The following is a 53809-nucleotide window of genomic DNA, read 5'->3' on the forward strand; positions in this document are numbered from 1 at the left end:
CATTAAATGAATACATACGGGGCTACCTGAAGTGGCCACACAATTGCAATAGAAAAACCATCTGGCCGGCTGCATATACAGATTGTGACCCAGAGTTCTGCAGATTGAGGTCTATCCCTGCGTTACACTACACCGCACCACATTACACTATACTTACACATAGTAACGCTGGAAGCTACAAGCTGCAGCTAGCCAGCAGCTAAATAACTTTGCGGGTGTTTGTAGTGTTATTGTGCAATGGTTACGCTTATCTATCATCTTTTCTGACCATATACTGTTACAGTAATCATATAACAGCACGCTCACACACACACATTAGTTAAGTTCAGGTCTTTTATTTTATGTATCTGTGATTGTGTAGGCGAGAGCTGCATTTTCCCGTTGCTTCACTGTGATTGTTTACTGCAGAACTTCTGGGTTCCTGGGTCAAAGGACCCAGACTACGGAGGCTGGGGTGGCTTTGTAGTACCAGTCTTGGGCACGTGCACCAGTTTGTGCATGGATTGGAGTGGTTTCACCCAATTAACATTATGTGTATTGTAAAAAATGTACTCATTTATTGTAATTGGGTATTTTGTTTATGCATGGAAGTTCATTTATTTTTCACATACAGAAAAAAATATAATTAATTCAGGGATGTGCAATAGGCACATCAGTCTCAACTGAAATGGCAGATGAGTCTCACATTGACAATAAAGATGATATGTACAGTAAGAATGTGTTAATTTTTTGTAAAAATGATTTTAACAATGATTTAGCATTTCCTATCCATTTATTGGCCAGTTTCACTGTCAAAAAAGCCCAAAGTCTCTCAGCTTCAGGAGGACTTTGTCCCTCTGGCCCCCCACCGGGGCTCCGCCCCCCCCACCACCACCGCCACCTTTTATTTTTGAAAAGTGGAGAACCCTTCCCAGTTTACATTTTAAAAGTTATTGCTATTTTGCATGTTTGTCATTATACATTTGATTTCTTCATTCTGCAAGTGTTCGTGTGATGTTCTGATTTCCCAAATCTTGATTGGGCTTTGTGGCATACGAACTGTAATTGCCATAAGTCCCAGGAATGAAATCTACCATTAATACAGCAGTGTAGGTTTCTGAACTGATTTGGATGATCACAGAAATTACCACAGCACATTGCATACACAGATATTCTCACTGAAACTCGGCCCATTGAAGTGAAGCAGCGTCAAAATTACTCGACAGGCAGATTGCGAAGATTTCATTGTTAAAATTTTCAATCGTTGCGGTTTTTTTTGTTTTCTAGTTCTTTTACTGTTTGTTTGAAGTTCCAGAGTTCGGTGCTTGATGGTTGTAGTGTTTGTTTTACTGAAAAAATCACTGGGAAGAAGGTATGTTTTTTCTGTTTAAGAATTCATATTGTAATAGTAAATGATGGATAACAGCAATTTATTGTTCTTTAAATGAGAAATACTGTATGATGTTAGGTCTTATTTACTCAGCATTGTGTATACAGAATTTTTATTATATGCAAAACTCATTACACAGGTATGGAAAAATTAGAGATGAGCATTTAGGAAAATACTAAAGCAAGACAGTATTTTGCTGAGATGGCAAATTGATAAATTTCAAATGGTGTATGCTTAAAAATTGACATGACGAATCTCTAAATGATGGCATGTCGTGGAGGAATAGATATGTCTAATTGTACAGATAAATTGTTATAAAAAAATACTTGATGTGTAATTTCTTATATATATTTATAGAAAACTCTATTTCAGATGGACCATGGAGAGCTAACGATTGGCTGTTAGAAATTGCGAAATTCGTTTTCAGCCGGGGGGCTTTGCCCCCTGATCCTCCCACCAGGGCGTTGCCCTGGACCCACATGGGGGCCTAGGTGGCCCCCATGATCCCTGGCCTAATCTGTTACTTTTCACATTTAATCTGTTTTTCATACTAATGAAAACCCTGGATCTAGTATGGACATCGTGCTGCACACCCACTGAGAATTCGTGGTGGACTACTTAGATGATGTCATCATTCATTTGTCCACCTGGGCTGACGAAGCACCTGCACCACCTCAGAGCCATCCTTGGGGACCTGAGAAAGGCAGGGCTCACTGCTAACCCCCAAAAATGCCACCTGGGGCCGACCGAGGCACAGTACTTGGGCTACTGCATTGGCGGGGGGCCCTGCTCAAACCACAGGCAAGGAAAATCGAGACAGTCCAGAAATACCCACAGCCCACCACCAAGCAATAGGTATGTTCCTTCCTGGGGCTGGCTGGGTATTACTGCAGGTTCATGCCTACTTTTTCCTCTTGAGATTCTCTCTTCTCTGACCTGAATAGAAAAGGCGAACTGGACAAGGTACAGTGGACCAACAAGGAAGAGCAGGCATACCAGGCTCTGAAGAAGGCCCTCAGCACTGCCCCTGTCCTCCAAAACCCGGACTTCCACCAGCCCTTCATCGTCCAGGCAGACACATTGAAGACAGGCCTGGGCTGTGTGCTCTTTCAGGTCTTGGATGGAGAAGAGTGTCCTGTGCTGTACATCAGCAGCAAACTGTCCCCCACAAAGAAGTATGCAGCTGTGGAGAGAGAAGCCTTGGCCATCAAGTGGGCAATCATGGAACTCGGGTAGTATCTGTCTGGTCATCACTTCACTCAAGTCACTGACCATGCCCCACTTCAGTGGATGGCAACAGTAAAAGACACCAATGCCTGTGTTACTCGCTGGTTTCTGTCCCTCTAAGACTTCTCTTTCCAGGTCCAACACAGAGCCGGGACCCAGCACGGGAACGCCGATGGTCTATCAAGACACTACGGCCTCTGAGCCGAGCCTGCAAAGATGGTAGGCTCGAAGCTAAGTGGGGGATGTGATGACAGTGCAAGAAAGCCCCCACCTATGCAGTGCACCACTCCTCACACTACTGCTCTGATGGTGCTGAAGAGACAGTGACACTTCAGCAACACTGTTGTGGACCACCAGCAGCAGCATGGCCATGGGCCGGAGACAGCGAATCACACACAGCTGGAGTGGCTGAAGCAAGCTACCATCCTACATCAATCTACCATCCTTGAGCAGCCAGGGGTGTATAAAGAGGCACTGACACAGATACAGGTTAGATCAGTTCTCTCAGAGCATGCTGACTGACGCCTCCTTTCTCTCCCTGCCTAGGTCATTTTGCCAACGCCAAGGAAGAGGCCGAAGCAACAAGAACTCTCCCAGATGGTCCCTGCTGCTCCCACCTGCAGCTGTAGAGTAACAGCAACTGGAATCTACACAGCCCACACCCTCCCTGTCACCCAGCACTTGGCTGCATCCTGCCTCTAGCACTTGCCTCAGTACTCTCACACTCACACGGTTTCCTTTTCTTTCACTTCACCCTCCCTTTTGAAGCAATGATAATAATAATAAGTTCAAGTTACATAGTGCCTTTCTTAAAACCCAAGGTCGCTTTACAATTATAGGAATATATATATATATATATATATATATATATATATATATATATATATATATATATATATATATATATATATAAAACACATAGAGGTTAAAGCTTATTTTGATGCTATTATTCCATAAGGTAATACTTTAAATTCTACATATCTTTAATTGTAATATACAGTATAATGTAACTCTACATGCCAGTCTTTTTTTTTTTAATCTGTGTTCTCTTCTTAAATTATAATAACTCAGGAAGGACAGTTAATTATCTGATTAATTGAATCAGGTGTGTTGGGAGCAAGGAAAAACTAAATGTACAGGACCGGTGGTTTTCCAGGACCAGGGTTGGGAACCTGTGGTCTAATGATAAGGAGAACATGGCTAAACCTTGTTAGATATATTTGTCAATGGAATTAATCAAATGAGTGAACAAGATTGTCATCTACATAGCATTGCTGCCTCCAGAGTCCAGGGTCCTGGGTTTGATCATGAGCTTGGAGTTCACATGCTCTACTGCACTGCAGTGAGACTCTGTGTGTGTGTGTGTGTGTGTGTGTGTGTTGTTTTTTTTCCTATATTTTCTTTCTGTCTGTACTATGAAAGCTAAGTCGAACCGGAGTCAAATTCCTCGTGTGTGTAACATACCTGGCAATAAAGTGCTTCTGATTCTGATTCTATGTGTCCGTGTAGGTTTTCGTCCAAGTTCTCAGATTTCCTCCCACCTCCCAAAAACTATGCTCGTAGGTGAATTGATCTATACTGAATTAGGGCTAGGTGTGAATGAGTGTTTGAATGTGTGTGCGTTCTGCCCTGTGATGGACTGGAGTCCTTGTGTCCAGTGTTCCTGGGACAGGGTCTGGATCCACCTCCACCCTGACCAAGATAAAGTGGTGACTGAAAATGAATCAATGAATGAAATTATATGACTGAGACTGAACTCAGGAATATTGTGTGCATTCATTCATCATTATGATAGCATTAGTTTTGAATTGATATTTAATACTATAGTACAAAAGTTTTAGATACAGTACATGCAAAAAAATGCTATAGAGCTCATGTTCCTCCAAAAAATAATGAAATTAATTGTTTCTACATTGGCAGCACAGTGGTGTAGTGGTTAGCACTGTCGCCTCACAGCAAGAAAGTCCTGCGTTCAAGCCCAGCGGCTGGCGAGGGCCTTTCTGTGTGGAGTTTGCATGTTCTCCCCGTGTCCGCGTGGGTTTCCTCTGGGTGCTCCAGTTTCCCCCACAGTCCAAAGACATGCAGGTTAGGCTAACTGGTGGCTCTAAATTGACCGTAGGTGTGAATGTAAGTGTGAATGGTTGTTTGTCTCTCTGTGTCAGCCCTGTGATGACCTGGCGACTTGTCCAGGGTGTACCCCGCCTCTCACCCATAGTCAGCTGGGATAGGCTCCACCTTGCCTGCAACCCTGTACAGGATAAACGGTTACAGATAATGGATGGATGTTTCTACATTTAAAAGCAATACTATAAAGAGCAGTAAACAGCAATAAATGAAACAAAGTCAGTATTTGGTGTGATGACTTTTTGCTTTCAAAAATTAGTAGTCTCAGGTACAGTGAGTGCAGTTTTATAAGGAAATGAGCTGTAGGTTTTACTGAGCATCTTGTAGAACCAGCCACAGTTCTTCTGGACACTTTGACTGTCACACTCGCTTCTTAAAACCCAGCAGCCTTTATTATGTTTTTTTTTTTTTAATCTGAAAAGTGGTCTCATGCAATATGATGCTTTCTTTACTGACATGCAAACATTTTTATGTAACATTTAATTTATGCTGGAAAATGAATGTTTGGAAATCTTAAATTGAGTCGATAATGTAGAAGTTATAAAATTAAAAAAAATCTATAACAAGGTTTGTATTCAAAAATATAGAGGATGCTTAAGCTTTTGGACAGTTCTGTGTGTAAAATTGTGGCACTGTAGTAGTGTTATTGTAATATTTGATAAGTAAAGCTTATTTAAGTCAAGTCAACTTTATTGTCAAATATGCTATACATGCTCGACATACAGCACAGATGAAATTTCAGTCCTCTCTGACCCACGGTGCAAACAGGCAATGCAATAAATAAAAATAGAATAATTGAAAAAACAAACAATATAAACAGTATAAACACTCTAGATAGGAACTAGACATAGACTAAACACTCAGACAATATAAACAGTATAAATAAACAGTATAAACACTAGATAAGAACTAGACATAGACTAAACACTCAAACAGACAATATAAACAGTATAAAACACTCTAGATAAGAACTAGATGTAGACTAAACACTCATATATACATACATATATATATATATATATATATATATATATATATATATATATATATATATACACACGTAAATTAAAAATTTTACTCCAAAAAAGACAGATAGATAGATAGATAGATAGATAGATAGATAGATAGATAGATAGAAAAACTTCTAGATAAATTAAATTATGTATTTACATTCTTTTTTATTTTCTATATGTAAATACTTAATTTAATTTAATTTAATTTATCTAGAAGTTTTTCTCTATTTTCTATTCTCTGTTTATCCTGTAATGATGTTGCTGGAATTTTAATTTCCCTGAGGGAACCCTCCCAAAGGGATCAATAAAGTTCTATCTAATTTAATCTAATCTAATCTAAATAAAGAAATAAATAATTGTGGTTATTGTTACAGCCCAAATCGCTCCCTAATCGACATGTAGTCCACTCACGCAGGGTGTAGAAGTCCTTGTGTTCTATTCAACAAAGGGCGGTTATGTAGGGAGGAAGGGTGTATTTGGGACAGGGCCGTTGTCGCTATAACATTCAGAAGGAGGTGCTTTCCATGCGCGTGTGTTTTTCAGCCATTGGTCCGAGCGCGAGCCGCTGTTAGCCACGTCAACAGGAACTCGCCCATCTGTGAACTTCCCACTGCGGACGGGAGGAAGGCTGCCACTTCTCGCTTTCACCGCTCTATTTCTGCTTCACCGTTAAAGAAACGGTCCGTTGACTCCCTTCGGTCTCGCGAACATTCGGTATCCTGAGGGAAGCTCGCGGCTAACAGGTGAGTTTCCCCAGCCAGTGCTAATGAGGACCCGAGCTAGCCTTTAGCTGACCGGCTAATATTATTGAACTGAAAGTGCTTGCATACTGGGTGTATTTTATCCTTTAACTTTTTATTTTCTTAAACTTCTGGCTAATAATAGTGCTGCACTAGTAATTGTAAGGTTACGCTGTTTAACGTTAGCAGGCTAAAACAAGACCGCTGTTTTAGCTAGCATAGTTAGCAGGTAACTTGGTTAAGTGTGTGTGTGTATGGGGGGTTCATTTCAGATCAAAACGGATTATTTTCCAGTGTAAAAGTGGACTGTTTGTAAAAGTATGACGGTGTTTAATTATGTTTATATGTATGTTTAGTGACGATGCAAATTAGTTACGAGCCTTCTTTCATGGTGAAAAAAAACAAAAATCCCATTTAATTTTTGTTTTAAGACTATATTCTTGGTAGATTATTTATTATTATTATTATTATTATTATTATTATTATTAAATTAGCTCTTGAAATCAATTTATTTCAGCACTTTTTAAAAATAATTTGTCCCTTAGTTATTTATATATTCTCTCTCTCTCTCTCAGAGATTCTGATTTTAAATGTATAACTTGTCCCTTCCTGGAATAGGATTGATTTTTTTTTTTTTTTAATTTACTTTTTTTGATGACTCATCCTGTACTAGTCTCGTGTTCATCCAATTAAATGCTCTTTAGTAAGTATGTCCCACACCCTGGCCGGCTTTTAAGGCCAATTTATGCTGACAACCCAGTTCTCGCAGATAGTGTCGCAGACAGTGTCTGCGTAGCCCCCCCACCTTTGCAGGCACTCTGCGCGCACCTCCCAAAAATTGTGACCACTGCAGAAGCCTCGCAGACAGAGCCGCAGACAAGAGGGCTCTGATTGGTCCACTCTACATCCGCTGTACACGCACTTCCGCTTCCCTACTTTCCCGGTTTGGTTTGTTTTCACGACCGGCATTTTTAAAAACACGAGTGAAGATGGAGCAGCACGAAGAGCGGTTGATTGAGGAAGTACGTACATCTATACGACTCCAGTTCTAGTCATTATAAAAAAAAAAAAGTTCTAGTCATTATAAGTAACCGGAGGATAAACATTCCACTAACCACACCCACCAACTACTCCTAGCGACTTCGCGCCCCCTTGCGTTGTGGCGGTGAATAACATCGCGCACGCCTATTACTCCCCGCTCAACAATAAATTACAATTGTCTGCGAAAAGCTATCTGCGAAAGCCTTGTCGCAAGAGCATGCAGATAGCTCATTAACAGCTATCTTCTCACAACTTTATGCCATTTTTCAGTACAAAACTTGATTTAAATCCAACAATAACAAACGTATATATATTTTGTAAAATCCTCAGTAATATACTTATAATCTGGGATAGGAGTGAATATGTACAAGTTCATGAATACAGTGTAGTAATGTAGAAACTTTTATAATATCTTTTAGTCGAGAGTGTGGTATTTCAGTTTGAGAGCTGTATTTATTCATTTCTAGGCATGTAACAATTCATTCAATTCAATTTGATTTTTCCCACGATAATTTTGAGAAATATTAAATGAAGAGAATTTTATGACCAAAAAAATCAATATGTATTCTATTTTTTTATCAACTTAAATATTCCTTTTGCTAAATTAGTGAAAACCCCTTTTCTTTCATTTTCTTAACCAACAATAATTTACCCACATTTATAAAGGTTGTAGTAAAATATAATAGCCTGTTAACTAAAATATCCCTTTTTATTAACACCATTAAAAGATAACACACAGGCCTTTTCTGAATAAACTTGTATGAATATTTGTGAAGGCTGTAGTCAGATTTGAACAGAAAACTACCTCCTTTTCTAGTCTTCCCTTTAGTTTTCAGCAGTCTGTAAAAAGACCAGCATTAGAGCTGTGTTACTTCGGTCCAGGGTAAAGTCGTGCATTCCTGCTGTTGTACATTATTGCACCGTCTGCTGTCTAAACAATGCAATTGCAGTTAGGAAAAAGTAAGGTTTCACAGCCTGATGATAATCGGGATCCATTTTTCCTTTCAGCGAGTCGAATAATAAGTTATGGTTTATTGTCGCATGATCTGTTGTTACATGATTATTCACTTCATGTTCAGATCTTGCAATGTTTTCCTTCTCTCAATTAGTCCCTGCTTGAACTTGGAGTGCTTTTGTGCACGCGCAAATCTTCTGCTCAGGTTTCTGCACTCTATTGAATTTTATGGCCCTTTTCCACTACCCTTTTTCAGCTCACTTCAGCTCACTTCAGCCCGACACGGCTCGCGCTTCGACTACCAAAAAACAGCACGACTCAGCTCGCTTCAGCCCTGCTTAGCCCTTAAAACTCGCACCGTTTTGGAGTGGGGCTGAAGCGAGCCAAACCGTGCCGAGTGAGGCTGGGGGCGTGAGCAGACACTCCCCTGTGCACTGATTGGTGAGGCGTGTCCTCACATGCCCACACGCCCCGCGAGCACGCTGGGATCTGTAAACACCGTAAACCCGGAAGAAGAAGAATTACGAGAATTTCTGAAGCCTTATGCGCCTCGCCTCATCTATACGCTGTTGCCAGTATCTGTTGGTGTTGTCGGTGACAACAAGCCACAGCACCAAGACCAACAACACTAACGACTCCATGTCCTCCATGTGTATTGTTTACTATTCGGGTCATGAGACTACCGCTTAAAAGCTCACTGATGTCACTGTTTGCGCTGCTTAACGACATCACGTGATGTCCACCCACTTTCGCTAACTCCACCCATGTGTCCACCCACTTCCAGCCAGCACGGTTCAGCGCGGTTGTAGTCGAAATGCAACTCCAACTGCCCCACTCAGCTCGACACGGCACGGCTCAGCCCGACTCAGCCGCGTTTGTAGTGGAAAAGCAGCATAGTGAAGCCACTGTATCAAAACTCACCAACCAGTATAATGCAAGGTATGATGACCAATGAAGTCATCATTGCCTCCTTGGGTGTGTTTGCTTTGCTTACAGGTGGGTTACTGTTTTTCAGGGTTCAATGTGCCAATATGTTATGTAGCTATTATAGGAAAATAAATATGGACACTGGTATATGTGTTAACTCCAAAAATCCAACAAGAAAACAAGTGACATGGGTAATAAGGCCCTGGGCTGTTTGAGGCAGAGGGCAGGATTTGAGGGAAAACATTGCAAGATCTGAATGTGAAATTAAACACGGCTCTCAAATTGAAAGACCATGCTCTTGATTTAAAGATGGGGGGGAATTATTTTTAGGAATAGTTTTAAAAATGCACATGAAACCATGTGTTTCACTCAAGTTAGTGTGGTTTATAAGGGAAATTGACAAGTTGCTCATAATTTGTTTTAGAACTATATATAGAGGGCATGGGGGTCAAAATTGTGGCCTTATAATGAGTAGCCTTGTGATAGATTGGTGACCTCTCCAGGATATACTCCACCTCTCACCTACAGTCAGCTGGGCTTGGCTCCAACTTCCCCAGCGACCATAAAGGATAAGCGGGATAGATAATGAATTAAGATTCGAGAATCTTTTCTTCAGAATAACTAAGTCACGTAACACAGCCTGACTTTACATCTGTCAGGTTACATGTAACCCGCATTTTATACATTACCACCTATTGTGCGCACTTGTGTGATAACAATCTGGATGGAAATCGCAGTGATCTGCAGTGGCAGCTTGTGTCTTATTGAAAACAAACAAACTAAACTGTAAAACTTGTCTGTCTCGTTTGTTCTGTGCTAATTTTAGGTAAACATCTGTCCGAATTTTTAAGATCCAAAGAGAATGTTGTCAACGTTGCACTGTCCTGCATCAGGCATTTACCAACAGTACAATTCAATATACGTCAATGTTATGATTGTTTTATAAAATATAAACTCATTTCTGACAGTTGGATATAAAAGACAATGAATTCATGGAATTTAACAATTTGCAAAACATTTGGACAGAATAAATTCAACCATGCTTGTCAGTTTATTTGACCTTTTCGTAACAGCTTTATAACAGTTCAGTAGATTCACAGGTGTGAAAACGTCTGTTTTCCGATTGCTTGACAGTGCTCTGGTGTTGTCAGTGGGGTCAAAGTTCACTGACTAAAGTAACTCATTAAAATGGATTTACTTTATGTAGTAGCTCTTTAAAATTTTCTATTGCAGTGGCCAGACTTTTACATGAATACTAATGATCAATTCACCGATCTAAACAGAAGAAAGAAGTTTTAGAAACATATTATTGCACAAAGCGAAAACTTAATGTATTTAATTTCAGCAAACTTTTTTTTTTTAATTTTTGAAAATGTCATCTTTTTTGGTGCAATCTGGTGACTTCTGGAGCTGCAATTCAGCCTTAAAAAGAAATGAAAGAAAGCATTAATTTTAAGTGTGAATTATATTTTATTAGACATTTAACACTTTATTTACTAACTGAATAAAATGTTATAACAAAGTTTAAGTTTAGTTTCTTATTCATTAACCAGGACTTTACAAATCACTGCAATTTTATCAATAAAATCATCTTCTACAAATTCCTGCAATAAAAGCAGAAACCTTAAAGTGCACCTGACAGCAAAATTATGCTCTAAAATAGGTTTCTGTAATAAAACTACAAACACCACTGAACACTTTCATGATAGAACTAACCACCAACAGAACGAAACTCTTTGTGCGCAGCTGCATCAATCTGGCCAAAGCACCAAGCCGCTGTCAGTGTCCGCCATATTTGCCGTGACGTCACATGCAGAACGACTGCTCGGCCTTCAAGGCAGCTATGGCCGACGAAACAGAGCGATTTTCTGACCAGTCTTCAAAAACTGAGGCCCTTTTTGAGGTTGACACTGGACATGTCAGATTACATGAAGACGAAGCAGTGGGTGGCATTTTGCCTTATCGTTTTGAGCCGTATCTGGACGATTTGCCTGCAGAAGGCGAGATTTCCGACTCAGACACAGAATACATGTGAATAATACCTCAGACTTCATTCAATCTGTAATTTGTGACAATATAACGGGATTACTACATATAATAAATATTTTGGAGTATCTTTCATTATATTTTCGTGACCAAAGGCTCAGTATACAGTTCAGTAAAGTTGGAAAGATATTGGCAGAGTCGAACTTCCGGGATCAGTAACTCTTAAGTGAAACATTGTTAAAACACAAAACACACATATTTTCAACCGTAGTAAGATAGACAACGAGCTACAACCTAACTTTCATCAAAACGAGCCATCCTCGGAGCCAAACCAACCAAGCCCGGCGCTACGAGGGGGCGTTTGGGGGCGACACCCCCTCAAGTCAACCACCCCGCCCCCTCAGTTGCAAGAGTTGGAAAAAAAAATTATAATAATAACAATGAAATACTGCAAAATAGTAGCCTAAACCAGGGCTTTTCAAAGTGTGGGGCGCGCCCCCCCTGGGGGGCACCAGAGTTCTTCGGGGGGGGCGCAACGTGAGGAGCCTTTACCAGAGACAAAATGGATCGATTTTTAGTACCTAAAGCTACAGTGAGTGAGGAGACAGAGTTTGGGCCAAGCAAAAAAACCCAGAGCCTCCAGGATGTTGCGATTTGCAACTTCAGCGCAAATTCAACCAATCCCCGCGAATTCAGGGCGGTGTTACAATTATATCCAATCATCGCAACTTTCCCGCAAATTTGACCAATCGTTGGCGTCGTCTTGAGGTGACGTCGACAAACTACCTTCCGCCTTACTTCCGTGTTTACGTTCAAGAGAAGCAGCATGCGCACAGTGTTGCCAGATTAGTTTTAAGTGCATTTTGGCGGGTTTTGAACATATTTTGGACTGGAAAACGTCAGCAGTATCTGGCAACATTGCATGATGTGCGAGTCAGTGTTTATATAGGCTTAAATTCTGTTACTGAAAGTGTGTGATGTTTACAGTGAAGCACTGTGTGCACTTTATTTATTTATTTTTTTACTTAATACAAGAAATTAATGGATGCCAACATTTTTGCCAAAATGGTATTTTATTTTCCATTGTTTAGGCAGCTTCAGCATCATACTGTGAGATTCTGTTCAAATTGTTTTTTTTCTTCTATGAAGCCTGAGCCATTTATTTTATTAGTTTAAAATTATTGTTTAATTTAGTCTTCAGGAGAGACTGCCTGCACACAGTACTAGTATTAATAGTTTTTTTTTTTTTCTTACGTGAAAGCTGAGGCATTTATATTATATTTTAAGGTAACTTCATGTTGTGCTGTGAGGTTCTCTGCACTTTAACTTTTGAACCAGCAGGTGCATTTGGATAAGTAAAGCCTATTTTTCTGCATTTTTGTAGTCCTGGTAATCTTTTGTATTGGTAAAGTTGTTTATAGGACCATTTCTCAGTGTCTTTGTTTTTTAATCAATAGTTTTTCAGTAATAACTTAATATTTAACATATCACTCAATTTTAATCACAAAAAGAGAAAATCACAACAATTTCTCGCAACTTTCACTTCCTCCCGCAATGTAATCGCAACAAAAACCTAAACACTGCAACTTTCATCGCAATTTTTTTGGAAAACCCCCGCAACATCAGACATTTTAGCCCACAACAATCACAAAAAAGGCCCGCAGAATCCTGGGGGGACTGGAAAAAAAGGAAGTATGACCACGATTATTTAAAGTTTGGATTTTCATGGACTGGATCTGAAGATGCTCCACTGCCACAGTGTGTTGTCTGCCAAGAGGTGCTAGCTAACGATGCTATGAGATGTTTAAAATGTGTAAAAAAAAAGATGTTTTAAAAAGCACAGATGTTTAAAATGTGAAAAAGAAAAAAAGAAAAATGTGTACAACAACCATTTTTTAAAAATACGAATGGAACATTAAGAATAGCAACAAAAAAAATTGTGGGGGGGGGCGCTGTTGTTTATTTGCTCTCCGAGGGGGGGCTGACTCTCCCACACTTTGAAAATCCCTGGCCTAAACTATTCAATAATATCAAATATTTAACAAATAAACTAAATTAATTACTTTTAAAACAAACTGAAATGGCAGTTGTTCAAAGCAATTTGATAGGTTGATAAGGCTGGCATTTGAGAATGACCTAACCAGGAGATTTAACGGAGAGTGGCGAGATGTCCTTCTCAGAAGATTCAACACGACATCCAACCGAAGGCTTCAACTCTTCTGAGGTAGGCTAGCATATCCTTCCAGTCCCACACAGTATTTTATGTGAAGATATGGACTAATTATGGTGAGATAAAAGTGTTTATTCATATTGTTTAAATGAAGAGGTTGATCATTGACCCGTTGTGTAACTGTCATTTTGCGCTGTGTTGTTTACGCTCATGATGGAGTGCTATGTGGAGCTGTCTCCTGCCTGGCTCAGATCATTTGTTGGCTCAGTTTTGACAATGCAGGACAGGAGCTCATGGGCCTATACATTCAAATAAAAAAAAAAACTCTTATTACTTGCTCTGTATTCTCTTACAGAGGTGTAGCCTAAATATATTGAAAATACACAAGCATATGAAATAATACAAGCGCACCCATTATGCACGCTCAAAGGCACGTCCCATTTGGAGCGTTTTTTTTTTTTTTTTTTTAACACCGCCCCCTCTGATAAACTGATCGCCCCCTGAATATTTCAATTCTGGCGCCGGGCCTGACACCAACAACATTAGTGTTGACGAGCAGCGCGCAGGGACTGTCTACAAAGTGCAACACCAAAAAGAGACATTACAAAAAATATTCAATAACTTCACTGTGATACAGTGTAGTGTCACCAAACTCACTACACACTTCATTGATCCCCTACAGATTACACTACAGCACTTGTATCATAGTGAAGTTATTGATTAATATTCCTGATAAAAATTCCCAGAAATTATGAAAAATGCCTTTCTTTCAAACCAAGTGTTGTAGTGTAATATGTAGGAGACCAATGAAGTGTGTAGTGAGTTTGGTGACATGACACTGCATCATAGTGAAGTTATTGATTAATATTCCTATTAAAAATTCCCAGAAATTATGACCAATGCATTATTTGTCCAAATAGGTGTTGTAGTGTAATCTGTAGGAGATCAATGAAGTGTGTAGCGAGTTTGGTGACACTACACTGTATCATAGTGAAGTTATTGAATATTTTTTGTAATGTCTCTTTTCGGTGTTGCACTTTGTAGACGGTCCCTGCGCGCTGCTCGTCAACACTAATGTTGGTGTGGCGCCGAGGATGGCTCGTTTTGATGAAAGTTAGGTTGTGGCTCGTTGTCTATCTTACTACGGTTGAAAATATGCGTGTTTTAACAATTTTCACTTAAGAGTTATTGATCCCGGAAGTTCGAATCTGCCAATATCTTTCCAACTTTGCTGAACTCTGTATACTATAATATTATGTACAACCCCGATTCCAAAAAAGTTGGGACAAAGTACAAATTGTAAATAAAAATGGAATGCAATAATTTACAAATCTCAAAAACTGATATTGTATTCATAATAGAACATAGACAACATATCAAATGTCGAAAGTGAGACATTTTGAAATTTCATGCCAAATATTGGCTCATTTGAAATTTCATGACAGCAACACATCTCAAAGTTGGGACAGGGGCAATAAGAGGCTGGAAAAGTTAAAGGTACAAAAAAGGAACAGCTGGAGGACCAAATTGCAACTCATTAGGTCAATTGGCAATAGGTCATTAACATGAGTGGGTATAAAAAGAGCATCTTGGAGTGGCAGCGGCTCTCAGAAGTAAAGATGGGAAGAGGATCACCAATCCCCCTAATTCTGCACCGACAAATAGTGGAGCAATATCAGAAAGGAGTTCGACAGTGTAAAATTGCAAAGAGTTTGAACATATCATCATCTACAGTGCATAATATCATCAAAAGATTCAGTGAATCTGGAAGAATCTCTGTGCGTAAGGGTCAAGGCCGGAAAACCATACTGGGTGCCCGTGATCTTCGGGCCCTTAGACGGCACTGCATCACATACAGGCATGCTTCTGTATTGGAAATCACAAAATGGGCTCAGGAATATTTCCAGAGAACATTATCTGTGAACACAATTCACCGTGCCATCCGCCGTTGCCAGCTAAAACTCTATAGTTCAAAGAAGAAGCCGTATCTAAACATGATCCAGAAGCGCAGACATCTTCTCTGGGCCAAGGCTCATTTAAAATGGACTGTGGCAAAGTGGAAAACTGTTCTGTGGTCAGACGAATCAAAATTTGAAGTTCTTTATGGAAATCAGGGACGCCGTGTCATTCAGACTAAAGAGGAGAAGGACGACCCAAGTTGTTATCAGCACTCAGTTCAGAAGCCTGCATCTCTGATGGTATGGGGTTGCATTAGTGCGTGCGGCATGGGCAGCTTACACATCTGGAAAGACACCATCAATGCTGAAAGGTATATCCAGGTTCTAGAGCAACATATGCTCCCATCCAGACGACGTCTCTTTCAGGGAAGACCTTGCATTTTCCAACATGACAATGCCAAACCACATACTGCATCAATTACAGCATCATGGCTGTGTAGAAGAAGGGTCCGGGTACTGAACTGGCCAGCCTGCAGTCCAGATCTTTCACCCATAGAAAACATTTGGCGCATCATAAAACGGAAGATACGACAAAAAAGACCTAAGACAGTTGAGCAACTAGAATCCTACATTAGACAAGAATAGGTTAACATTCCTATCCCTAAACTTGAGCAACTTGTCTCCTCAGTCCCCAGACGTTTAGACTGTTGTAAAGAGAAAAGGGGATGTCTCACAGTGGTAAACATGGCCTTGTCCCAACTTTTTTGAGATGTGTTGTTGTCATGAAATTTAAAATCACCTCATTTTTCCTCTTTAAATTATACATTTTCTCAGTTTAAACATTTGATATGTCATCTATGTTCTATTCCAAATAAAATATGGAATTTTGAAACTTCCACATCATTGCATTCCGTTTTTATTTACAATTTGTACTTTGTCCCAACTTTTTTGGAATCGGGGTTGTACATGTGAATAATACCTCAGACTTCATTCAATCTGTAATGTGTGATGATATAACAGGATTACTGCATATAATAATTTGGGAGTATCTTTCATTATATTTTCGTGACCAAAGGCTCTGTATACTACATGTAAATAAAACCTCATACTTCATTCAATCTGGTCACGTTCATGAAATTCCTACTTTACGCTAATATCGTCGGTGATTGGAAATTTTAGATGATAGACTGATTTTATGCACAAAGCTATCCTGACATCATTTCCTCCCAAGATACGGTCTGTTTTCAAATGAAAATATCATTTTGTTGTTATAAATATTGATACTTACACAAACAGTTCCCGTGTCCGGCGCACTTATTTTGCCCACTCTTCGAGTCTGATGGGATCCTTGGGAAAGGTATACAGACTATACCCGGCTCCCCTGGGGTTGGAGCAAAATCCAGCCACACAACGAGCAGGCATATTCACCAAAATAAACGACTAAGACGCAAAAATATTCACTTGCAAAGCACTGGTGAACAACGAGAAGCTGAAATGTCTGTCAGCGGTTCTGCATGTGACGTCATATCCGCCTTCTTCCTCGGCCATGGGTTGGCTCGCCGTGATCTCGATTTATCCGCGTGGTGGGCCATTCAAAACCATGTTTCTTATTATTCTGTCGCGCGATGTGTGAAGTAAATCTGTCATTTTATTCAACTCAATATGGCGGAAATTAACATGTTTTTTGGTGTCGGGTGCACTTTAAATAATTTCTAGTGCGCTTAAGACAAAAAAAAAAAAAACCAAGATACAAATTGCTGTAATCAAGTCCTATTCCACAGCATACATCTTTACTATATGCAACAAAGATGATAAATGAGATTCAGCCCACTCTGAAGATTTTTTTTATATTATGAAATATATACAACTGAAAATAATAAATTCCTTTAACAGGTTTTAATTTTACAAAATATACATAATGCAAATGTTACATCACAATGTTAGGAATAATGTTGATTCTGTTTAAAAAGTGCAATAAACAGGAGGTAAAAATAAGTGAAGTTAAGTTACAAATGAAAGGAAATTTTCCTGTAGTTACTAGTTACTTGAAATGTAAATACTGTAAAGTCTGGAGCCTTTCTTTTCAAAAACCGGTCCATGCTTGTTCTTTACTCTTCATGACACGCAACACCCTCATACCAGTAATGCTTTTCGCGGCAATGAAAAAACAACAACCTGCAGGCTAATTATTACGCAGTCACGCTGACCCCGGCAGTGACGTTGTGACATGGGAAAGGGGCCATGAGACAAATTTTGATGATGCATGAGGTGGCGATGAACCTGCATTAGTGTAACTATCGTTTTTTTGGAATTTTAATTCATTTTATTTATTTCAATGTTAGAATGTATAATTTTTTGGCGGAACCCCTAATGAAGCCAGACGGCACCCCGGTTGAGAGAGGCTGCTGTAAACAATACAAAAAATTCAATCATAGCGGCGTGGGCAGAGCCCCATAGGCATAGAGTGTGGATACATAAAGAAACCCATCGAGTTGTTTTCTGATGGTTTCGGTCCTGTGCGTGTGTGCCTGTCACCACAGGAAACCCAACAACTGAGTAGTGAGTAACCCATCGAGTTGTTTTCTGATGGTTTTCTGATGAGTTAATTCTGTCTCAATATACTGTAATTACGTGCGTTATTCATTTTGATAACTGTGTAATAATGACCTGAGACCTTCGTGCAAAACGTGCACACTTCTTTAAAAAAAAAAAAAAAAGTTGATCTTTTACGAACAAACTATAACTCTAGAAAAGTCTTTAATGGTCTTTCTAGTTTCATAACACAATTTCTTAATATTAGTCTGTTGATAATGCTGATGCTGAGTGTTTTAAATATTTCCTCATTTTAACAAAACCTCTATCGTCTTCGGCGGCACGGTGGTGTAGTGGTTAGCACGGTTGCCTCACAGCAAGAAGGTAATGGGTTCGAACCCAGCGGCCGGCAAGGGCCTTTCTGTGTGGAGTTTGCATGTTCCCCCCGTGTTGGTTTCCTCTGGGTGCTCCAGTTTCCCCCACGATCCAAAGACATGCAGGTTAGGTTGGGAGTAGGGCTGCGTAACTAAACGTAACATCAGGTACCGGTACAGAGGTTTAGGTACAGGTCCGGACCTGTACCTGAACAATTTGACAAATTCTTCTGAACTTCTTCAATAATGACAGAAACATTAATAAACTGTTGACAACTTGTCAGTATCTTTATTCAAAGAAAACCGAACATAACTAGGTTTCCTACCTCACTTCTCAGTCACCCTATAGTTAACTTGGGACAAAAAGTCATAAGTTGTCTCACAGCGAGAAGTGACTACACTAGGGTACTACAGACTACGCGCAGTCTGCGGCCTTTAACTTGCGCGGCAAAATTACACAAAGCAACAAAGGCTGCCAATGCCAGCAAAGGAAAAATGGCTGACCTGCTTTTGAGTCTTTTTGACCAATCAGAATGCTGGATCAGCCAAGCTCTCGCAATGTCTCGTGAGACTGTGACGAGAGGATCTCAAATCAAAGATGGCTCTGATTTCAAGTTTCAGCGCGGCATTTTACGTCTTTTCCAGTGCTAAATTTTCGTCTTTGTGGTAGGATTTACGCATCTTCAGTCACAAAATAAGCAGATACTTGGTGTAAATTTATATCGGTACAGTACCGGTACTTCATGATCCAGTATTTTGGACCTGTACTGAATCGATTTTCACGGTACAGTACCGGTACGCAGCCCTAGTTGGGAGTTGCGAGGCACCGAACTCCCAACTGCTCCCCGGGCGCTGTTAGCGTGGCTGCCCAATGCTCTGGGTGTGTGTGTGTGCGCTCATTGCTCACGTGTGTGTGCGCATGTGTGTGTTCACTGCTTCAGATGGGTTAAATGCAGAGAGGAAATTTCACAAGTGTGTGATGAATAAAGTTGTGCTTGCTTTCTTTTTTCTTTCTTTCAAAGTCAAAGCTGTAATCCTCAGCACTACATGCGCTGCATTCGAACGAGGAGCACGTTCCCAGGAATTTTTAATCCCACTGGGTTTTTATCCCGGGTTTTCGTACCAGGCAGTGTATTCATTGTATTATATTTTGTTTTCAATATGATATTTTTCAAATTTTTTTATTCTTGTCTCAGCACTGGTGAAATTGAATTTGTAAATAAAATCACTGCCCTGACTCTACTCATCAGGCCAGAGCTATTCTCTTTCTGTGTATGTTTTATACAACATAAGGAAACCGTATAGTAACTATAACGGTAAAGAAAATAAAACAAGAGGTTGGCTATGATAAGAAAATTCTACAACCCAGAAACAGATAGGAGCTCCGCTTTTAGGCAGTGCCTCAATATGTATATTAATGGTAGTTTATGAAAGTATGATTTTAAGATAATGTAAGTCTTGGTGAAAGAGTGAAAGTGATCATCATGCCGTTACCATGTGAAGAGTCTTTTATGAATGCGGAAGTGGGCTCTCAGCGCGCCGACTCCAGTGTGACTGAGGAAGGTGACAAGTTTTATGTTTAATCTAATTTTGGTCATTTAAAAACTATATTATTATTTGGCAGTGGGTACATAGGAAAAATGTAAAGTTTCTGTCAAATATGTTGATCATGCTTGTATGATAAGCTCATGAAGCTATTTATCTAAATGCATGACCTACTCATTCTAAACCTGCCGAGCTTCGCGGGTGAAGCTCTCAGAACTTGTAGTATTTTGCTTCCATTCAAGCCTTGTTTCGAAGTCTGACCAATAAGAACGCTACATTTTTGGTGGTAAATTTGATTTTCTCGATTTAACTTTCATGTATGGAAAGCACGCACGCCCTGGGAAACTGCTGACCGTTGACAAAAATGTCCACAGAAATGCACAAAATTACTTCACAAAACAATAAAATTTTGGTTAGCATGGGTTAGTATAAAATTTATAGGCCGTGTTTGGGGATTTATGGCCATGTTTTTTGAGAATTAGTCGTGTAAAGCACGGCTCACTAGCTAAGCCTATGCATCACACCCGTATGTGCTTGTTGAACATCATCTTCGAGATTTGGTCCTCCCTTTACGGTTATAATAACCTCCACTTTTCTGGGAAGGCTTTTCACTAGATTTTCGAACGTGGCTGTGGGGATTTGTGCTCGTTTAGCCGCAAGAGTGTTAGTGAGATCAGACTCTGATGTTGGTGAGGAAGCCTGGGTTGCAGTCAGTGTTTCAGTTCATGTGTGTCACGTGTTCAGTGAGGTCAGGGATTGTGCAAGACACTCAAGTTCTTCCACTCCAACCTTGGCAGCCCTGTTGATAACTGTAGGCAGTCAGCGATTTTGCTGGCCAGAAATGCTCCATTGCTGGCTACTCGCAGTGGTGGTGTCTCAAATAGCACCAATGTTATAAACTTATTCCATGATGGTCTTATCGAGGTTTCGTTATGCAGGTAAAATTCTAAGTAAAACGAAAGAAACCACACGTTCGACCCAGGACAGCCGATATGTCGACGCGGTAAGTGAACATTACTGATTACTTCTTTAACAAATCAACCATTGCAGAAAGATCCAAAACACAAGGTAATTAAGACCGAACAAGTCTCACAGTGACTGATATTAGCATGTAAGAAATTATGCATGAAAAATGGACCAGGTCTTTATGATTTTCTCCAGATCCAGGACAAGTTTTAGAGTGAGGAGAGGCAAGCAAGCAGTGTTTTGCTATATAATGTATAGGCCCGCAAGTATAACAGGGGAGAGCGGGGAGACTTGGAACAGTTTATTCCCATAAATTAATTTCAACCAATCATGTTTTAGATTACATCAGAAGTTAGATGTTGCCCCTTAGAGTAACCTACTACTTTTGGAGCCACGAAGCTGGACACTGCAGTAAGGTTTGTGCAGGTAAATATTTAATCAGCCAAAACTTGTACAGTACGTTCTATTTCGCCTCCACCTCCATTCTATGGTGTAATGAACGCTGGTGAATTTGGGATTTGTTTCGAATTAAAGTATGTAGCCAATGGTTACCATTTATATAGTATTTTTTTTTTAATTTATGTCCTGAAAAAAAAACATTTAAGGAGATATAAAATTATTATTTTCAAAATGGCCAGATGGGGAGAATTGGGACAGTTCATCATGTTCCAGGTTTTATCTTGTGGTTTACAAATATAGTTTAAAATTGTTAAAAATGTGGGTGTGGCCCTGCATTAGGGTTAATCTTATTTCATTCCTTCTTGAGAATAGAATTGTTTTGTCAAGTCAGGTTTTGCATAAACTGACATTTTTCTGTCGCTGTACCAGCATTGTGCTTTCATACAGTTCATATGTTACACGTTTTGATAAATAAAAATTAAACACACAGGCCTAGGTATTTTTATTTTTGTTCCAAGTCTCCCAACATAATGTCCCCCGTCTCTCTACAAAAAGTAATGACAGAAAAGTGAAGTCTGAAGGCCAGTATATCTGACAAGCTCATCTCGTTATCTCCAGCCGCTTTATCCTGTTCTACAGGGTCGCAGGCAAACTGGAGCCTGTCCCAGCTGACTATGGGCGAAAGGCTGGGTACACCCTGGACAAGTCGCCAGGTCATCACAGGGCTGACACATAGACAACCATTCACACTCTCATTCACACCTACGGTCAATTTAGAGTCGCCAGTTAACCTAACCTGCATGTCTTTGGACTGTGGGGGAAACCGGAGCACCCGGAGGAAACCCATGCGGACACGGGGAGAACATGCAAACTCCACACAGAAAGGCCCTCGCCGGCCACGGGACTCGAACCCGGACCTTCTTGCTGTGAGGCTACAGTGCTAATCACTACACCACCGTGCCACCATCTGACAAGCTGAGAAACTAATGTTGTGGTAAGAGGGTATAGTAAATACTCCATAATGCAATATGAATGTGACGTGACCTGCAAAGAATTTCACACAATCTATAAAAGCTCAGAACTTGTCCCAGGTCTCCCTGCTCTCTCCTATGAGTGATCATGTGGGTAGCGAGCAATTCCACATGTACTACAAGCTCATCCGTGATTGACCTATAAAACTTGAAAATGGGTCAAATTGGCATGAAATCGAAGGCTTTCCTTTCATTTTCATAAATTTTATTTTTTCACATATGACCCACCTAAATCATGAGCTCAAGAACATTTTTATTTACTCTGAAATGCAAAATGTTGCATTCTGGATCATTAAGAATGCACTATTTTACAGCTGTATTTTAAGAATTGTCCAGGAGAGAACCCCTGGACCCCCTCTGCCTATTTATTTTATTTATTTATTTAGGTTGATTTATTTTTTAAATATCACCCTGGCTTTGGGTCTACCTCCTGCTCATTTTTCTAAATGCCCCCTACCCCAAAAGTTATCGACAGGGCTGCCTTGGCAAATCCTGTCTTCATGGACCTCACTTTGTGAACAGGGGCATTATCATGCTGGAACAAGTTTGGGCCTCTTGGTTCTAGTGAAGGGAAATTTTAATGGTGCAGTTTACAAAAACATTCTGTACAATTTTGTTCAGAATCAGAAGTTGTCATTGTACTTAAGTACAACGAAATCAAAAGCTAACCTTAAAGTCCAAGACCACATAGTAGTAGGACCCCCCCCCAAAAAAAAACACTCAGTTTGAAGTATTTTTCAAACTTTAACAACAGTTTGGGGGAAGAGCCACATACAGTATGGGTGTGACGGTCAGGTGTCCACATACTTTTTTGGCATTATAGGGTGTATATAACCATTAAACTGATTTTTCAGTGATATGACACCATTAAGGCCTTCTTCAAAGTTTGCAGTGGTCACAAGTGGACAAAAACAGTGAACTAACCTTTTGCTGATGAATCGTGTCATGATGTTTTCGATGCATAAATAATTGCTGTGACCAAAATTGTGATTTCTACCTGCAGTGTGTCCAGTTGAGGTGTAGTTGGCAGTCATGTCCTGTACAAGAAGAGTTTGGACAGGGCACCATGGGGCGGCATTCTGCGTCCTGTTTGTGATTTTGATCATGGATGTCCAAGCACGACCCGCAAACATATCAGTCCACAGAAGCAAACATGTCAGCGGTAAGGACGACAACGAGATCCTTCCTCCTGATCACCTAAACGGTGTCAAAATGGAAATGGATGGCCACCTGAACAAGGACTTCCATCAAGAAGTGTTTCTTGGAAAGGACATGGAGGAGTTTGATGAAGACTCTGAGCCCAGGAAGAACCGCAAGAAACTAATTGAAATTTTTAGCAAGTAAGAAATGTCTGATGAACTTGCAGACTAGAAAGTTTTCTGCAACAAAGGGTGGTGGTGTTTTCTTGCACAATTTTAATCCAATATCTGGATAAACTGCCACTAAATTATGTTGTCTTTAGTGTCTTTGCATTCAATGTTATGTACCTTTTTTTTTTTTTTTTTTTGTAGAGTTGATTTGAATAAGGACAGAAGTATCAGCGCTAAAGAGCTTCAACGTTGGATCATGCAGAAAACAGAAGAGCATTTCCAAGAGGCGGTGAAGGAGAACAAACTTAATTTCCATGCTGTAGATCCAGATGGAGATGGTAAGCTTGGATATTTATATCAAGGAGATGCAGATATCAAGAATCAAACAGAAAATGTCAACAGATATGAACAGCTATGATGTTGATGTACATACTCGTGCAGCTCAAAATATTGTAATACTGAATTTTTTTTTTCCATCATTCAAAAAGGTAAATTTTCATATTCTGTATTCATTAGATGTGAAGTGAAATAATATTTCAAGGCTTTTCTGTCTTAATTTTGATGATTATGGCTTATAGCTCATGAAAATCAAAAATCCAGTATCTCAAAATATTACAGTATTGCCGCTTTTCCACTACAAACGCGACTGAGTTGGGCTGAGCCGTGCCGTGCTGAGTCGGGCTGAGCGGGGCTGTTGGAGTTGCATTTCGACTACAACCGCGCTGAACCGTGCTGGCTGGAAGTGGGTGGACACATTGGGTGGAGTTAGCGAAAGTGGGTGGACGTCAGGTGATGTCGTTAAGCAGCGCAAACAGTGACATCAGTGAGCTTTTAAGCGGTAGTCTCACGACCCGGATAGTAAACAATAAACATGGAGGACATGGAGTCGTTAGTGTTGCTGGTCTTGGTGCTGTGGCTTGTTGTCACCGACAACGCGGACAGATACTGGCAAGAGCGTATAGATGAGGCGAGGCGCATAAGGCTTCAGAAATTCTCGTAATTCGTAATTCTTCTTCCGGGTTTACGGTGTTTACAGATCCCAGCGTGCTCGCGGGGCGTGTGTGGGCATGTGAGGACACTCCTCCTCACCAATCAGTGCACAGGGAAGTGTCTGCTCACGCCCCCAGACTCACTCGGCTCGGTTTGGCTCGCTTCAGCCCCACTCCAAAACGGTGCGAGTTTTAGGGGCTAAGCAGGGCTGAAACGAGCTGAGTCGTGCTGGTTTTTGGTAGTCGAAACGCGAGCCGTGTCGGGCTGAAGTGAGCTGAAAAAGGGTAGTGGAAAAGGGCCATATGTCAGGTTTGTGTAAAATGGTATAAATAGTGTATCATGGGGAAGACTGCTGACTTGACAGTTTTTGAATCGACTTTTCTTGACAATCTTCTCAAGGCTGCGGTCATCCCGGTTACTTGTGCACCTTTTCCAACCAGCCTTTTCAGCAATGACCTTTTGTGGCCTACCGTCCTTGTGGACGGTGTTGATGAGCGCCTTCAGGACAACTCTCAAGTCAGCAGTCTTCCCCATGACTGTAGTTGCGTGTACTGAACTAGACCGAGAGATGCACGGTATTTATACTGTTTTACTCAAACTCGAAATGAAATGCTCTAATAATTTGAGATACTGGATTTCTGATTTTCATGAGCTATAAGCCATAATCATCAAAATTAAAACAATAAAGGATTGAAATATTTCACTATGTGTAATGACTATATGAAAGTTTACCTTTTTTAATTAACTTACAAAAAATTAACTTTCACGATATTCCAATATTTAACTATTGAAATAACAAGGTTCTACCACGCAGCTTTGAAAATGTACCTTTATCACAGAGATAAAGTAGTTCCTTTACTGAGATTATGTAAGTGCAGCATAATTTATTACAGATATGTTGAATATATTCATGACAACTTTATAGTCCTTTTAAGATTTTCGTGATCCCAATTGTTTTGTCATAATTAAACAACCACTTGCTGAAGGAAATCTGGGATTTTTAACCATTATCCAATCGAATCGTTCCTCTCTCAGGACATGTGACCTGGAATGAGTACCGGGTGAAGTTTTTGGCCAGCAAAGGCTTCAATGAGCAGGAGGTAGCCGAGAAGATAAAAAATAACGAAGATCTTAAAGTGGATGAGGAGAGTAAGTGAAATGATCACTTGCATTTACAGATGGTGAGATTGTCTGTCTTCACTTTTCTTTATGCTCAAGTTCCTGAGCTTGCTTGAGAGGTGTGTAGTTATACTGTCCAAAATTGAAACCATATTGAAACATGAATTCTCAAGCAGATAATTCTGGAGATTCCACTTGTGGCACTTGTGTAGTTTGATTAAGGTGGGTTGGTGTGTTGTATTTCCACAGCTCAGGAGATATTGGAAAGTCTGAAGGATCGCTGGTTCCAGGCGGATAACCCTCCAGCTGACCAGCTGCTGAACGAGGAGGAGTTTCTCTCCTTCCTTCATCCAGAGCACAGCAGAGGCATGCTCAAATACATGGTCAAGGAGATCATCAGAGACCTGGGTAGGCATGACTGTACAGTGTCGTTTGTTTTCGGTCTGTGGTTTTGTGTCCCTTCTGCAGGAGTTTAAATTTCAAGACACTTGTACATTTGTATGCTGAATGACATGCTTAGATACTTTTTCATAAAATAGGTGAGTATCTAGGTGAAAATTTTTAACAAGGCTTAAAAGATCACGATTTGTCCATTTGAAACGGAGACTTTTCCCCAATACTGGCATTTAAAAAAAAAAGTGTCGGTGTAGGTTATGAGGTCATTTATTGACCTTACAAAAATATCCTACATCCTGTGTACTGGGTGATCTAAACAGTATTATGTTGGTAATGTACAAAATGGATTGATTGTTGCAGTGTACACTGCAACACCACTATAACAAGCTCCTTGGGGGGTGTTTAGATAGTTCGTAATACTGAAATGGACCCACTTGTCACATCAAACACTCCATGTAATATGTGAAATTTTAAGCACATTCTCCTTATTGTTATGAATTTCTCCTTCCAAGTCACTATCGCAGTTCATTGACTAGGGGTGGGCAGAAATATCGATACGGCGATATATCGCGATACGTTGTCTTCCGATTCAATATCGATACTCAAAATTTGAATATCGATATTTTTTCAAATAATAAATCATGTTTCAGACGGGTTGTAAATCCAGTACGACTTCCGCACCTCCGCTCCAAGGTGTCACTGTGCCGCTACCTCACTGCAAGGCACTCTTCGTCTTCTCTTTTTTCCCCCGGTGGTTGCAGTGAGGGGGAAAAAAAAAAAACAAGCAAGCATGGCTGTTAACGTAAACCTAGAGACGCCGCCGAACTTTAAGGCAGATGTTTGGAGGTACTTTGGATTCCAAAGGAAAGGAGAAAAAAACAGTGAGCTGGACAAAGAGTATGCACTCTGCAAAACCTGTTTCGCTCCAATTAGATATTCAGGTAACACAACAAACTTGCGAACTTACTTAGCACGACGCCACCCCGACATATTAGCTCAGTCGGAGCCACCGAAACCCGACCCGAAGCAAACTACACTGGACAGCGCCAAAGTCCTCCCATCTACTTCAGTGATGTGTGACTTACTGTAACTGTGAACTTAATTTTGTCATTTAAGGCCAAAGGCAAGAAGCTGCACTTTATTTTGCATTTTCTATTTTAGTGTGTGAGACACTGCATTTTATTTGGAGTATTTACTCTAAGTTCAGAAGAAACGTGATTCACTGAGGTTTCAATTCAGTTTCAGTGTGTGGACACTGACCCACACTGCACTTTTTCATAATTGTGCTCAGGGAGACTAAGATGCACACTGCACTTTTCACTGTGTTTCAGACAGTGTGTTGTTCCTGCAAATATGTTGTAACTTGCGCTTGTATAGACCCCTTCACATGTTTGTAAACAAACCGACCGTTGCCAGGATGCGCGCGCAGCCTGGACCCAGAAACAATGGCGCTGCCCATAGACCGACATTATGAGCTGTCAGATTATGCAAAACAATTGTCGTTACAAGATCGAGAATGCTACATAAATAAGTTAACTCTAACAAGTGGACATCACCTACCGGATCCGCATTTAATTAAAGAGTGGACGGACGATGTTAGTAAGTTCCCTGGTATATAATGGCCAGATATATACTCGTACCTTATTGACAAGACTTCAGTGTACACCCACGAAAAACTTCGTGCCTACAAGTCTTTAGACGCATATGATTGTGCGGGCATGTACAGAACGTGTTTTACACTGAAATTGTTTTAATCAAATTATGCCAGTGATGTGATGGCAATGTGGCTTTAGCTACAACAGCAAATACCAACACTAAACAGCAATTTGCAGGAGGTAATGGCATGAAAGGAATGATAGTGTAAAGAGTGCAGCTAAGAGAAATCAGAGCTGCGTAAAAAGCGAGAGGCAGAGACCAGAAATGAAACTGAACGGGGCGGGAGCTAGGTTAGAGCAGTCAACGCAAGTTGGAATTTAGAGTGAGGGCACACAATTTTACCTTTCCATCCTTGCTTTAAAATTGTGATTTTTGGCATACACAAATAATGATGGCACAAAATCTGGACTGCTTGAGTCAAGCGAGACCTCTCCTACAAACAAAATTGCATGCAAAGCTAAGTTAACATGCTAACAATATTCATTACATTGTGTAACTATGACCCAGCTAATCAGACAAACGTTACCAAAGTATTTTGCTACATCAATAAACGAAGACTAGAAAGAATAAAAAAGATTTAATAAATAGCCTGATCTTACCTGTGATGAAGTGGGTGCTGCATTTTTGATAGTGCTTTCATCCCAGTCTACACGTTTGATGGCTTGTAGCCATAGACGTCGGCGAAAAAAAAAAAAATTTTTTTTTTTTTTTTTTGGGAATGGGTGAGATCCTGCTGGAATTCTGAACATTTTAATCCCATCACTGCTACGACTCTGACACCCGACAACACAACAACTAGGCATTTCTGAGTCTTTTTTGGGTCCAGGCTGCGCGCGCAATTTCTGCTTTCGTATGAATGACGTTTACTGTGAAGGGGTCTATAGTTACAATAAAATGGCATGGATAATTTAAATTGCATTGTTTTGACTCAGCTTGTCCCATGAATTATCACTATCATCTGATGTACATACAGCTCGGATTTTAAGATGCATAATGCATTTTACATTTTTCAGTGAACTATGTAGAATATTGCAATATCTTGTCTCATTATCTCTAGCCGCTTTATCCTGTTCTACAGGGTCGCAGGCAAGCTGGAGCCTATCCCAGCTGACTACGGGCGAAAGGCGGGGTACACCCTGGACAAGTCGCCAGGTCATCACAGGGCTGACACATAGACACAGACAACCATTCACATTCACACCTACGGTCAATTTAGAGTCACCAGTTAACCTAACCTGCATGTCTTTGGACTGTGGGGGAAACCGGAGCACCCGGAGGAAACCCACGCGGACACGGGGAGAACATGCAAACTCCGCACAGAAAGGCCCTCGCTGGCCACGGGACTCGAACCCGGACCTTCTTGCTGTGAGGCGACAGCGCTAACCACTACACCACCGTGCCGCGTATCGTATTGTGAGGTCCTTGGCAAGACCCCACCCCTATCATTGACAGAGTTAAAGGACCATGAACAGAGGTGATTTCTTCTTCCGTTATGGAAATGACGGAGGTTACCGGTGTATCATTGTCAGCGTCTACCCACTGACTCTGTTTTCTCAGTCTTTGCCATTCGGTTCATTCATGTGTTGCAAATCACCAATGATGTCATTTGTCATGCTGCGGGGGCTATAAAGACAACGCTGGTGCACTTTAACTAGGTGTTAAGTTTAGCTTTCTGTTCGACTTGTGTTTTTCCATCAGATCAAGATGGAGACAAACAGCTAACGCTGTCAGAGTTCATCTCTCTGCCCATGGGCACGGTGGAGAACCAGCAGGGCCAGGACATTGATGACGACTGGGTTCGTGAAAGGAAGAAGGAGTTTGAGGAGGTCATCGACGCCAACCACAACGGCATTGTCACCATGGACGAGCTTGAGGTTGGTCGACTTTTCCCTTCACACCAAAACCTCTAGGTTTAAGCTCCTGATTTTTCAGGTCTAACCAGCATCTTGAATACATTTTTCTCTCCTGCAGGAATACATGGATCCCATGAATGAGTACAACGCTCTTAACGAGGCCAAGCAGATGATCGCTGTTGCTGACGAGAACCAGAACCACAACCTAGAACTGGAGGAGATCCTTAAATACAGCGAGTACTTTACCGGCAGTAAGTTCATGGACTACGCCCGTAATGTACATGAGGAGTTCTAGCACGTTCTCCTTAATCCTGTAAGGGGGGGGGGGACCTTTATTCTGCCCAACAGCTAAACAGACAGATGTATGGTACCCACAGTCTTTAGGATTACATGTGGGGTTGCCTGCTAGGGATTTGTTGGTGTGTGTGTGTGTGTGTGTGGGTGGATGCTTGAAGCAGCATCTAGAATGTTAATGTCTCATTATAAAACATTGAGAATTTTCTGATGTTCCTCTTTAATATTTTCACACTGCATCAGAATCTGCCTTCTGTTTGAGCTGCTTTTGCTGAAGTGTTAATAATGGGATTTAATATTTTATATGGGGGGGATATCATTGCTTTCAGGTATAACCAGATCTTTTGATCCCTCACTGTATAGAGAGAGCAGATTTGTAAAAAGTAAATGATGCCTCCGTTTGAAATGTAAATAATATTCTTGAAACGTTATAATATATAAGCTTTTTTGATTCTCACAAAGAAATGCCCTTGACTTGTGGACACCTGCTGTTTCTGAAGTTCAAGGGTTCACATGAATGAAAGAACAGTAATGCCAAGAAAGTCAAACTGTAATTGTGTGTGTGTGTGTGGTACTAAAAAGTTTGGACACCCCTACTCATTCATGGGTTTTTCTGTATTGTGACTATTTTCTACATTGTACAACAATACTGAAGACATCAAAGCTATGAAATAACGTATCGGGGAATTATGTGGTAAACAAAAAATGTTAAACCAAAAATGTTTGCTATTTAAAATTTTTCAAAGCAGCCACTGTTTACCTTGATGACGCTTTGTACACTATTGGCATCATCTTAACCAGCCTCACGAGAGAGTCGCCTGGAATGCTTTTCAATTAACAGGTGTCTCGTCAAAAGTTAATTAGTGCAATTTCTTGCTGCCTTAATGTGTTTTGAGATCAAATAAATAATAAAAATACAGTAAATAGCCCTATTCCACAACTGTAGTAATTCATATGTCAAGAATCACTCAACTAAGTAAAGAGAAACGACATCCATCATTACTATAAGACATGAAGTGTCTTTTTAATTAATAAGACAAAACATTGAATTAGGTGTGTCCAAACTTTGTGTTACTGTTGCATTCAAGTTGTCTAATAAAAGAAAATGACTGTGCATTTTCTGAATTGACAAGAAAAGACATTTGTTTTTTTTGCCCTCATATGGCAGGTGTTTGTTTGCACATGGTATAAATGAGCAGATATTGACACTATTATTGTTGGATACTTACACCGTCTCCTTATGTCCTTCATCCTCCTTCATATCCCTCTGAGGAGAGATTATGGATTCTTTCGAAGTTCTTGTGAGGATTTCTACTTAATTTCTCGGTGATTTTTTCTTTTTCATGTTGATTTCAGAGCAGGGACTGACCTAGGACCAAGTTGGTCAATGCTCAATGGCTCTGGAAACAGCACTATTACTGTGAGACTCTGTAATACCTCCCACAGATCTGGTGTGCATTAGCTTTCCTTGAATCACATGCAAAGCAAAAGATTAGTTCGTTATTTTTGCTTCTCTTTTCCAAGACTAAAAATGTCATACTTTAAATGGAGTAAATCTGTTGGCTTTTATTGTGGAATTGGGGTGCATTGATGTATTATTTCAAATATATAAATATTTTCTTAAATTTTACAAGTTTTGTTTAATATTTAATGGGTCCCTTCATTCTTATTGGAAAGGCTTGTTTTATGAGTCCATTATTATAAAGTATGCTTTCTTGGTTAATTTATTACCATCTTATGCAGGATATGAGTTTATGAAGCCATTTGTGTACATTATGATGCCTTTGTCCTGTGGAAGTGTTTGATTTAAAGCTGTTTCTTTCAGCTGTATGCCCACATTTTCTTACAGCTGCTGAATGTCTTGGCTTTTATGCATTAAACAATGCTGTCTAAATTGAGTTAAGACTTTGCCTCTATTCTGTTCATGTGGAAACATGACTTTCAGTTGTCTAATCTTGTCACTAGAGTTTACAGTCTTTGCCATTTTTAAGCTGAATAGGAACCATTATTTATATATATATATATATATATATATATATATATATATATATATATATATATATATATATAAAAAATCACTTTCCAACTAGACTTTCTAACATACCATAAATAGGACTCCCCCCCCCTCCTCAGAGTGTGATAATACCACTGAGCTCTATATAAAAATCTGGAGAGCTCATAGGCTCGTCAGAGTGAAGCCATCTGGCCGCCATCTTAACACTCGTACAGTGGAGCAGAACGGTCATTTAGACTACTGGAAGCTACACAAAACTGGACAAGTTATTTATGTAGTTGGTGAAAGTACAAGAAAATGCCTGCATGTGCAGCTACTGTATAAACTGTCATGTCAAAGGTTGTGGACGGACAGTTAATCTGTGAGTATTGGTAGTGTGTGATCACTTTTCTTTTACGTGTGTACTCGGTGCCATTTGTGTGGACCCCTAGGGCATTTTATGATTGTTTGCAAGAGCGAAAGAAAACGCAAAAAGAAAATCCGTCTCATCGTCTTGTCTGTTTTTGTTGAAAATCTGACATTGATATCTGGGATGAACATTGTGACTGTTAGATTTTCAGTTGAAATGTCCCAGACTAAATCCAGGCCAAAGTCTAGACATGTTTGATGTTGAATGTAAGAGCTCAAGCCCAACGGCTCAAATTCAAAAAGAACATGACGCATCCCCCGGACCCCCATGTGAAACCCCACTCCAGATTTTCCTAAGTTGAATTGGTTGCCATGGAAATACGGAAAAAATAAAAATTACAGAAATCCCAAAATATCAAAAAGCACAACTCCCTATAGTCACTGAACATAACTGTCAGGTTTTGTGAAAAAATTCCTAATAGTTTGAGTTAGGCTCCAGAAACTAAAATATTTACAGACGGACAGCTCGATTAGCTATATCCCCCCACATTATATACTGGGATGGGGGGATAAAAATGAACTGGGTAAATTAGCCTCAGTAGCCTAAATGAAAGAAGGACCATAGCCTTAAGCAGAAATAGCAGTGAGGGATGCAAATAAAAAGGGATCTTATTGTTCTAGTTTGGTCAGCAGTTATTTTCATTTACCTACGCTAAGCACAGCTGACAGTGTAGATCTACATGTCACATCCACTTGCACAAATTGACAAAATGGGCATGATTGTCTGTTTTAACTTGCATGATTTTCAGCTTAAATTGAGTGCAAGTATATTGATCGGATACCACGGTTTAACGTGTAAGCCAAATACATGCTATGTGAGTGGTAAGATGGCAGCCAGATGGTTTCACTCCTCTCTACAGTGGAGAATAGGCTATGAGCCTATTCTAGATTTTATATAGAGCTCAGTGGATAATACTAATATACAGACAGGTGAAAACTGTTGGGCCTAGTAAATACACCCCATATGAGATTACACCATTTTAAAATATGCTGGCTAAAACAATGGTGTTAGCATAAACTTTTTCAGCAGTTTGTGCTACAGTAGCTCTTCTGTGAGATTTAGGCCATATGGGCTAGCCTTCGACACCCATTACCCTGTCACCGGTTGTCCTTCCTTGGAACACTTTTGGTAGGTACTAATCACTGCATACTGGGAACACCCCACAAGATGTGCCATTTTGGAGATGCTCAGACCCAGTTGTAGCCGTCACAATTTGGCCCTTGTCAGAGTCACTCGGATGCTTATGCTTGCCCGTTTTTCCTGCTTCCAACACATCAACTTCAAGAACTGACTGTTCTCTTGTTGCCTAATATATCCCACCCCTTGACACGTGCCACTGTAATGAGATAATCATTCAGTTCACCTGTCAGTTTTTGTTTCAAAACTTTGCTCTCAAAGTTTGAATCCAAATGAACTAATAATCATACAGCTTCCTTGTGGTCGTGTGCTGGTGAAGAATGTTGTGGAGCTGAATTGGTTGGTACATAAGCTGTGATAGACACCAAATAAAACATTTTAATATGATTCTTATTGTTGGAATGCTACAGTTTAAAAAAATTAATTTAAAAAAAAAAACCTCTCCCATTGTAAAAACTACTTTGCTGATCAGGGATGTTGCTTGTAAGCTACTGTAGCTAATGTTACCCAGCTCATTATGTGAACGTTAAGATGTGTATCACTCATTCAGGGATCCAGTGGACTACTTAAAGTCTAAAATTTTTAAATGTTTTTTTTTTTTAATGAATGCAAGGTCATAAATGTCTGAAATGATTATTAGTAGATGTACTGAATTTAAGGATGTCTGATCCTGACAGATGAGAATATTTACCTAAATTGTGCAGCTATATTAGCTATAAAAACACAAAGGTCATATCAGACTCTGTGTGCCAATACTTGATATTAGATAACTCAGACAAACAGGCAAGGAAAACCGTTAAAAAATGTAAGACAAAGGCAGGGTCATGAAACAGGCAATGGTCAAGCAAGGCACAAACAGAATGGTGGCGGCAAAGACAAAAAGGCAGAGTCCAAATACACAAAACAAAGTCAAACCCAGAAAGGCAATACACAGATACAAGGCTTGGTAATGTGAGACACTAGGTACAGCACATATACTTCGCCAAGTCTGTGTGTTCAGAGAGTCTTTATAAACACGTGCTCCAATTCATTGTAACTAAAGGCAGGGGACACAAACTTAGTTCATTTTATATAAAAGAGTTTGTTATAGTGGGGTTGCAATGTAATTTCTCAGTGATCGTAGAAAGATGTTTGTAGCAGGCTAATGCGTCTTTGTGTGTCAGGCCAATAAAATATCGGAATGAAGAAAGTACTAATTTTCTAAACTGGCTAACAAAAATACATTCCACAGTCTAACCTGTCGAGCCTTGTAACACAGAGCCAAAAGAAAATGGCCACAGATAAAGGAATCTAAGTACATTTTGAAGCACTTCAGCATATTAAACAGCAATCTTAAGGTATACGAGGGGTGTATGAAAAGTTTTAAGCATCGCGTAGAAACGTTGGTGCATGATCAAACCTATGATTTTTTGAAAGTACAGACCTTTGTAAGTATTCCTGCCAATTTTTGAGATTCTAGCATGTTTATTTTTTCTGCAGATTTTTGAATAAGCGAGGGCCAATGATTTAGTGAAAAATGGAGAAAACAGAAAATCGTGCAGTCATTAAGTACCTGCATTTGAAAGGCATGGTGAGAACATTAGCCGAGAGTGCCCCTTCATATGCTACAGTCACACGTTGGATCAGAGAATTCAAGCGTGGCAGAAACAGTGTTGAAGATGACCCAAGGTCAGGAAGACCGCCAACTGCAACAACCAAGGATAACCTTGACCTTGCTCTGCAGATGGTCATGCAAGATTGTCAGATATCATGTCGTCAGATAGCAGAGAGACTTGGGATATCCATTGAGCGAGCAGACAAAATTTTGACCAAAGAACTGGGATTCTCAAAGGTTTCTGCAAGGTGGGTCCCTCGTCTTTTGACACCTGAACAGAAACGCACCAGGTGCACTGTGTCCACGAGCAATCTTGAACTGTTTGAAGCTGATGAAGACAATTTTCTTGCTCGATTCATCACTATGGATGAAAGCTGGGTTCATCACTACCAACCCGAAACCAAAGAACAATCAAAGCAGTGGAAGCACACATCATCTCTGACTCCAAAGAAGGCCAAGGTTGTTCCTTCAGCTGGCAAGGTCATGGCTTCAGTTTTCTGGGATTCCCAGGGTGTCATACTGGTCGAATACCTTGAGAAGGGCCACACAGTGACTGGACAGCATTATTCTGGACAAGTGAAGCGCCTACGGGAAGCAATCAAAGAAAAAAGGCCAGGAATGCTCACAAGAGGAATCCTCTTCCACCAAGACAATGCACCAGCCCACACCTCATTGGTTGCCATGGCAACAATTCACGATTGTGGATTCGAACTTGTTCCTCATCCACCTTATTCACCAGACCTGGCCCCCTCCGACTTCTGTCTGTTCCCCCAAATGAAAAAAGCCTTGGCTGTCGCCATTTTGCCAGTGATGATGACATCATAGCTGTAGTCAAGGGGTTTCTTGAGTCCCAAAAAAAGGACGACTTCTACACCGGGATAAAAGCGCTTCAGCACCGTTGGAGCAAGTGTTCAGCCCTTGAGGGGGACTATGTTGAAAAATAAATCATCAAAAATCCCTTATCTCTTTTAGTTTTTCTGATGCTTAAAACTTTTCATATACCCCTCGTAAAATAAATCTACATGTTCAGCACTGAATTTTTGTCATGTCACTCCGTAGTAGTGGTTAATGGCTCATATGAAAGAAAACACTCAGCTTGCAATACAGTGGTGCTTGAAAGTTTGTGAACCCTTTAGAATTTTCTATATTTCTGCATAAATATGACCTAAAACATCATCAGATTTTCACACAAGTCCTAAAAGTAGATAAAGAGAACCCAGTTAAACAAATGAGACAAAAATATTATACTTGGTCATTTATTTATTGAGGAAAATGATCCAATATTACATATCTGTGAGTGGCAAAAGTATGTGAACCTCTAGGATTAGCAATTAATTTGAAGGTGAAATTAGAGTCAGGTGTTTTCAATCAATGAGATGACAATCAGGTGTGAGTGGGCACCCTGTTTTATTTAAAGAACAGGGATCTATCAAAGTCTGATCTTCACAACACGTTTGTGGAAGTGTATCATGGCACGAACAAAGGAGATTTCTGAGGGCCTCAGAAAAAGTGGTGTTGATGCTCATCAGGCTGGAAAAGGTTACAAAAGCATCTCTAAAGAGTTTGGACTCCACCAATCCACAGTCAGACAGGTTGTGTACAAATGGAGGAAATTCAAGACCATTGTTACCCTCCCCAGGAGTGGTCGACCAACAAAGATCACTCCAAGAGCAAGCCGTGTAATAGTCGGCAAGGTCACAAAGGACCCTAAGCACACAAGTCATTCTACCAAAGAATGGTTAAAGAAGAATAAAATTAATGTTTTGGAATGGCCAAGTCAAAGTCCTGACCTTAATCCAATCGAAATGTTGTGGAAGGACCTGAAGCGAGCAGTTGATGTGAAGAAACCCACCAACATCCCAGAGTTGAAGCTGTTCTGTACGGAGGAATGGGCTAAAATTCCTCCAAGCTGGTGTGCAGGACTGATCAACAGTTACCGGAAATGTTTAGTTGCAGTTACTGCTGCACAAGGGGGTCACACCAGGTACTGAAAGCAAAGGTTCACATACTTTTGCCACTCACAGATATGTAATATTGGATCATTTTCTTCAATAAATAAATGGACAAGTATAATATTTTTGTCTCATTTGTTTAACTGGGTTCTCTTTATCTACTTTTAGGGCTTGTGTGAAAATCTGATGATGTTTTAGGTCATATTTATGCAGAAATATAGAAAGTTCTGAAAGGTTCACAAACTTTCAAGCACCACTGTATATATCTGCAATATATTCAGAGAAAAGTTCCACAAAAACAAAAGTGTTGTTTTTTGTTCATACAAAATGTTTATATTTTCAGAGTAAATGGTGATCTCAATCCTATTCCTGCTCTGAGATGCTCCATAAGCATCCAGAATTTGAAGTTCTCATCAACCATAGTCTGTGTAAGGTTATCCAAATGCAGGTAAAAAGGTCTCCAAATGGCACCAAATCTCTCCCATTGGCATAATGCCTCTAATAATGGCAGAAAGGTTCTATAAAAGTGCAAAAAATTAAAAAAAAAAAAATAGCAGACAACTTCTAGACATAGCAAGCACTGCTAAAAATGACACAAAAGAACATGTTCAAGTGGCAAAAACTACCAAAGAGTGTCACAGAAAATCTTTCCAAATGACACCAAACCTCTCCTACTAATATAACGGCTCTAAAAATGGCAGGGCAACATTACTTGCAAAAAGACGTTTCCACACTACAAACAAAAATTGAAAATAGCAAGCAACATACATACATTTGGGAAGTGCAGTGGTTAGCACTGTTACCTCACAACAAGACAGTTCCAGGTTCAAACCCCATGGCCGACGGCGGCCTTTCTGTGTGGATTTTGCATCTTTTCCCCGTGTCTGTGTAGGTTTCCCCCACAGTCCAAAGACATGTAGATGAGGTAAAATACCCAGCCACTGGGGTAGCACAAGCCAGTGCATACTTAGTGCCAGTCCCAAGCCTGGATAGACTGGGGAGGGTTGCGTCATGAAGGGCATCTGGTGTAAAAACCTATGCCAAATCAAATATACAGATCATGATGATTTGCTGTGGGCGGCACGGTGGTGTAGTGGTTAGTACTATCGCCTCACAGCAAGAAGGTCCTGGGTTCAAGCCCAGCTGCCAACAGGGGCCTTTCTGTGTGGAGTTTGCATGTTCTCCCCGTGTCCGCATGGGTTTCCTCTGGGTGCTCCGGTTTCCCCCACAGTCCAAAGACATGCAGATTAGGTTAACTGGTGACTCTAAATTGACCGTAGGTGTGAATGTGAGTGTGAATGGTTGTCTGTGTCTATGTGTCAGCTCTGCGATGACCTGGCGATTTGTCCAGGGTGTACCCCGCCTCTCGCCCATAGTCAGCTGGGATAGGTTCCAGCTTGCCTGCGACAGGATAAGCAGCTACAGATGATGGATGATTTGCTGTGAAGATGACTGCTTACATATATTTCAAGGACCGGGACCAGTCTAAATCCATGCTGTCTTCCTCCTAAAACCCCTCAAATTCCCCACCAGAGTCACTCCTAAATAACTTTTACAATAGCTCTGACAAATTCAAGCTTTTTTCAGGAATACAAAATGCTGCAGCCAGTATATACCAAAACTTGTTTCCGAAAAGAGAACAATCAAGCTTGCTTGCACAAACAGTCCATCGCAGAGTGAAGTTCCCCTCAGCATACTGAGTTTTTCAGCCAGGCACACACGCAATAAAGTATCTGATGAAAAAATTATATAATCAAAAATACTGTACCTATTACTAGACCACCAAATAACAACATTTAAGATTTTTTTCATATAACCCTGATTCCAGCCCTGTGATGACCTGGCGACTTGTCCAGGGTGTACCCCGCCTTTCGCCCGTAGTCAGCTGGGATAGGCTCCAGCTTGCCTGCGACCCTGTAGAAGGATAAAGCGGCTAGAGATAATGAGATGAGATGAGATAATCCTGATTCCAAAAAAAAAAAAATTGGGACTCTGTAAAATGTAAACAAGTGTTGCTAGGCAAAACAAACATCACGTGGTAGCACTTATGATGAATATGAAGGAAGATATCGCGAAAAAAATAGGTACCCTATGGGTCCATGTGGCTACTGTTTATAAAATTGTTTTCTGATACCATGTCCATACAGTAAATATAGCATATAGATTTACTCTATGAGGCAGTAGCCACAAAAATGAAGCATAATCCAAAAATGAACAATTTAAAAATCATAGAAGTAAAATATACCAAGTGTCTGTACTTTATATTATTCTACTCTTAGTTTTCGAAACTGAAACCTCCGAACCGAAGCTGACATACACACACTATCGCCATGACCAAAACTCTTATTTCCCGGAAATGGCCCGGCGCTAGAGCTCAGTGGAATGCATTTTCCCTCTGTAATAAGCATAAACATGTCTGAAAGCGATTTCTTTAGCCTAGTCCATTTATTTTGAATGGTGAACCGAATTGTATACACTCACCGGCCATTTTAATCGGAACACGTGTATGCGCAGTGCACGATTGTTACACATTCTACAGCATGATGACATAGTGCAGGGGTTCCCAAACTTTTCCATGCCAAGGCCCCCCAAACAGCATTAGCTTCTGGCCGGGGACCCCCTTTGCAAACCCACAGACAATGCTACAAAATATGTAAAGAAACATCAATTTTTAGAATGTTTTCTCTTACTTTTATTCAATAGTCAATAATTGTTAATTTGTTTAGCATAAGAATATTATTAACTAACATGTTTTCAACACAAATATTTTCGCACTGAACAATAAACTGTATAACCTCCTGTAGTACCTGATTCAACTCGTTATCCATCCTTTTTGCAACCAGTGCCTCGCGATGGAGCATGCAGTGTGTGGCCACTACATGCAGGGCCTTCTGCTTAATGAGCGCGGTCACTCCACTGATCTTCCCGGTCATTGCCGCGGCTCCGTCCGAACACACCCCCACACAACGGGTCCAGTCCAATCCGTTAGACTCGATGTAATCGTCCAAAACTTGAAAAATGTCTTTCCCAGTAGTTCTTCTTTCAAGTGCTTTACAAAGTAGTATTTCCTCCACAAATCTTTCCTGTGAAATAAATCTGATGTACACAAGCAGTTGGGCCTCATTGGATAAATCTGTGCTCTCATCCAGCTGAAGTGCGAAGTATTTGCTGGCTCTCACCTGCTCCAACAGCTGAGCAGATACATCTTGAGCCATGTCACCAATCCGTCGGCTCACGGTGTTATCAGAGAGTGGGACAGCATCGATTTTTTTGGCAGCATCCTCACCAAGCAATTCTCGGACAATGTCTTTCTCATCTCATCTCATTATCTCTAGCCGCTTTATCCTTCTACAGGGTCGTGGGCAAGCTGGAGCCTATCCCAGCTGACTACGGGCGAAAGGCGGGGTACACCCTGGACAAGTCGCCAGGTCATCACAGGGCTACAATGTCTTTGGTGGCTGGTAAAATCAAATCTTCTCCAATTGAGTGAGGTTTTTTAGCACGAGCAATGTGGTATGAGGCTAAAAATGATGCCTTCAGGGCCCACTCGGGGACAGTAGCTTGCTGGGTGAATGCAGCAGGTTGCCTGACCAAATGCTCTTCTTTGCGTCTGAAGAAATCTACTGTTTTTTCAGCATCTGTCGGATGTTTTTGTACCAAGTGACGCTGAAGTTTCGAAGGTTTTAAGCACTCGTTTGACAGGGTCTCCAGACAGAGGACGCATTTCGGGCAATCATGGCCATTTTTCTGTATGGCTGTAAAGCCATACTTAATGTATGCTGCCTCATATTTTTGGATTTTAGTTGGCCAGGACTTCTTAGTTTTTTTCGCAGCAGTGTCCTCCACAGCAGGGCTGTTGGTTTGTTCCTTCGGTCTCTTCTTCAAAAACCTGTCCATTTTGCGCTAGCAATACGCTAGCTTGAGGAGCAAAGCAGCTTGATAAATGGCGCAAACCACAACGTCACAGGCAATCGGAGAGATGAGCATGGCAAACAATGTTTCGATATGATGTATTATTAATTATATTTTATAATAATGATTAAAAAACTAATTACAATATATTTAATAATTATTATTTTAAAAAAGTATATTTTTTTGTTATCGTCCCTCCAACTTTCTGAGGCCCCCCTAGCGCCCCCCCACTTTGAAAACCACTGACATTGTGGCTAGCGACTCTATATGAGGCAGTAGCCACAACAAAAACGATTTTGACGTTTTTGGTGACCTTGACCAGATGACCCTCAAAATGATGGAGGTTCTATTTGAGACCAATGCCCATCTTTCCTGAAAGTTTCATGAAGACTGATCCAGCCGTTTTCCCATAAGATCGTTTACAAAAAAACAAAGAAACAAAGAAACCCAACCAAAAACAATACCTCGCCCCACTTACACCGTAGCGGGTGAGGTAATAAAACAATGTGATGATTTTCAAATTCTTTTCTATATTTAATTGAATACAAAGACAAAATATTTTATGTTCAAACTGATAAACTTTATTCGTTTTTGTAAATATACACTCATTCTGAATTTGTGTACATGACTAGGGCCTTTCTTTGCGGAGTTTGCATGTTCTCCCTGTGCTTGCGTGGGTTTCCTCGGGGTGCTCCGGTTTCCTCCCACAGCCCAAAAACATGCAGATTAGGTCAACTGGCTACTCTATGTTGCCCATAGGTGTGAATGTGAATGGTTGTTCGTCTCTGTATTTGCCCTGTGATAGATTGGCGATCTGCCCAGGGTGAACCCTGCTTCTCACCTGACGTCGGCTGAGATTGGCTCTAGCTTCCTTTGCAACTCTGATGGACAAGCAATATAGAAAATGGTTGGATGGATGTACCGTATATATGTGCACACTAAGGTATATGCTGACAATGTAACATAATAATATTGTGTTTTAGTAATATAATCTAATTTCATTGTATTTTTTGCTTTTTCCCACTCAAACATCTTCCTACCACACCATCCACTATCCAAACATCTGTCTTTCCTCATTGTCATTTCTATCCTTTACGGACATATCAACCACACAGATGAGCATGTATTTGTAAATCCCTTACCTATGAAATTCCTGCTTTATGCCCTAATCTTTGAGGAGTGATTTGTGGTGGTGCTTCATTCATCAGAGTGATCAGAGTGGGAAAAGTGTAGGAACTGCTGCTCCACACAGTTGTGCTGAAATAAGATACTCTTTCTGCAAATTGATTAAGGAGGCTAGAACACACCATACTGCACCAATCAGGATGCTGGGCAGATTTTTTTTTTCTCATAGGTTTTTTCACTGTCAAAGTCAGCTGTACTGTGTGGTTGAGAAGTCAGTTAAGGGGTTAAGAACTCTCTACAATACCTTATCCAGCACTTCTATAGTCTCCTCTGGCTTAATCAGGTTCTGGATTTGAGCCCAGTGGCTGATGGGGGTCTTTCTGTGTGGAGTTTACATGTTCTCCCCATGTTTGTGTGGGTTTCCTCCAGGTGCTCTGGTCTCCCCCACAGTTCAAAGACGTGGTTAGGTTAACATGGGGCGGCCATAGGCTGAGGTGCCCTTGAGCAAGGCATCTAACCCCCAACTGCTCCCCGGGCGCTGTAGCATAGCTCCCCACTCTGGGTATGTGTGTGCTCATTGCTCAATTGTGTGTGTGCATGCGTGTGTTCACTGCTTCAGATGGGTTAAATGCAGAGGACAAATTTCACTGTACTTGAGTGTGTGTGTGACAAATAAAAAGACTTCTTCTTCTTCGAGATTTCAATGCCCATCTTCCACAGATTCCTGGAGGTCAAACGTGGCCAAAATAATCCTGCTCTGCAGATCAGTTTCATTTCGCTCCACCTTGCCTCCTAGTGACAGAGTGACATTGCAGTAAAATTGTTAGTGAATGGTTGCACAATTATATTGGTTGGTCTGATCAGCTGAACTAATAGACCCTCTTTCATTCAAGTCCGACATCATCAAATCTACTGTCAGGTGTAATTGAGACAAATTAAGGATGTGTTTTCATATCCGCATGCGTTGGCGCTTGCAACTCACGTGCAGTGCCGCACTCAAGCTCATTAGGACTAATCGCAATCACGGCTCACGCATATAAGGACTGTCCTCACACACAGACTTTGTGAAGTATGCGCTCTATTCCTCGTGTATGATGTAATCAAGCCTTTTTATAATCGTACTGTCATTCTGGTTTTTGACTTTGTGTTCTTGGACTTTGCCTTGGATATTACTGCTGACATCCTGTTTGTGCCTCGCCTGATCATTGCCTGTTCCTGTTTACGCTCTTTGCCTCAAGTTTCAAAATTGTTTGCCAGCTTGCTTTTAATTCTCTTTTGAGTGGGAGTTGGGAGGTCACCAAATTCATCTCATCTCATCTCATCTCATCTCATCTCATCTCATCTCATCTCATTATCTCTAGCCGCTTTATCCTGTTCTAAACTAATATTCAAACATAATCCAAGGTTCCACTACTACTACTACTAATAATAATAATAATAAGAAGAAGAAGAAGAAGAAGAAGAAGAGGAATCTCTTACCAAATCAAGTACAAGTTATTTGGGTTTTTTTTCCAGATTACTGTGCAGCAGGTCGAGCTTGATCTGCACTTGTGTGCTGAAGAATTCTTCCCTAACCCTAACCAACTCGGCACGAGTTTCCTCCATCTCCTCCTACTTCATCTCTATGAGAGCCTGCAGCTCCTCCTGTATCTGCTTCAAACTCTTGTAGTGCGAGATCAGATCATCTGGCTCCTGAAAACAAGAGCAATATTCACGAGGAATGCATGTTTGTGTGTGTGAATGAGTGAGAGTGAGAGAGATTATGCATAATAACAGTAAAGAGTTATGACTAACCTGTACGCTTCCACCTCTGTCCATCAGCGAGTGTATTTTCCCTCAGCATCAGCCTCTTATGAGCACTAAATGGACAAATGTCATGCTCTCAGACTCCTGAACGGCATCCAAGAGCCACGGATTTATGCCAAAAGACGTCCCCCAGCACTAAAGAGCCTTGCAGACCCCATCCATGAAGGTCAGAGGTTGGCAACGCTTTATATTCAAAAGCGTTTCTGGTGGATTCTGATGACTAAGCTGCAGTGGCATCAATTTAAATTCTGCCCAGAATTTAGTCCTTTCCAGGTGATTCAGCTCTTCTTCTTCTTTGAGGCTTACAGCAGCTGGCATCCACAATGTTTTATTACTGTCATCATGAGTCACCTCTGTTTCCAAAAGTCATAAAAAGGTATCCAAGTATTCAAACAATGCCCATGGTGGATAGGAGTTGTGAAATTAAACCACAGTTGTATTTGTAATTAAAGTTTTGTGCTGGAATCTGTTTTGCCTCATCATTTGTCTATAATGCTGCTGATCTCTCCTTGAGGGCAAGATTTATCACTTTTGGATTTAGATTTGCTGATTTTCTCCCAAATCAACTCCAGATCATATATGAACTCCTGAATCTGTGAACGAAAAGAATTTAAAAAGTAAGTTTTTGTGTTACTGCTTTCAACATTACAAATATCATGGATTATAAGCATATGTATCGAGTAATAACCCACCCACCCCAAATTCCCTTCTGGGACATTCACATAAAAGTGGCTATACTGTGTTGTGTTGTAAAATATTAACCTGCTACAGCCACTAAACTTGGTAGGAAGAGATGTCCTTTAATAGGGACAAGACATATTAATCAACAGAAGTATTTATGATGTACATGTGTCAGATTTGGTCAAATGGTTCATTTTCATTTGCTGTCTATGGGTAGGTGGATGTTTCCTTTATGGTATTACACATTTATTTATCATTTTATATGCACATTCTGGAGGAGCATTTTAAAAGAATTAATACTCCATTATAAAACAGTTATTCCACAAAATCAAGACGTACATGAGCTGATAGCCGATGAGGCACATAGCACTGAGTTGGCTATAAGCCATGTACAATGAGATTGAGTGGAATAACTGTTTTATTCTATCCACATGCACTGGATTTTGAAAAACAGAGCATTTTTTTTTTTTGCAAATTTGATAAATAAAAATTTTATACAAAACATCTGACAAAATTATTTCCACTTAGAATGTAAACAAACTGGCAAAATGACAGTTCCAATTTGTGAAAAATGCTAAAATAATTTTTGAAAAATAAAAAAAAGATACTGGGGCAACACAGTGGTGTAGTGGTTAGCACTGTCGCCTCACAGCAAAAAGGTCCTGGGTTCGAGCCCAGCAGCCAGCAAGGGCCTTTCTGTGTGAAGTTTGCATGTTCTCCCCATGTCTGCATGGGTTTCCTCCAGGTGCTCTGGTTTCCCCCAAAGACATGCAGGTTAGGGTAATTGGTGGCTCTAAATTGACCGTGAGTGTGAATGGTTGTTTGTCTCTGTGTCAGCCCTGCAATGACCTGGCGACTTGTCCAGGGTGTACCCCACCTCTCGCCCATGGTCAGCTGGGATAGGCTCCAGCTTACCTGCGACCCTGTAGAACAGGATAAGCGGCTACAGATAATGGATGGATGAAATAAAGATACCATCAAATATTTTGTTGCTTTTTTTTTGTATTTTTGGAGGTTTTCTTCTTCAGAATTTTTTTTTTTGCGGTTGGCAAACCAACTTAAAGGTGCATTACCGCCATCAATTGGGCTGGAGAGTGGAACAGGAGACTGGGGAGGGCGCTATATTCTTTTAGCCATTTCTGTGTCTTTTAAATAATTGATAACAGTTTCTGGGGTTTTGTTTTTGAGTGGAGTTTTTATTTTATCTTCAGCTGGTTCAGCAACACGCTCCGCCATTTTATTTTTTCTCTACTCACAGAATATGAACTGATAGCTTAATAGTAGAGTAGCCAATCAGAGCGTGTGATTCCTCATATCCAGTGAATGTGGGTCGAAAAAAAATTTATATATATATATATATATATATATAAATATATATATATATACACACACACACACACATACTGTATATATTTATTTCACCATTTTTTATTATTTGCTTTCAGAAAGCAAATAATCCTCTTAAGTATTAAGAACTCTCTACAATACCTTATCCAGCAATTTTATAGTCTCCTCTGTTGTCATCGGCTTTGGGATTTGGGTGCCAACCTTCCACAGATTCCTGGATAGGTCAAATGTGGCCAAAATAATTGCATTCTGCTGATCGTTTTTCACTTTGGCGGAGTTCTGAATGCTGTTCCACGTTTCCTCCTGGTGACAAAGTGACATTGCAGTAATATTGTTAACGAATGGTTACGCAATGATATCAGTTAAAGTAATAGACCATCTTTCATTCAAGTCTGACATTGTCAGAACTAATAACTGTGAGGTCTAATTGAGACAAATTAAAGATAGGTGGGAACTGGGAAGTCACCAAACTGGGGAGAAACAAACAAAAACTATATGTTTCATTACAAAGTTAATGACACATTAATATTACTTCATTCTGCTAGTTCCTTTGAAAGCTATCTACTGAAAATTACCCTCTTCCATTATACCCTCATTCCCTCATGTCACACACGGCTACCTGTGACTTACACACTTCAAGTTGCATACAGTGGTGCTTGAAAGTCTGTGAACCCTTTAGAATTTTCTATATTTCTGCATAAATATGACCTAAAAAGTAATCAGATTTTCACACAAGTCCTAAAAGTAGATAAAGAGAACCCAGTTAAACAAATGAGACAAAAATATTATACTTGGTCATTTATTTATTGAGGAAAATGATCCAATATTACATATCTGTGAGTGGCAAAAGTATGTGAACCTCTAGGATTAGCAGCTAATTTGAAGGTGAAATTAGAGTCAGGTGTTTTCAATCAATGGGATGACAATCAGGTGTGAGTGGGCACCGTTTTATTTAAAGAACAGGGATCTATCAAAGTCTGATCTTCACAACACGTTTGTGGAAGTATATCATGGCACAAACAAAGGAGATTTCTGAGGACCTCAGAAAAAGCGTTGTTGATGCTCATCAGGCTGGAAAAGGTTACAAAACCATCTCTAAAGAGTTTGGACTCCACCAATCCACAGTCAGACAGATTGTGTACAAATGGAGGAAATTCAAGACCATTGTTACCCTCCCCAGGAGTGGTCAACCAACAAAGATCACTCCAAGAGCAAGGCGTGTAATAGTCAACAAGGTCACAAAGGGCCCCAGGGTAACTTCTAAGCAACTGAAGGCCTCTCTCTCATTGGCTAATGTTAATGTTCATGAGTCCACCATCAGGAGAACACTGAACAACAGTGGTGTGCATGGCAGGGATGCAAGGAGAAAGCCACTGCTCTCCAAAAAGAACATTGCTGCTCATCTGCAGTTTGCTAAAGATCACATGGACAAGCCAGAAGGCTATTGGAAAAAAGTTTTGTGGATGGATAAGACTAAAATAGAACTTTTTGGTTTAAATGAGAAGTGTTATGTTTGGAGAAAGGAAAACACTGCATTCCAGCATAAGAACCTTATCCCATCTGTGAAACATGGTGGTGGTAGTATCATGGTTTTGTCCTGTTTTGCTGTATCTGGGCCAGGACGGCTTGCCATCATTGATGGAACAATGAATTCTGAATTATACCAGCGAATTCTAAAGGAAAATGTCAGGACATCTGTCCATGAACTGAATCTCAAGAGAAGGTGGGTCATGCAGCAAGACAACGACCCTAAGCACACAAGTCGTTCTACCAAAGAATGGTTAAAGAAGAATAACGTTAATGTTTTGGAATGGCCAAGTCAAAGTCCTGACCTTAATCCAATCGAAATGTTGTGGAAGGACCTGAAGTGAGCAGTTCATGTGAGGAAACCCACCAACATCCCAGAGTTGAAGCTGTTCTGTATGGAGGAATGGGCTAAAATTCCTCCAAGCCAGTGTGCAGGACTGATCAACAGTTACCGGAAACGTTTAGTTGCAGTTATTGCTGCACAAGGGGGTCACACCAGATACTGAAAGCAAAGGCTCACATACTTTTGCCACTCACAGAAATATAATATCGGATCATTTTCCTCAATAAATAAAGGACCAAGCATAATATTTTTGTCTCATTTGTTTAACTGGGTTCTCTTTATCTACTTTTAGGACTTGTGTGAAAATCTGATGATGTTTTAGGTCATATTTATGCAGAAATCTAGAAAATTCTAAAGGGTTCACAGACTTTCAAGCACCACTGTATAACAGTTAATGAGTGTCTGTTAAAACTAATATTCAAACATAACCTCTTACCCAATCACGTCTATTTCGTTTGGTAATTTCCAGATTGTTTTGCAGCATGTCGAGTGTGATCTCGTTCTGCACTCGTGTGCTAAAGAATTCTTCCCTAACCCTAACCAACTCAGCACGAGTTTTCTCCAGCTCCTCCTGTTTCGTCTCTATGAGAGCCTGCAGCTCCTCCTGTATCTGTTTCAAACTCTTGTAGAGTGTGATCAGATCATCTGGCTCCTGAAAACAAGAGCAATATTCATGAGGATGCAGAGTTGCTTGTGTGTGTGTGTGTGTGTGTGTGTGTGTGTGTGTGTGTGTGTGAATGAGAGAGAGAGGTTATCCATAATAATAGTAAAGAGTTATGACTAACCTTCTTGCTTTCCTTCTGCACATCATTGAAATATTTGCTATGAATGCAGCTTGTCTCAAATTGCTTCATCACCTGCTGGCGCTTTGTGATTAAAGTACTGAGTTCCTCCTTTAATTCTTGAAGGTACTCTTGCTTCTTATTAGTCAGAGTCCTGTTGTTGTTTGCTTTCTTCTCTGCATCACGCCGGCGCTTGTCATTGTACTGTGTATAAAAAGTGCCATAGTTACATTAGATCAACTGTTTTAACCCCATTTTTAAGGAAAAGCACAATTAGGTGGGCTCTTTGGTTAACAATTTGTCCTCGTGAAGGTTGTGAGTTCAAATCCCGGGTCTATCAGAGACACTGTTGAACCCTTTATTAAGGCCCTTTGGCTGTCAGCTGGATTCTACTCCACTTGCAGAGGTGAGAGGTAAAAGAACAATGACTATTCCTGGGTTTTTAGGTCTTTGTACTTTACATAAGTTTAGCTTTCACCTACTACATTTTCAAATCATTATATTTTCCTATTCCTAGTTTTAACAGATGTGACATCAAGAGTAAGCACCATCACTGTAATCTACCTGCTGCAACGTACACACTGTATTCATCACTGCAGATTAATGGGACAGCTCGTAATTGGCATTTACTTAGTTTGGATAAAGTGTTCATGAGTAAATGTACTTGAATACACACCTTCAGGAGGCTGCTGGTTTGTATGCTGTGCTGCATCTTCTGTTCTTTTTCCTTCTGTTTTTTCCTGTGCTCATGCAGTGCACGCTCAGACAACTCAAATTCCTGGACAGAATCAGTTAAAAATCAGAGGAGCTACAGAAAAACTATGGACATTGCAAAATTGCAAAAATACATACAAAACAACAGCCAAAGCAGTTTGAGTCATACATTCAGTCTGAACAGATGTGCTTGTTTCTAACAGGAAGTTATTCTTTATTCTGTAAACAATATCTCTTTAATATAGGATAGACCATCTCAGTTGAGTATTTATATGTAGACTGATATCATTTAAGTAACTCTCCTTTTTCCCTTATACCTGTTATCAGGAAAAACCTCATTTCTAGGCATGAGTTGAGAATTTTTTCTATATTTTCATAAATTCTTCAGTTAAAGTGAGATGGGCTTTTGATTTCATAAAGTCGGTGAAATTTAGTTTCCTCTGAAGTTGGTCATTGTGATATATGTTTATTTCTGTAATCTCACACAAAATATCAGGCTATTCTGTGGTTGGGGAATTATTTAATTTGAGGGGATTCCCTAGCAAATAAGACGCATGAAATCTGTCCATCAAGCAGACAGAGGAAGTCTGTGTGCAGATGCGCAGGTTTATCTTGACCGTGCACTGACAGTTACATCATTCTGTCACTAAATGAACAGCTGATCACACTGAGGTGCTCGCTGACCGCCGATATTTATTAGTTTGGTCCTACGTTTCCTTTCCTTCGTATATAACATAACATCTTTTCTTGTTGCTTTCCGTTACTGTAGTCGGTCTTTCATGGATCATTCACACACTCACATCCTCCATTTTTCTTTCCTGTTTCAAATTTGTATCCCACAATGCCTTGCACGAACGGGGAAAGCCCACCACGTGATGCATGATGTAGTATCTTGAATTGGGTCATGGTGAAGCAGGAAAAAATAGTGGAGAATTTAAGGCCACGTAGCCCTAAATTCATTAATTGTTCTATTTTAAAAAACCTAATAAAATTGGAAGCCTGTGATTCAAATTCAGTAGCTTTCAGTCCACTAAACGAAAATAACTGGGTGTCAGGGAAAATTCTTTTTATGACCTACACCTGAAAAATCTGAAATGCAGTCTACCTTTAATCATCACTCAGTAATGATAAAGTATTTTTTGTATCAATTTTACAACCATGTTTCTGTCATTAAAAAAGTGATGTTTGCTTAGTAGCATTTTCATGCTATAAACCAGATGTTTTTTTGTCTAGCCTAAATCTAATCTAATATCTTTCTCAGTGGTAAATTTCCTGACCTGTAGGTGCAATTTGACGTTTTCCTCAATGCTGTTGGCTTCCCATCTCAACTTCACTATACGGCACGATTGTGACAATTGTTCCTCTTCAGGAGACGCAGAGACTCTATGAACACAGCAAGGTAAAGCATGTCAAAGTTCAATAGGTACCTTACCTGAAAACACACTTTATTATATATATATATAAAACAAGTGTTTTACTGGGAAATACACCACTTGCATTTTTCATATAAGCTCCATCCGGGACATGAAGAACCAATACCATGGCATAAATCTTTATATGTCACTCGTGAGGAAATCGATGAATTGTTTTGATAAATTTGGGTACTTTTTGTTTGTGAATGTGTCTGTATAATTAAAAAAAAATCACGCATTGGCTTGAAGATATGAAGTTTATCTTCTCATGTTAAAAATATTTTCACTTGTTCACTCTGCTCACTCATGAAATATACATTCACCACTCAAAGATAAACTACATATCTTCCCACCACAATTTTATATACACACACTATATATTTGCCAGAGAAATTTAAAAAGCACAAAGCAACTTTTAAAAGACGTTTCGTCATATTTTATACCATCTTCAGTTTAATGAGGAATGACTAGTCTTGCATCACATGACAATAAATATACACCATATATACACCATGAGCCAATCAAACAATTACCAAATCAAGATAAATCACAGGGAGAGGAAAGTGTTAAGGTGTGGAATTTGTTTACTCAGTTCAGGATTAATCTGTCGAATATAAAAAAAGCCACTAAGTTTGCGTTCAAATGATGTTTTAGCACAATCTAAGACAGTGACGCAAGCAGGCATGTACTGATTTTTCCATGTAGAAAACTGGGAAAGATGTTTTTATCAGTCACTGTGTGCTCTTTAATCCTAGCTAAAAATGGTGAGTGATTTTACCTCCATAACTGGAGTCACATCCCGCACAATTAAACTGATAAACAACAAGAGATTTTAGAGCTTCAGGAGTGCGAGCTTTAAAACTAAAAATGTTTAGATTTTGTAAGAAGAGAATATTAATTTAATATTAAGATCTGTTTTGCAAAAACATTTAACCAATTGTTTTAGTTTGATTTCTGAAACTTTGGAGAAATAGCCAATGTAAGGAAATCTGAAATAAAGTGTTATCACCTTTAAGTTATTTTGAATTTAGGATGTGGTTTGGGGGCGGCATGGCGGTGTAGTGGTTAGCACTATCGCCTCACAGCAAGAATGTCCTGGGTTCGAGCCCAGCGGCCAGCGAGGGCCTTTCTGTATGGAGTTTCCATGTTCTCCCCATGTCTGCATGGGTTTCCTCTGGGTGCTCCAGTTTCCCCCACAGTCCAAAGACATGCAGCTTAGGCTAATTGGTGGCTCTAAATTGACCGTAGGTGTGAATGTGTGTGAGAATGGTTGTTTGTCTCTGTGTCAGCCCTGCAATGACCTGGCAACTTGTCCAGGGTGTACTCTGCCACTCACCCATAGTCAGCTGGGATAGGCTCCAGCTTGCTTGCGACCCTGTAGAACAGGATAAGCGGCTACAGATAATGGATGGATTTGGTTTGGATTTATTGAGGTACTCTTTTTAAAAGTTTTGTTGACAGATTAATCCTGAACTGAATAAACAAGGGTTAACACCTTAACCCTCTCCTCACCCTGTGATTGGTCTTAATTGGTTAACTGGTGTTGTAATTGGTTGATTGGATCATGGTATATGTGATGCAAGACTAGTCATTCCTCATTAAACTGAAGATGGTATAAAATGTGTCGAAACATGTCTTTAAAAAGTTGTTTCATTTTTTTTTAAACTTATCTATGATTATTTGGAACAGTTGAGTACAACGACAGAAATGTTTGTCATGGATAGTTAGTGGTGTGTCGAGAAAAACCTGATTAGATGCTGATTTAACTTTACCTAAAATATACTCAAAAACAGTAAGCTTGTAAGGTCAGGCCAAGCCCCACTTCAAGGTGTGTATTGTTTAGCAGAAAACCACGTGGCCGATGACAGACAGGGCCTTGGTTTGTTTGTTTAATGTCAGCGTTTCATCCGGAGTGTGTGAGAAGAGGAACTGCCTCAATCCAAACACGGTGGAAAAACATGTTACTAAACAAGGACAGCTCCCACCCTGGCTTTGATCTGTTTGACCTGTTGCCCTCAGGGAGGCGCTACAGGTGCATCAGGACAAAAACAAATAGATTCAAAAACAGCTCCTTTCCAAAAGCCATAACCACCCTGAACTCGAATATGCTCTGACTTTATAGTCGAACCCCCCTGTGCAATACTTCATAATGTGCAATACTTTATTTTATAATGTGACTCTCTTCATGCAATAATTTATAATGTGCAATACTTTATAATATGACTCTCTCTGTGCAATAATTTATAATGTGCAATACCTCACTCAATAATGTGAAACACAACACATATGCCTCAGGACTGTGCACCTTACACCCTCACTTTTTTTTTCTTTTCTACACGTTGTTTGCACTGTTATTGGGCAATTCCATGTAAATGTCAACCTCACCATGCAAAAATAAAGCAACATGTAATACATCAAAACCACTCCCAGAGATATCACCTAGGCCTGTATTTTACAGATGTGAATAAGTTGAACCAATTTGTAACCAACCTAATATGTCACTGTCAGTCTTTCTTTCTTATAATGTAAAACCCAAGCTAAAATCAACTTTGATCATGTACAATTCTATATTATTGCCACAAGCCACAGAAATGTATGCTAAAATCCACAAAACAGCAAAACAATAGCCATCCTAAATATTATTTAAGAACTTTGATAGTTTTAGCTGATATTTAGAGAGTTTTTCAAAGGGTTATGGTGGTTAAATTGCTGATTTTCTAAACATATGCCATGTCTATTTCAGACGCGTCACATCCATAACGGAATTTCGTCACATCCATAACGCTGGCTTTTCCTTCCGAAACTCTGCATGAAGTACAAAATATTTTAAACAAAGATTTTTTAATATTCACCTTGGACCCCTCTATCAAATGGATATCTCCATTTCGACATTAGGTTTACAATTTCACAGAGTTTGATAAAAATGTACAGTCACCCAAGAAAAGTGATACTTTTTCTGTCACATCCATAACGCATCTTTTATTGGCATTTTCTGGCATGCCCTAGATGTACTATGGGAATTGTTCTTGTTCTATCACTTCTCCATTATGGTACAGCCTTAAAATATGCAACACCTGTTTAAATACTGGGAGACAATAAAACATGCACTGGGTCATTTGTTGCCATTTTGAGTTAAAGT

The 53809-nt window shown here is 40.1% G+C and overlaps 2 protein-coding genes across 2 annotated transcripts in view; one reads left to right on the top strand and one right to left on the bottom strand.

The window, feature by feature from the left end:
• Positions 1-6258: 6258 nt before the first annotated feature.
• On the top strand, positions 6259-31813 carry sdf4 (stromal cell derived factor 4). Its single transcript, XM_060937509.1, has 7 exons — positions 6259-6476; positions 23301-23637; positions 23809-23945; positions 25633-25746; positions 25966-26124; positions 29467-29642; positions 29740-31813. Exons 2-7 carry the CDS (start codon positions 23330-23332, stop codon positions 29914-29916), a joined length of 1071 nt encoding a protein of 356 aa, XP_060793492.1. The 5' UTR covers positions 6259-6476; positions 23301-23329; the 3' UTR covers positions 29917-31813.
• Positions 31814-44036: 12223 nt separating this feature from the next.
• LOC132896048 (coiled-coil domain-containing protein 42 homolog) overlaps positions 44037-53809 on the bottom strand; it is an 11019-nt gene continuing 1246 nt past the window's right edge. Inside the window, exons 2-7 of the mRNA XM_060936768.1 lie at positions 50536-50641; positions 49221-49322; positions 48548-48748; positions 48199-48414; positions 46034-46195; positions 44037-44457 (exon numbers count right to left, since the gene is read on the bottom strand). Coding sequence (XP_060792751.1) covers positions 44344-44457; positions 46034-46195; positions 48199-48414; positions 48548-48748; positions 49221-49322; positions 50536-50641 — 901 coding nt within the window. The 3' untranslated portion in view covers positions 44037-44343. The remainder of the gene's footprint in view (positions 44458-46033; positions 46196-48198; positions 48415-48547; positions 48749-49220; positions 49323-50535; positions 50642-53809) is intronic.

The sequence above is a fragment of the Neoarius graeffei genome, chromosome 13, assembly GCF_027579695.1.
Source record: "Neoarius graeffei isolate fNeoGra1 chromosome 13, fNeoGra1.pri, whole genome shotgun sequence".
Taxonomy (NCBI): domain Eukaryota; kingdom Metazoa; phylum Chordata; class Actinopteri; order Siluriformes; family Ariidae; genus Neoarius; species Neoarius graeffei.

Bases quoted from the DNA above. Each gene is read 5' to 3' on its own strand.
- sdf4 (XM_060937509.1), top strand. From the start codon at position 23,330: ATGTCCTGTACAAGAAGAGTTTGGACAGGGCACCATGGGGCGGCATTC. The intron at 23,638-23,808 runs GTAAGAAATGTC...TTTTTTTTGTAG, and splicing joins CTAATTGAAATTTTTAGCAA to AGTTGATTTGAATAAGGACA. The intron at 25,747-25,965 runs GTAAGTGAAATG...GTATTTCCACAG, and splicing joins TCTTAAAGTGGATGAGGAGA to CTCAGGAGATATTGGAAAGT.